The sequence below is a fragment of the Esox lucius genome, chromosome 25 (assembly GCF_011004845.1).
Source record: "Esox lucius isolate fEsoLuc1 chromosome 25, fEsoLuc1.pri, whole genome shotgun sequence".
NCBI lineage: Eukaryota > Metazoa > Chordata > Actinopteri > Esociformes > Esocidae > Esox > Esox lucius.
In genome coordinates this window covers 7,329,409-7,401,497 of record NC_047593.1, presented here as the reverse complement: position 1 = coordinate 7,401,497, position 72,089 = coordinate 7,329,409, and the positions used below count along the sequence as shown (strand labels likewise).

The following is a 72,089-nucleotide window of genomic DNA, read 5'->3' as shown; positions in this document are numbered from 1 at the left end:
TCCATTTAAAAAACCTTAGAATGGAATGACAGTGTGAACTTGTTTTCTTTCCAGTAAAGTGGCTGTGTATCTGAAGGTAAACACCCATTCCCAACCCCTGGATGACTATTTAGAGATAATTAACCAAATCATACTCTGCACTTGTGGTACTTTATGCACCAACTTTGCAACTATAGCCTTTGTCTCTAGCTCATATTTCTGAGTATATTTCTGCAGGACCAACCAACACATTCAGTTGTAACTAAGGTTACTGCAGGGTCACAAACATAACATACCACAGAACATACAATAGCACACCCAACCTGTTTTAACCAACTTGTTTTAACCTAAAATGACATATGGCTGTTATTTAGATCCTCAAAGATAACTTAACCCAGAATGTACCTGAATATTTGTGAAATGCACACCTGTCCCTTGAGGCTAGTATGGGTCATGACACTTTTTTGATGGAACTGAAGTGCTTAGTGAGAAACTACATTAAGCATTACTGGCAAGAATGGTCTTTAGCAGGATTCAAACGTAATCGTGACTGTGGCACACTGCTCTGACAAACAGATGTTTGTTTCGCGTTTGCAAAAATAATGGATCAAGCTGCAGACAGCATTAGAGAAGAAAAATACATGTTTAGGAATGATAATTGGACACAGGATGCAATAATAATTACATTTCTTGATTATTGAATGACACAGCTTAATAGAAACAGAACGTACAGAGCATCTACTCTGACAACAAGTATGATTGAGTGATTTGTACAGTTCAATTGTTTGTCAGAACCACTGGCAGAATTGATTTCCAGAACAGAATCACCAATCATGTTGTACAGTAGCTGTAGTTTGAAGCAAAATAATGTGCTTCAGATACATGATAATAGGCTTAAAACGCCATATTATTAGATAAAGAGTTGAAAAGTATTAAAGTTTGAATTCCAATATATAAAAAAAAGGACACAGCTCCGGAAATAAATAAGAGACTACTGCACCTTTTTCTTTCCTTTCCAAAAAAGTCGAAAAGGAAGGTTTTGAGTGAGGAACTGAAGGGTTGATATTAAGAGACCACTGCAAATTGAACACTTCTTTTCCTCACGCAAAACATTCCTTTTCAACTTTTTTTGGAAAGGAAAGAAAAATGTGCAGTGCTCTCTTAAAAAGACACATTTATTACTCGAAAAGATCTAACTGCCAACTTCCCACTGCCACTGGGGTTGCTATATATCAAGTTAGAGAAGTGAACATGTTTGAAATATACTCTCTGAGCCAGGTATTTGCCTTATCTGGAGGAACTGATTGTCACCAAGCATGCATTGAAATATCTGTAAAAAAAACAATTGATAGGGTTGATGAAAATGGCCTTATATTTTGTATCAAAATACTTTAGTGTTTTGTATTTTGTAGATAAAAATACTGTATAATACTTTGTGAGAAGTCTACATGATGACTTCACAAAAATGCTACCTCTGATTGGTGCCTACTCAGTAATTTGCCCAGAACAATTAATTTGCTCAGAACAGAAAATATATCCATACCCGAAGAAGAGGGTCAAGGTGAGAAACATGTAGCTTTCCTTAAACTTTGCATGAATTGCTAAAATTTTTAACACACTGTCAGTTAAACATTAAACTGTTGGTTACTTATCTGGGTGATCACAGGGATATGTGAATATTTGATCTGTTAACTGGTTGCATATTATGTCAGATATATTGCATGACTTGTTTGGCAGAGAAAGCTGTTGCTGTTGCTATCAAACATTGTCTACTTAATCAACTGAGTCATTGTATTTGTGAAGGGATCGATCAAACAGGCTCATAGATGGAATGGTTGTGAAGTGATTTCATCCTCCCATGCTCCCTTGTGAAAGTATTTAAAAATAAAGGTACCAAAACATCTTGACATTTGCCGAAGTAGCCTATTGCACATTTTTGTCTTCAGAGTTATGGTGCTTATCAGGATGTAAATACAGTTAGATCTGGAAATCTTTGGACACCGACACAATGTTCTCTGTAGACCACCACAATGAATTTGAAATTAAACAACCAAGATGCAATTTCAGCTTTAATTCAAGGGGTTGAACAAAATTATTGTATGAAACATTTAGGAATTGCTACCACTTTCATACACAGTCCCTTAATATCAGGGGCCCAAATGTAATTGGACAAGTTAACACAATCATAAACAAAATGTTGTTGAGAATCCTTTGCAGGCAATGACAGATTGAAGTCTGGAACACATGGACATCACCAAATGCTGGGTTTCCTCCTTTGTGATGCTTTGCCAGGCCTTTACTTGCAGCTATCTTCAGTTGTTGTTTGTTTGAAGGTCTTTCTGCCTTAAGTTCTGTCTTCAGCAAGTGAAATGCATGCTTGATCGGGTTGAGATCAGGTGATTGACTCGGCCATTGCAGAATATTCCACTTCATTGCCTTAAAAAAAACCTGGGTATCGTTTGCAGTACGCTTTGGGTGATTGTCCATCTGTAAAGTGAAGCGGCGTAGAATTAACTTTGCTGAATCTCAATCCAATTGAAGAAATGGTCTTGAGTAGATCTGAATGTCCTTCCTTTCAGTCCTTTGTAGATCTCCAGATAATAGGTGAAACTTCTAAAAAAAGTATATATTTTAAATACGATATTCAAAAGAAAAGCTAGCTCCACTAGTACTTTTTATCAACTCATAAATAGTTATTTAAAAAAAAACACAAAAATACATGAATTAAAAAAAGCTATAAAAATAGAGCAATAAGCTTAGGAATTCTGTTCCTGTATAAATAATGATAATGAATTCCCCCTTCAGCTTTGAAAATTCATCATCTTTGCAATCCAATTACTTTTCTTTTGTCAGTATTCAAAAGAGTTATACAAAATATGCACAAAACTGGTTATACCACAAGTCACAGAAAATGTTCTCTAAAAATAGGTTAGGGTAAACGGTATTGCCAGTCCTAAATTCAAGACCTGTCAAAAACCTCAACCATAATTCTGATGTTCTCTGGACTGGATTGACATCTTTTTTACTTTGTTGTCTGTTAGGCAGTTCTTAGTGGATTTTGCTGTGTGCTTAGGTGTTTAGGCTAGCCAAGCTAAAAGATGAATGTTTTAACCAGTAATAGGGATTGATTGTATAATATTCTGAATGAATTTACAACCATGTTCACAATGTTAAGGCAGGTTTATATCCTCTGAGCAATGTTAGAAAAAGGTTTTTAAAGATATTGAACATATCTTTGGGGGCATTATTTATTTGCAGCCAAGCTGAAAGACCAACTAGGTCATTGATCATTACAGCTTTTGCCAATTGCTTACACACTGAAAGTGAATGCTTAGACAATAGCATCAAAACCTTAACATTTGTAACCATGCCTTAATCAAAGGCAGCAAAAGTACAAATATTTTCTGCTTTGCACTTATTTTGCAATTGTGCAACACACTTCGCACTTTCGTTTGCAATTCTGCAACACACTTTACAAAACACAGCACATTGTTTCTTACATTAGACACTTCATTCAAAAAATGAAATTTCAGGCACTCATTGGGAAAAAACTTCTATTCAAAATGTAAAACATACTAGAATCTGGCAAAACCCACACACACGAAAACCCTTATACAGTAACTGAACACCAACTAGTCTGTGCCTAAGCATTACAAATAAACCTCAGGTAACCCCTTCCATATTGTGAAAACTTTGCAATCATGGAGGCAGCGAGAGGAAGAGAGAAAGGAGGAGCAGGAGGACAAGGGCATAAACAAAGAAGAGGATCAGGCAATTATAGACATATTTCAGACGACATTATGGCCACGTTGGTGAACCTCCTGCCTCTTCTGCAAGACATTGAGGTGGATATAGAAGAGTTGGATACGGAACACAAGGTGATAATTTCCCCATTGCCTAGTCAAGAATGACATTGCCTGTGACATTGGCGTCATTAGAGCCTATTTAGGGGGGCTTCAGCCTTTATTGACATATTATTATTTTAAATGTATTTTCTTCAAATATTTTTATTTATCAATTGAAATGAAATGTCATTGCTAGTTACAGTGAAGGAAAAAAAGTATTTGATCCCCTGCTGATTTTGTACGTTTGCCCACTGACTAAGAAATTATGAGTCTATAATTTTAATGGTAGGTTTATTTGAACAGTGGGAGACAGAATAACAACAAATAAATCCAGAAAAACGCATGTAAATAATATTATAAATTGATTTGATTTTACTGAGTGAAATAAGTATTTGATCCCCTCTCAATCAGAAAGATTTCTGGCTCCCAGGTGTCTTTTATACAGGTAACAAGCTGAGATTAGGAGCACACTCTTAAAGGGAGTGCTCCTAATCTCAGTCTGTTACCTGTACAAAAGACACCTGTCCACAGAAGCAATCAATGAATCCGATTCCAAACTCTCAACCATGGCCAAGACCAAAGAGCTGTCCAAGAAGTCAGGGACAAGATTGTAGACCTACACAAGGCTGGAATGGGCTACAAGACCATCGCCAAGCATCTTGGTGAGAAGGTGACTACAGTTGGTGCGATTATTCGCAAATGGAAGAAACACAAAAGAACTGTCAATCTCCCTCGGTCTGGGCTCCATTTAAGATCTCACCTCGTGGAGTTGCAATGATCATGAGAACGGCAAGGAATCAGCCCAGGACTACATGGGAGGATCACTGATCTCAAGGCATCTGGGACCATAGTCACCAAGAAAACAATTGGTAACACACTATGCAGTGAAGAACTGAAATCCTGCAGCGCCCGCAAGGTCCCCCTTCTCAAGAAAGCAAATGTACAGGCCTGACTGAAGTTCACCAATGAACATCTGAATGATTCAGAGGAGAACTGGGTGAAAGTGTTGTGGTCAGTTGAGACCAAAATCTAACTCTTTGGCATCAACTCAACTCGCCGTGTTTGGTGGAAGAGGAATGCTGCCTAAGACCACAAGAACACCATCCCCACCGTCAAACAAAGAGGTGGAAACATTATGCTTTGGGGGTGTTTTTCTGCTAAGGGGACAGGACAACTTCAGCGCATCAAAGAGACAACGGACAGGGCCATGTACCGTCAAATCTTGGGTGAGAACCTCCTTCCCTCAGCATGACAATGACCCAAAACACACAGCCAAGGCAACAAAGGAGTGGCTCAAGAAGAAGCACACTAAGGTCCTGGAGTGGCCTAGAAAAGTGGAGAAGATCTGCAAAGAGGAGTGGGACAAAATCCCTCCTGAGATGTGTGCAAACCTGGTGGCCAACTACAAGAAACGTCTGACCTCTGTGATTGCCAACAAGGGTTTTTCCACCAAGTACTAAGTGATGTTTTGCAGAGGGGTCGAATACTTATTTCACTCATTAAAATGCAAATCAATTTATAATATTTCTGAAATGCATTTTTCTGGATTTTTTTGTTGTTATTCCATCTTTCACTTTTCAAATAAAGCTACCATTAAAGTTATAGGCTGATAATTTTTTTGTCAGTGGGCAAATGTACAAAATCAGCAAGGGATCAAATATTTTTTTTCCTCACTGTACCTAGACAAACTGTAATTCTTATCATAGTTACACTTCAACTGTGAGAGACATAATCTAAAACGAAAACCCAGAAAAATCACATTGTTTGATTTTTAAATAATTCATTTTATTGCATGACATAAGTATTTGATCACCTACCAACCAGAAAGAATTGATATCCTGCTGCTGACATTGTCAGTTATTTTTGCCACACCGCGTAAGCAGAGCCAGAAGTGTTGTGGCTTATTTAGCTTGGTTGTAGAGCTTTGACAAAATAAGACAAATTCTGCAACAATCAGCAACAACTGTTATCTCATAATCGCATATCTCATAAAGTGTCAAATCATTTTCAAAAGCTTATCAATGACAGTAGTCGGAATTGTAATAGAAACAATGACTGGAAGACAAATCTACACTACTGTACAAAAGTTTGGGGTCACTTGGAAATGTCCTTGTTTTTGAAAGAAAATAATTTCTTCCATTTAAATTACATCAAAGTGATCAGAAATACAGTACAGACATTATAGTTAATGTTGTAAATGACTATTGTAGTTGGAAACAGCTGTTGTTTAATGGAATATCTACATAGGCATATAGAGGCCCATTATAAGCAACGTCAGTCCACATTGTGTTTGTTAATCCAAGTTAATCATTTTAAAAGCCAAATCAATCATTAGAAATCCCTTTTGCAATTATGTTTGCACAGCTGAAAACTGTTGTGTTTATTAAAGATGCAATAAAACTGGCCTTTACACTAGATAATTATCTGGAGAATCAGCAATTTTGGGTTTGATTACAGGTTCAAAATGGCCAGAAACAAATAACTTTCTTCTAAAACACGTCAGTCTATTCTTGTTCTGAGAAATTAAGGATATTTCTTTCGAATGATAAATAGTCCCAAAGTGAATTGTGTTTAGTAAGTGAAACACATGCTTAATTGGATTCAGGTTGGGTGATTGACATGGCTAGTCAAGAGAATTCCAGATTTTGCCCCTAGAAATGTTTTAGTTGCTTTAGCAGTATGTTGGGGTCACTATCCTTCCGCAAGGTAAAGTGCCATCCAATGGATTTTGAGGAATTTTGGTTGAATTTTGGAGTTTTATTATTATCACAATAATATTATTGGATTAGAAGAAGTATATCTACAATGTTTTGTTGGTCAAATACGTATTTTCATTAAAAACTATTTTTAAATAATGGATTTTATATTTCTTACAATTCTTTAGATGGATTTGAAATGTGTATTTATCTTTTTTGAATATACAGTATTGTGTTATCAAAATGAAATAAATGAGTTGGATACTGATCAATAACTCTATGAAGTGATGCCAGAAAATCAATAATTTTATTGTTGTTTCTAATAATTCTACCTTAATTTTAATACGTTGAATGTCAAAATTTTCACTCACCTGAAATACTTGAAATAAGATAGATCCCTTTAAAACTTGACTCTCAAGGCAATGGTTGACCTGGTCTACTTCTCTGTCACCTCATAAACAGTGAAAATAACTAATGAACACAGTCAACGTAACTCTGTGTTTTCAAGACCTAGGTATAGATGAGAACCTCCCCGAAACATTCCTCCTCAATTTCAGCTGTCTTTAGTGCATTCCTAATATCTATGTTGTTTGTTCATTGTCTGACTGAAAAAGTGGTCCATAAGTTATCTGCCAAACTGGTTATACCCAAAGTCTCAGACAATTCCTTTCTCAGATGAATGTAATAAAATGTAGTTTCGCAAAAGGAATTCACCATGCATTATTGCATACCAATGTAATATAGTCAGGTCCAAAATGGCACCCTTGATAAAAATGTGCTAAAAAATAATATTATTTCTTATAATTATAATAAAACTACTGAGTTATAGAATGTTCCATCTTACATTGTATTTCTGTATATTATTTTTATACGAATGAACCAAAATAGGTATTCTTTTACTTTTTTGTTTCAAACCTTAAGTCTCTGTTTGGCCAAAAAATATATTCAATAGTTTTTCCACTTTAGATTTTTCTAATAGAGGATTATAGAACCACTTCAAATAAGGTCTATGGTGTGGAGTTGTAATAATCAGGGATATCACAATAATGTATATTTATTTGGGACAAGGTGACAAAATATTTGCCTGTATTCACCCTAAAATAATGAAATGCTAAAAACAATAGCTATCAGTTATATACACAACACAGGCTAGTGAGCTATATTCAAATGTATAGAATTGCATTAATGATTCAGGGGGACCTAGCATTGAGTCATCATCGAATTGCTTTTCTTGCAGGTCTAGTAATAGGCAATGTCTAGTGTATTTCTCTAGGAGTATCATAAACCATAAATTCTCTCCTAAAATAGATCATAAAATAGTGCATCAGTCTGGATGTACAGATTGTGATGCCAGCAAATTGAATTAATAAAATACAACTTGTGCTGCAAGTACTGCATGGCAAGTACTACAATTAATTTGTGTTTTCACTATTTCACAAAGATCCATCAAAACACTTTAGTGCGGGGAGAGCAATATAACCAGATGACATTGCACTCGCTCTACCCTGCTCTCGCTGAGTAAGCGAGTTGGGTGCATAGTCCAAGAATGATTTCAAGCAATTTATGATCATTTTATTGATCTTTATTTATACAGAGAAATCAACTGAGTCTCTTTTACAGCTGTGCCATGTATTACCACAATAAACATACAAAATGGAAATAAAACATACATTACATTAATAAAAATATAATGTATAAGAAATGTTTTATCTCTTGAAGGCACTAAAATAGCTTAAAATCAGTCTGAATAGGATCACACTCGGTATGTCCATTACCACTGAATACAAGGATACAGAGTGTTGGTTTCAATCACAGAGCGCAGCAGACGTTTATAGTAAATTCATCCAGAGGAGACTGGAAGCTTCGTCGAGGGACAGGCAGAAGGTCACTGGGAATCAAAAGGGCAGGCAAAGTTGCAGGCTGGGAAGGCTGGGAAGGCCAGAAATCAGAGTAAAAGGTTAACCGGCCGGTATGCTAATAGCCCAAGATCAACAGTAATTTCAAAAGGCCCTGTAGTGTTGTGGTGAAAACAATAATACCTCACAAAGGAAAAGTTGTACTGAACAGAACTAAATAATGGGGCTTATGAGAAACAGGTGAGTAAACAGGTGACTAGAATTCCAGTGATTGTGATCTGAGGAGTGAATTGCTTTCAAGGGATTGGTGGCTTGTTTGAGGGAGTGAGTTATGTTCGAAGGATTGTTGGTGTGATTCAGGGTGTGAGCTGGAGGTAGACCTAACTATCAAGTATTATCGTGTTTGGTAACAACTGTTCTTCCAACAAATCTTGCACAATAACTTTTGTGTGCCTAAGTGACAGACATGATTAATTCTTATAAAAGAAACCAATGTAATGGTAATCGAGATCTATGTTCTATGACCTAAAAAATGGCATGTACTTAGTTTTATTAGAATTAAGTAATCACAGGCCATAAGCGATAATTATTACAGTTAGAAATTAGACTGCAGGTGTGTTCAAGAGGGAGCCGTAGCATGCAGTACTGTCGTCAGCACAAAAATGAAATGTACAATTTCTAAGAGTTATAGATTTAATCAATATATGGAATGAACAACATAGGACCCAAATGTATCCCTGTGGATAAATCTGGGACAAAAATCTTTTAGGATAGCAAAAAAATTTGATTTGATTACATCAGCTAAAAGCCAGTGTTCTGTCACTGAGGTCCTTTTGAACCCAGCTTTTTCAAAAAAATTCTGATATCTACTGTAACAAATGCCTTCAACGGATCAACACACCATCATTTTTCAGGCTTTGACAATTTCATTTATAACCAGTGTAGTTGCTGTGATAGTACTGTGCCCAGGTCTAAAACCTGATTGAAATCTGTTCAAAATGCATTTTCTTTACAGATAAAACAAACCATAACAGTTTATTAACCAATGCCTCCAGGTTTCTAGCAAGGAATGACAATTTAAAGATAGGGCGATAGTTATCAAGGATACTAGTGTCCCCACACTTATTGAATAATAGCACAATCAGTTTTCCAGAGTTTAGAAATATTAAAGGGATAGTTTGTCCAAAAATCCTATTTGGGTGACAGTCCACTTACCCCGAGTTGTTCCTGAAGGCACATGGAGTAATTTTTTAAAACAATCCATTATTCAGCTCTGTGTCAGTCTATAATTAGCATTATTAGCATTGTTCAAATTAATGAATGGAAATGGTGCGTACCACTATAGCAGAGCTGCACTGCAAGCGGAAAACTATTCTAAAACACTCAAAACTAAGACTAGCATTGTTGTTTACCCCAAAGAACATGACATGGTTTTTTTCAACAAAATACTATTTTCATTCACGATATAATTCCAAAATAAATGGGTTATTCCTGTGTTTACCGGTCAGTTTTGTTCACAACTGTATCAATCCACATGTTCTTTTGCGAAGAGTAAGTATATACATCACAGTAAACATAAATTATTCAGGTTTTTTTTCTCGCATACTCGTATGTCTCATTGGCGAAGTTGCTCCATTGATTCTCCCACAATACAACTCGGGAGTGGCAGAGGTATGATCCCAATTGTAGCGGATATAATTTATTTTTCCGCTCAACACGAAGGAGCAGGCAAACAGCATGGTCAGATGTAAACAGGCAGACGTCGATACACAGGAAATCAAGAAGAATGGCAGAAGCACAAAGTGTGTGTGTCAAAAAAGCAATCACAATCTCTTGAATGGGCTTAGTATTCCGGTGATTGGGAGCTGGGAGGAGTGCTGCGTTCGTTGGCATTGGTATCTGGAGGATCTTGGGATCTGTTTATGTCGTCCTGGTGATGTGGCTGAGAGATAGAACTGTGAACAGAACTTACATATATGGACACAAGTCAAACCTCAAGTCTCCTCTCCAACGCCCCTTTTACCTTTCTAAGCAAACAAAACATGACCACAGCATTTTCCACAATTAAATATTATTCTGAATTCCACCGACGGAAATGGGACAGCTAGGCAAAGCAACCTATCTTTACATAACTTTTTGAGGTTAAAGTGCATCACTGCCAAAGAACAGAAGTTGTGTATGGTGGCTATAAGAAACAGATTGCCAGTGCCAGTTTAAATTCACCCCATTCCACTGGTTCTTTTGTCATAATACATTTAAATAATCAATGCTAGCGCGACAGATTAATGTATGATGTTTTGTAGTTGTTTTCCGCTTGCAATGCAGATTTGGTATAGTGGTATGCACCGTTTCCATTGATGACTTTGGACGATGCTAATAATTTCTAACTGGAGAACCAGGGTAAATATAAAAAGCTCCATGCTAAAACGTTATTCCTGGTGGTGATGAGAAGAGCAAGAGGTGCAATGTTAAACACGGTAAATATTTTCATAAAACAAAATATAACAACATTGTGGTGCATGGTGTGCTGTACGGTATGCCAAAATGTCAATGTCTCATACAGAAAGTAATGTACAGTCATTGACATCGGCATCAACAATGCTGAACCTGCTAACCAGTTCAAAGAGCCTCAGGTGGGCACTTTCATATTTTGAAGACACTACTGACACTCAAAGTTGTTTCCCTAAAAGTGTCACTCATTTTTGGTTAACCCGTGTAGAGTATTTTTACTTGACAAACGAGAAAAGCAGTAGAATCACTATACCTTACTTTGATAGAGTTCTATAGACCTTTTGGTTGCACACTTGGAAAGGAAGTAGTGCTCACATTATTTTCATCTCTTTGTGTTTTAAGTGAATTTCTCACACCACATTATCTGTGCATAATTTTGCCAGATCTGTCAGGGTTTTTTTGTGCAGAAAGGCACCTCTCTTTTGCTATGAAGAGCTCAGCAAGTGAGCAGTGGAGGACACGGCCTTCCTGGACGCACCTGCCTTACAGAAAGCTGCATACATACTGTACCCCTTCATTGTGAAGATCAGCAGCTGCATATCTGGTGACTTCATCTTTGATGTTGCCTTCATCTTTCTTCTTACCTTTTTTTTCTTCTTTTCTTGTTCTGCTTCTTCACGTTTTCCCTATCTTGTTTATCCTTTTCTTCTTTTTCTTCTTCTTTTTAGTCTTTCTAGTTCTTACTTGTTTTCTTCTTCCTTCTTTTCCTGTTTCTTCATTGAATCAGGCTGAGTCACATGACTCAGACTCCTCGGAACACTTCTGGGGTGTCAGCTGGGGCTTCTCTTCATTCTCCTCAGGCTACATGGCATCAGTCACCTGATGATATATTATCTATTTAAATTACAGGGAACATTCAGCAGCATTTTCCATGTTACCATGCACCAATACAATGTTGAAATATGTGCTAAATGCTACTTGCATGCCAGAGCATTGCGAATCATCCATTTCAGTCTTAGGGCATAGCAGCTTGCTGGACTGTATTGTCAAGGAGAAGATAAGCTAGAGATTTAAAATTGTTTGTCTGCACTTCTTCTGTTTTAAAATATAAAATCACTGCATAACGATACCTTTTCACGCATTAAAAAAAGGGTTTATAAGAGACACTTTAGACTGTGCAGGGGCGTTTTTAGGATTGTGGATATTTAAGGGGGGCTCAGCCCCCAAAGTTGTCAAGGTGGCGGGTCCTCAGATATGATTAAAAAATGATTAAACAGTTTTTTTTTAACAGTACATATTGAGGAGAGGGTTTCATCCCTCTGAAAAGCATTTTATAATGTTTTACTATTCAGTGTCAGTTGAATCTCTTTTGGCCCATTTTACCTGAGGTCATGAAATGCCTAATTATTATGCACACCTTCATATAAGGTGTTATTCACTGTTGCCACACCCTCCCTCATTACACCAATACATTTTACCTGAAAATGATTCAATCCAATGAGCATTCAAGTTTGTATGGTTTGGAGTTGGAAAATGTGCACAGAAATAATTATACGATCAGAGTACTCACTTGGCTAATTATTGTGCACTCAGTGTATTTGCCAGCACTATCAATTGCAGGTTTACTTTAAAATTATTATTTTCCTTTTTATTTGTGAGTAAATGTATTTATTAATTAATCATATGCTTTTTAAAAGTGACAAATTGGAATGATGTAATAGTCGATGTATTGGTCTGTCGTGGTGAAGAAAGAGCTGAGCCGCAAGGCGAAGCTCTCGATTTACCAGTCAATCTACGTTCCTACTCTCACCTATGGTCATGAGCTTTGGGTCATGACCGAAAGGACAAGATCCCGGATACAGGCGGCTGAAATGAGCTTTCTCCGCAGGGTGGCCGGGCGATCCCTTAGAGATAGGGTGAGAAGCTCGGTCACCCGGGAGGAGCTCAGAGTAGAGCCGCTGCTCCTCCACATCGAGAGGGGTCAGCTGAGGTGGCTTAGGCATCTTTTTCGGATGCCTCCGGAACGCCTTCCTGGGAAGGTGTTCCGGTCCCGTCCCACCGGGAGGAGACCCCGGGGAAGACCTAGGACACGCTGGAGGGACTATGTCTCCCGGCTGGCCTGGGAACGCCTCGGTGTCCCCCCCGGAAGAGGAAGTGTCTGGGGAGAGGGAAGTCTGGGCATCCCTGCTTAGACTGCTGCCCCCGCGACCCGGCCCCGGATAAGCGGAAGAAGATGGTATGGTATGGTATGGTAAATTGGAATGAAATGGGTGTTCCAGTTAAGGTGCTTTCAGTTGTTTTGACAGTTTCTCTTTCCAGCCCGGGCAATCACTGTCAATTCAGGTTGCAGGTGATATTAACATCTTCAAAAGGTTGATCTACAAACTGGGCTTATTTTCCAATAGGAATTGCACATCACTTTGCTGACAAACATGAATCCCAGGTGAGTCCTCTGAGAAAGGAAACACAAAATGATTGTACTATGCACTAAATACATATTTCCACATTTTTGTTATAATGCAAGCTTTAGAAAAGCAAAAAGGCTTCAATTTCAATAGTTGATCAGTGGCTCTTAAAAATAGTCACCGCCCATAGCTAAGCACCAGGTTAGGTGCAAGCCTAACATTTCATAATCCTGAGAACGCCATCCCTACCTTGAAGCATGGTGGTGGCAGTATCATACTATAGGGGTGCTTCTCTGCCTCAATGATCTGCATTTATAATGACTGCAAGCATTCACAAGAATGTCTTATGTCCATACATAAAGCACCTTAACTGAAACAATTCTGTCAGGAGTGGATGCAATTAGTAGAACTAACATAACATTTGTTTCAGAAAATGTCATTACAATTTGAGTGATTTAAGTAACCAATTAATTAAAAATGTATACACATTCATAGTTATATCAAAGAATAATAAAAAAGTGCCTGAAATATTAGAGCATGCAGGGAAATAAGACGTGCATTGTTCAAATTGATGTGTATGAGTTTCAGGCCCGTGTCATTTAATAACCGAAATCTTGCACATGGGCTTCAAAAAGCACATTTATAAAGCATGTAGAGGTTTGTAATTTTTATCATAGGTACACTTCAACTGGGAGACGGAATCTAAAACAAACAATCCAGAAAATCACATTGTATGAGTTTTAAATAATTAATTTGCATTTTATTGTATGACATAAGTATTTGATCACCTACCAACCAGGAAGAATTCGGAAGGGCTACTTTTCTTAAAAAAGTATTCTTAAATACTTTTTCTGCCCTCCTCTATTTTCACTTCTGGTTATATGTGAACTGGTACTTGTACTGTTCAATTACAAAGTTGAATATAATAGCTGTTTTAAAAAGTATTTATGGTTCAAAATAGTGTTTACCTAACAAAAGGTTGGAAGTTACTGTTGGTGAGGGTAATTAGCATACATGACATAGTTAATGTTCATAAGTGTCTCGTCTAATAGTAAATTAACTCTAATTACCCTACTTAGCATATGTAAAATTTGCAGTTAGGATAGCTTAAACATGTGAAACATTTGGTTTCATCTCTGTGTCACGAAAGGTTTAAAAGATACAGCTTAATAGTTAATGAACACTATTTACGATAATTAGCATATGTAAAATCAATAAACGTTTCATCATATGAACTGGGGATTCTTAAACGTGTAAAACAAAGTGGGTTTCATGTCTGTAGCTGGACTGGCCCAGACCGGCCCACCACAATCGGTCGGACATTACCCACCAGTACACCATCCACGCAGTCCCCCAAGACATACGTACCTACTGTTTTCCCCAAACCACTACAAAGCTCAGTAGTAAGTGCCGTGGACCAGTGCAAGTGGACCAGTGTATTCACTTGCTCTTGACTGACCCCTGGTGATCAAAGGTGGCAGTGGAGTCGGGCTTTGCACAATCTCCATACTTAAGTAGAATAGTCAAAGAAAAGGTTCTGTTGGAAGTCAAAGTATCATTTAAATTTTTTTCTAACATTTTAGTATATATAAAGTATAAGTCAAAATGATGCTTGTAAACTCCACAACAATGGAGAGCAAAGATCTCAAACAAGGCAAAATGTAAAAGCGTGAGAGGGGGAGACAAAGGTGAGAATGATAACTGATTGAGTTAAATAATGACAGTTCCGGTATCTTAAATCTAGAACAATATAGAGAGATAGTTGCATGTATTGTATACTTAGTGGAAAAGACTGCATGGCCCTCTGAACACATGAGAGAGAGAGAGAGAGAGAGAGAGAACGATGTGACATTATAAATTATAGATTCAGATGGTGACAGTATCTTCTAGAAAATGTAAGCTGAGTTGCATACATTGTAAACTCACTACTAAATGAAAAGAATGCCAGTGAACTCAACTCCAGTTAATAGCAGAGACCCTTTCAAACAAATGAGGGCAACCTTTAAAAGAGAGAGAAAAGAGAGAAGAGGAGAGAGAGAGAGAGAGAGAGAGAAGGGGAGAGAGAGAGAGAAGGGGAGAGAGAGAGAGAAGGGGAGAGAGAAGAGGAGAGAGAGAGAAAGGGACAGAGAGAGAAGGGGAGAGAGAGAAGGAGAGAGAGAGAAGGGGAGAGAGAGAGAAAGGTGAGACAGAGACATGATAACTGGGAGTGGAAGAAGGCAGGTGGACAGCCATCAGTTGGTGTGCCATGAAGCATAAGAGTGGACAGTACAGACTGTCCAGGTGAACAAGAGACAGAAAGACAGAATGAAAGACCTAATATAGGCCTAACAGTACAAATCAGCCAGTAGCTTTATGGTCCCATTTCTAAACATCCTAATGTGCTATGAGCTGGATTTTCCCAGAGATGTCAGTGATCTCTTTCTCTGCATACACCAGTAAGCAAGCACCAACACCTTCCTCTTCATCATCATCTCTACCTACATATACACAATATATAACAATATACTGTAATAAGTTGCATTGTTTCATAAATCCATAACACATAAAACAAAGGACTTACAGAACAATCTTTCACATGATGCCTGTGTCTAGATAGGCACGTCTATTACATGGACACAAGCATCAGGGAAAGTGATACAATAGTGGTCATTTACATAATATGACATCCTTATAGGCACAATTTGGATTTAGTAATGAATAAACTATCCAAGTACAGTTCATACCTTTGCATACCCTGGTCGAAATTGTGAAATGATGGCACTGATTTCGGAAATAAGACTGATCATGCAAAAAAAATGTATTTTATTCAAGGACTGTGAATGTTATTTATCTTCAGGAAGGCATTCAGTTATTGGGAGGAACGGGAGGTTCGATATTAGCCTATAATTGTTTAATATGTCAGGATCCAGATTCACAAGGCTTAATTTCCGCTATTTTTTGTGCGTTTGGTACACATCCAGAGGAAAGCAATATATTATGTTCAGCATTGGATTACACTTTTATTCTAATTATGCCTTGTGCAAAAACATTTTTAAAATAAGTCTGTTTTGGGTCAGTGTACTTCTGGCATGACTTGTGACATCAGCAGACAGTGAATTAGTTAATCGCCAAAAGAGTTCTCCAGTCATCATCAAAACAGCTACTTTTTAATGTTCCCTTCATCACTCTTACACCACTAATAGACAGTCCTAGCAAAAAATGTTTGCATTAGAAACAGCTAAAAAAGTAGATATTTCTTCATAGAATATAATATTTGGAAACAGTTACACGGTATGTAATTGTTACCTTGAAATTGTAACAACGGTGTCGTCGTGGTGTGTGAAAATAAAGGAGCCAAACGCAGGGAGGCGATAAACGTAGTGTTGGAACTTACTGAATAAAATGGCACGCAAATAAACAAGGCGCATAAGCGCAAAATAAGCATGCACGTTTCTCTCCAGGACAACACCCAACATAGAACAATACCTCACAAAGATGCCCAAAAACACCTAATGAGGGAATGGACACTAGGTGCGTGCAATAACAAGACATGACAGTGCCGTGGGAGGAGGAGCGGTGTGACTAGAAGGCCGGCGATGATGTACGCCGAACACCACGCCAGGGGGGGGGGGGTGGCGCGCGTCTTCCACGAACGTCCTGGTTACAGAAATGGTTTGATATTGACATAAAACACCTTTGTTGTCCATTGTATTACAGTGCCAGTATTGACTTTGTTGGGTAGGTGCAGGGACAATAAACAGACATTTCACTTCTCAAAAATGTGACTGAGCTTTGGTGGAGCCCTCCACCAACCTGGTCTCAGGACACTACATAGTGTCACAGGTGTTGTCGAGGTGCGTGAATAAGGGAGCCAAACGCAGGGAGGTGGTTTCACTCTCTTTCTTTCTTGGTTGAAAAAATGGCACGCATAACAGAAGCGCACAGGCGCAAAATAAGCGTGCAAACAGCTTCACAATTAAAAACCGCCAAACATAGAACAATAGCACACAAAGACAGCCGGAAACACAGGAACTTATATATGCGATCTAATGAGGGAATGGACACCAGGTGTGTGCAATAACAAGACAGGGCAGTGCCGTGGGAGGAGGAGCGGCACTGTCACCCGATTTCATATGATATGAGATGTTAGGTTACATTACAATACGCTACCAAAACGTGTGAAACATTACGCAATTATTAAAACATAACATATGTTACAAACCCTATTACAACGTATCAAATGTTATAAGCACTATTAAAACGTAAAATAACTTACAAATGCCAGACCAAGGTATGATATCTATGAACGCTATGAAAGACAATCTTTTTAACACAATGTTTGGACCAGTGTTTCAAACCAGCTACATTTAGATGAAAAAGCAATCACCCTACCCACTGCCCCACACTAGAGATGGGGATTTACGATGAGTAACAGCAATAGCAAGGTCGCTAGAATATGTTATAAAAGCATTTAATCGTTAACGTTACATTATCGTTAGGCATCACAGCTCTGGGGTTCAGGTTAGGGTTTAGGTTAAGGTTAGGTATCACAGCACTGGGGTTAAAGTTAGGGTTATGGTTTTGGTTAGGATTACAAAGAAAATCACTTCAAACATATTTATGTTGTGACAACACCACATGCCAAGGCTTGTTACAGGTTCCTCACTGGAGCAGTGGGAAGTGCGCCTGTCTAGGATGCGGACGGTTGCTGGTTTGAACCATGGTTGCAGCTTTTTGTTCCATTCCGACTCTAACGTTATTTTACTGAATGTAATATATCTTACGAAATCCCCTGTCTAAAATGTACGTAAAATAGTCTACGTCATCCTTCTGAGACCATGTTGTCTCAACATGATGAGAGGCATTAAGCAGACCAGAGTAGTTAATAAAATTATAATCTCACTTCCTGTACTCAGGCTGAGAACCTTGTTTTGAGCAATCGTTTTTGGATAAATTCAATGTACACGCACATATGAAATCACTGCACATATGAAATCACAAACCAACAGAAAATACAAAGCCATTTACTCACATTTCATTCCATGGTCCTTGATTCTAAATAAATACAATAACTTTCATATGTTTTTTGGGATTATTTTATTACAGGTCCAGACATCCAGCTTTATGGTATGGATTCTTAAGTGCAAATTGCCATCTACTGTTTAATTAACAGTATTTTCTTGAAGCCAGCCATTATAGCATAGGCTACAGCAATTTCAAATCTAACAAAAACATCATTTGATTTGACCACTGTACAGGGTGAGGGAAGTACTCAATTTAAAATAAATCTCTTCAGACGTGGATCACAGTGTAGGATATTTGCCTTTACGTATAGTGGTATTTCGCAGTTAGTGTTGCCTTTTTTTTGTTCAATTCAATCTCAGTTTCGAAAATAGCAATACACACTCATTTATACAGGGCTGTTTGAATAATACGGGAACCAATCTCACAGGTACAGAGTAATTTCATGAAGGTTGTTATGAGTCAAATTGGCAATTCCACAATCTTATATTTTACCCAAAGGCTGACAGCTGGTCCTTGCGCAGTGTACATCTAGGAAATGGACAGGTCATCCAATCAAGAAGTAAACATGATAAAAACATTGGCTTAAGCTGTAAACAAAAGAGGACTGCACAATGGATTGTTAGACTGACATAGTTCACATGTCAGCTTGAGTATGTTATCATATGTCTTGTTTTTCTCAGCTTATTGATGTACATGTAAACAGTTTTACATGTTAGCCATTGTGCAAGCTAATCTAACAGATATTCCATTACCATACTATGTTCTTCTACTCTTGTCCCATAAAAAACAAAGTTAAACATGGACATACTGTTGCATTGAGCTCCTTCCTGTGTATAACAGATCAGGAAGTCACAACTACTTAACATGGCTTCTTTCAGCAAGCAATTCAAAGAAGGATTTTAAACAGTATATTATTTTGGTGAGTCTTTATTGTATGTGCTGGTCTTTCTTTGGATGTTGGAAGAACCAGTTCCAAACGTTGTGATTTACCACACTGTGCCGGGACCCATTTTGGGTTTGATTTATACCATTGTGACAGCGCCAGTCCAAAATATATCTATGCACGTTAGTGTAAATGAGAATCGGTTATGGGGAAGGAGATCAGTGTGAATCAGGCAGAGTTAAGGAACAGCCAGGGCTGGGATTTATTTATTTATTTGTCAAATTCAAAAAAGGTCTATGTACCTTCCAGTTTTGTTAGATTTCACTGAATGTTTTACAACTAGAACATTTTGTTTGGCAAAATAAATACACCCTGGGAAATCTAACCACTGCCAAAAACTTGAAAGTAAACATTTGGTGGCAGTGAAAATCAGGAAAATGTATTTTGTAAAATGTACTGTTTATTTGAATGATTTCTTCTTGTCTGTATACTATCTTTTCCTGCATAAATAGCATTTTTAGTTGTGGACCCAGTAACCTAGACTTGAACATCAGGACCAGGACTGGAGCACCAGATATCAGACTTCAGCCTGGAGGATTTGTATCCAGGACTTGAACTGGGACTTGACTTGGATTTAGCTATAGGGACTTTTGACTGGACTTGAGCACAGGGAACTCGGGACATGAATACATCTTCAATGTACTGTATGTCATAAATAGGGACAGCAAATTCTCCAGTGTATAATGAACACTTCAGAGTGATTGCATATATACACTGAAACCTGTTATACATTATATCACTCTCTTACTAATCACAAGTCCAGAATGTCAACTCACAATTCATGTTTTCGCTTAAAAACATGGTGTTCTGAGAAATATGGTTTAACACTATCCAATGTTCAAATTTAAGACTGGTTTTGGTGTACATGCATCTGCACCGAACAGTGTTAATTAAATGTATGGTTTATTGCTAGTGCTACTGCTGCAGTCTAGTAATAAAATCTGTGCATTATCGCTTAAATCTAGACAGTTTGTCTAATGGCAGGATTATGCTTCTTTAATTCCAGTCTGCAACTTTATATTGGATGCTAACGACACAGGAAGAGGTGAGTTAATGTTATATGTTTATTTAAATAAAAGATAACATAGTATTATTTGGGGTGACCCACATTGCTACCCAGTTAAAGGTGACCAAAAATGTTATTATTTCAACTGTGTTGAAACAAACAACTCTGTATAATTATTTTTGTCTATTTTATGTTACAACATATTTTCTTACCTTATTCTTATAAAGATAAATACAGAAAATGCTTTTTCAGAAATATAAAATATTGCAATGGTAGACATTAGTTCCTCAGCAACTTTCATAGTCCAAAATAACAATTGAACATCATAAAGATCCTTCCAAATTTAAATGTAAGTGGTTACAATCAGTTAATAATTAAATAACTCATGCAAATTGTTATCAAATTGTCACAAGTGTTTTGACTATGGCTTTGAAAAACAGAAGTATCTGCAGTACCTTTTATCTAAGAGATAATGTGCAGTTGTTACATACACTTATAGACAAATAGATTAATTATATTTACCCAATGATTATAAAAAAAAACATTGGTGATTGCTGTCAAAAAAACATTGGTGATTACTGTCAACTATTACTTTGACATCAAGGATGATAATTTCTTGCATCCATATGAGGGGATTTCATTGAGCTTCATTCATACATTTTGTCTAGAAACATATGTGAGGAGAACACTTCAATATTGTTAAAAAAGGGTAATTGCATATTATGTGACATCTTAGATATCAAAAAATGCTTAATTCATGTGTTTTTGCTTGTGTATATTCAGAACATAGGGACATTTACATTAAATAGAAACTTAGTTGACAAGTTAATAAGGTTAGCTTGGTTTATTTTACACACTTCATCAAATAAAATAATGTATCTCATTCTGCCTCTATGAGAACTGGAAAACAGTAAAACAATGCCGAAGCATTTATGACACAAGCTATTAGCTAGCCATCAGCTGTACCATTACTACTGTCAAAGCAAGAAGCAAGGCAGCCAGAGAGAAGGCAATTGGTCTGGGAGCACCTGAATTGGCAGAAAAAGTGATATGGTTCAGTTAATTATTTAAGTAGATTGTCTTTTTATGTTTCTGTTAAAATGTTGACTTTGCTTTCATACATGTTTAGTGAATGTGATTTTGAATACTTACCAGAAACGCTACCCGGTACAATAGTCAGGTTGGTGTTATTCACATTGTTTAGGAAAGTTGCGACTACACTGCTTGCAGAAGGAACCGAAGATTTGTTGCTGAACACTAATGTCATGTTGGTAACTACAGATCCATTCCTATTGAGGAGGAGAAGAAATTGACGACTCTCAGAAATCATTATCCTCATAACATTATCCTCATAACTGTCATAATCAAATTCACACAGGATTCAGAAGGTACACTTACGTGAATGAATTCAAAAGGGAACGACGGAAGTTTGGTGTGTTCTTGAAAATGGTGTTCACCTGCGATGGAAGATTTAATAACAGTTACCATGATTGGCAGATATTAGTTGACTGGGCCTCTGAATTGTGCCTTGGTGAAGTCACTGCCTTGTAGTTAGCTGATGCATTGCAAGGCCGAGATCAGAATCCTGCTTGTGGATTAGTCCAGTGGTCCCATAGAGGGCGGTGGAATTCACCAATATGTTAATTTGTCTTTTAATTAAAGGTACACCACTTGGGTACATGGGCAGAGAGGGATTTTAAATGGGTGGATGTATATTTCAAAAGAAAATTAAAACTACCTTCTACCTCAATTGAGCTCACAGCACACAAGCTGCTACAAGGAGTAGATATATCAAAACAAGGCAAGGGAACCAAATTACTAATCAGGCAATGTTGAAAGTGCAATATTAAAAACTCTTCAGTAAAAATTTTACTTTAAAAAGTGTATAGATCTGTAATACGTTTTTATTTTGTTTCTTAAACATACTGTATGTATCCTTTGGGGAAAAGTTCACCCTGGAAACAACAGTTTATCCTAATTAATGTATTCAAATCCAATGTATTTTAGTCCTCACTAAGACAACCGTTAAAAGGTCTCTGTTCTCAAATGGGAGGTCCCAGAGTATGGTATGTTCTATCTGAATAATCTTTGGATCTAACAATAGAATGCCCACTGATATCAGGCTCTCTGCTGTGGTGTCCTGTACACCGTATTGCTCTTAACATATATGTATACTTACCGCTGTGATCACCATACTGGCCAGACTTTTGAAAGCTGAAGATGCCGGGTTGTTGAGATCTGAGGTGAAAATCTGATTGAGACTGAACCGAAATCTCAGGGTTCCTTCAGTAGGAGATGGAGGGTCAGTTGATATGACTGTGGTGGTTGTGGTGGATGTGGGGGTTGTAGTAGCAGCAGTTGGAGCAGCAGTTGCCGTAGCAGTTGGAGCAGCAGTTGCCGTAGCAGTTGGAGCAGCAGTTGCCGTAGCAGTTGGAGCAGCAGTTGCCGTAGCAGTTGGAGTAGCAGTTGCTGTAGCAATTGCCGTAACATGCTGGGTAGTTAAGGCAATGGAAGTGGCAGTTGCCGTAGCAGTTGGAGCAGCAGTTGCCGTAGCAGTTGGAGCAGCAGTTGCCGTAGCAGTTGGAGCAGCAGTTGCCGTAGCAGTTGGAGTAGCAGTTGCTGTAGCAATTGCCGTAACATGCTGGGTAGTTAAGGCAATGGAAGTGGCAGTTGCCGAAGCAGTTGGAGTAGCAGTTGCTATAGCATTTGACGTCACATGCTGGGTAGTTAAGGCAATGGAAGTGGCAGTTGCCGTAGCAGTTGGAGTAGCAGTTGCTATAGCATTTGACGTCACATGCTGGGTAGTTAAGGCAATGGAAGTGGCAGTTGCCGTAGCAGTTGCCGTAGCAGTTGCTATAGCATTTGACGTCACATGCTGGGTAGTTAAGGCAATGGAAGTGGCAGTTGCCGTAGCAGTTGGAGTAGCAGTTGCTATAGCATTTGACGTCACATGCTGGGTAGTTAAGGCAATGGAAGTGGCAGTTGCCGTAGCAGTTGCCGTAGCAGTTGCCGTAGCAGTTGCCGTAGCAGTTGGATTGATGATTGGTGTGGATTGTGTTGTTGACACATTGGATGTTGATGTCGAAGTAACAGCCGCAGTTGTTACTGTTGTTGTTGGGGCATCTGTTGGAGCAATTCCTGGAATAATCATAGTTAAATGTTTTACAATTAAAGAATTGAAACATGTTTTGTTTACATGTCTATCCTAGTAAGTACACCAGGGATAATTCATTTTCACTCGCTTTTGTTGTTAGAGAAAATTATATTTTGCTAATTCACTTGCTATTACTTAAAGCATGTTAGGAAATATTACACAATAATCCAAATTCATAGATTCTAAGGATACACTACAGTTAAAAAGTTTGGGGTAAGTGAGAAATTTCCTTGTTTTTTATGAAAACGTTGTTGTTGTTTTTTTAAGTAAAAAAAAAACTGAATGCAATGATTTAAAGCATATCTACAATAGAAAATAGTAATAAGACAACATATACATTTTTGAAACTGAGACAATTTTATTGTTTCTTCAAAGATTAATGATGCCAGCAACACATTTCAAAAAGTTGAGACAGAGGCAACTATAAAGACTGGAAAAGTTTTGTAATGCTAAAAAACGAAACCTGTTGGAACATCACACAACTAATTAGGTCAACTGGATGGCCGTGGTCTCAAACCAATATTGGATGGCCGTGATCTTTGGACCCTCAGGCATCACTGCATTAAAAATAGACAGTTCTGTAGTGGACATAACTGCATGGGCTCAGTAACACTTCCAAAAACTATTGTCCCGTGAACAGAGTACATCACTACATCCACAAATGCAAGTTAAATCTCATGCAAAGAAGAAACCAGATATAAACAAGATCCAGAAACGCGGCCGCCTTCTATGGGCCAGAGCTCATTTAAGATGGACTGAGGGGATGATTGCAGTCCAGATCTGTCACCCATTGAAATCATTTGGCACATTATGAAATGAAAAATACGACAAAAGAGACCCCGAACTGTTGATCAGCTGAAATCCTTAATCAAGCAAGAATGGGAATACATATCACTTTCAAAACTACAGCAATTGGTCTCCTCAGTTCCAAAACATGTACAGAGTATTGTTAAAAGAAGACGTGATGCAACCCAGTGGTAAACATGCACCTGTCCCAATTTTTTTTAAATGTGTTGCTGGCACCATATTCAAAATGGGCATGTGTTTTTTTCCAAAACAATAACATTTCTCAGTTTAAACATTAGATATGTTGTCTTTGTACTATTTTCTATTAAATATAGGGACAAATGATTTGCGTATCATTGCATTTTCTTTTCACCCATTTTTGGAAATGGGGTTGTACATTAAATTAGTTTCAGTAGGAAATGGGATGGTCTGGGGGTGCTTTGGTACAGGGTAAAAGGGATCTTGAAGATGGACGGCATATCTTGCCATACCATGTTGATGTTGCTTGATTGGAGCCAATTTCCTACTACAACAGGACAATGACCCAAAGCACAGCTTCAAACTATGCAAGAACTATTTACGGTAAGAAGCATTCAGCTGGCATACATGGAGTGGCCTGCACAGTCACTGAAACTCAACACTATTGAGCTATTGTGGGAGCAGCTTGACCGTATGGTAAATATTAGTTGCCCATCAAGCCAACCCAACTTGTGGGTGGTGCTTCAGGAAGCAATGGGGTGAAATCTTTTTAGATTACCAACATATAGGGACATAATACATGAAAAATATACAAAGTTCACATTAAATAACTGTATGTACAAGTGTGGTTGGCATTTAAGATAATGGGATATCAATAAATTACTGATCATGTACACATTTACACTTCTCACCCATGACTGTAATTGTTAGTGACAGAGACATTGATGGGAATTAAAATAATGTTTTGAAGGCCTAATTTTACCCTAATACAAGTACTAAAACTAATTCACTTCAACCGTGTGGATAGTGATTTATTAAATGCATGAATTTCAGAACATACTGATTTCATGAAAGATGTAGGCTAATTTGTGGACCCCTTTTATTAAATAAACATGTATGAAATTCAAATAATACAAATGCCCCTGAAATTCACCTCTTTAACAATTTGTGTATGTGTCAAGACTTTAAATCACTCATAAAAAAGTATATATGTAGGCCTGATTGGCCAATGTTTGGTGTGAAATTCCACAAGCTCATAAATAATGTGGTCTATTATGGGAGTCCACTTTGCTAGGATGGTGCCACTGGAGGGTCCAATTAGTCACTACACCCTTGATAATGTTCACTTTCACAGCTCTAGAAAATCTATGCAAATGTGGCAGTGTGGCTGAACCTGTGAATGGAGGGTGAGGTGGAGGGAGGAGAGGTTTATTTGGGATTCAGAAGTTCATACACCGTTATGTTAACCAGATTTCAATAGACAATGAATACCTTGGACGAGCACATCCAAAGGATGATTTTAGCAAGAAGAAGACAACTCACAACTTGTTAGGTAGGTGAAAAAAGCTTACTAGCATTAATTTGACTTTATCTAGATTGTGGGAGGTATTAATTTCTCAACTGAAGGGTCATAAATTAATCATCCCCTTGTGAATGAAAAATATTAAAAATAAAAGATACAATGTAATTACAAAGGTGTGTGAGGCAACAGTTTGCCTGTAATATCAAATAATATTTGAGACTTACTTGTTGCCACAATAGTGCTTGTGTTCACTGGGAGGGAGAAATTAGAGTTGTTGGCAGCCTGTACGAAGGTAGCTACCACATCACTGGTATTAGGAACTGTGGTGACATTGTTGAAAATGAGCACACTGTCCACCACAATCGAACCTTGACTGGAACACAGATATATGAAAATGATTAAGTCAGCCAATCAGCTGAAAATGTCCTTTCTGTGAAAAATGTAAAATGTAAACATTGAATTGTTTAAAGGTGATTCTGGTTCTGGCCACTACAGGAAAAACACGCTCTGTGGAGCAAAAACAGGTCCCAGAAAAGTACAGACTGTGGTATCTGTTGATACAGTGCAGTCCATGAGCATTTGTGACAGTGACACTAGTTTTGTTGTTTTGGCTCTGTACTCAATCACTTTGGATTTGAAATGATACAGTCATGATGGGGTTAAGGTACAGTGTGGGAGCAGTAGGATGAATTCTGAAGTGTACAGAAACATCTTGTCTGCTCAGATCCGACCTATTGCCTCAAAATACATTGGAGGTCCTTCACCTAGCAGGACAATGACTCCGAACATGCTACTAAAGAACGGAAGGTGTTTTTCAGGGCCAAAAAGAGAATCTTCTTAACTGGCCAATCAAGTCAATCCCCCAATCAAATCCAAAAGAGCAGGCATTTTACTTGCTGACTAGAATACAGAAAGTCAGTAATGTCCCAAAAGAAACAGGAACTGAAGATGGCTGTAGTACAGGCCAGGCAAAGCATCGCCAGGAAAGATACCCGGCATCCAGTGATGTCTATGGTTTGCAATCTTCAGTCCGTAATCTAATGCAAAGGATTGGAAACTGAGTACTAAATATGATGACTTTATTTAAGGTTATGTTAATTTGTCCAATTACCTTTGGTCCAATAAAATGAAATGGACAGTATGGAAAGGCCATGTATTCTACCAAGGCTCACAGTTTATGGATGTAAATACACTCAATTAAAGCTGACCGTCTGCACTTTAAAACCTCTTAGTCACTGTTTCATTATAAATCCAGTGTGTTGGAAGACTGTGTGGAAACAACAAACTTCTGTCTGCATCCGAATACTTATGGACTCTGCTGTATGTTCCCCATGGCACTCATTTTCAAATTGGAATTCTGAGGCACGGTAGTGATTCTACAACATATTACAGTTTCAGCTTAAAATGAGTTTATTTTTTAATTAGATAAAATTCCATTTTGTTGGGTGTATTCCCTAAAGTCTCAGAATACATCTTTAACTACATATCTATAAACATTAATTCAAATAAAGCACAGCGAAGCCACTTACCTGAAACCTCTAACCTCTGTGTGATTGAACTGTGATCCATACTTGGCACTATAAACAATGTTCAGCTGTAAAGATAAAGAGTTATTTCAAGGAATTAACCGACCAGAGGACTTGAGAACAAAGCATTATCTAATAATACATTTAAAATGTGGTACCTTGAAAATGTAATGTACAGCAACATGTTTCTATTTTGTCTCTGGAAATGGTCATCAATTTGATATCATGGTTGAAGTTATGGATACTTTCTTTGAAATTTACGAGTAAGCTTACCACTATAGAGCATGTTGGAATTGTTCAACCATTTTGTACTGTTAATGGTTCAAACGTATATTTTTTACAAGGTTTTCAACTATTAGTTCATCCAAAATCTATACAGGGTGAAATTAGCTTTACTTTATGGTAGAATCCTCATTTATACAATTATCCATTATTTCATTATGGTTAGTATCAGGCAATAAATAAAGTGCAATAATTGACAAAACATTGTAAGCAAAGCTAAACTAAAAATGTACACTCAAAAACACATCAAAGGATCAAACTTAATCATAATGCTTTCCTGTGTCCTGCTGGATCTCCTTTTCAAAGCACCATAATAATATACATTTCAGCCACAAGTTAAAACAATGTGTATGTTGTTTTTTGTAATACTTATTTTTGCAGTTATTGTAGAATGCTCTAATCCAAGTACATTTTGCATGGAAGGTAAATCTGCATTAAAAGTGCCTACCCAATATACACAATGTCAGAGTAGAAGATGCATAGATGCTTTTGCTGTGGCTATATAAGGAATATATGCCCTGTTTTGCGTAACTAAATTCCAGCTATTATTTCAGCAGCTGTGACTAAAATGCTGAAGATCACCTATGTCCATTGATGCTATTCAACAATCCTAATATGCTCACTCCAGGCTGTAGCCAGAAGCAAATAATTAATAATTTAAGCAACAAGGCGTAGTAAATTATCAATATACCATGGTATACCCCCTGCTCCCTTTACACAAACAGCTGCACCTCCAGTAGTACTGAGCAGGCAAGATACTGAGCCAACTGGTCAAAAGACCTGCTTAACAAGGTAACTTTATGAAGATGGAAAAGGATGGAAAAAGATATCCAAAGCCTTGCAAACGCCAGGCAGTACTGTTCAATCACTTATTAAGAAGTGGAACATTTGGGGATCTCTTGATACCAGGCCAAGGTCAGGTAGACCAAGAAATATTTCAGCCAAAACTGCCAGAAGAATTTTGCGGGACACAAAGAAAAACCTCAGGAGAAATACAGGTAACCTCAGAAGAAATACAGGCTGCTCTGGAAAAAGACGATGTGGTTGTTTCAAGGAGCACAATATGATGATATTTGAAAAGAAATTAGCTGCATGGCCGAGTTGCCAGAAATAAGCCTTTACTGCACAAATGCCACAAAAAAGCCAGGTTACAATATGCCTGACCACACCTTGACCCTCTTCACAGCTTCTGGCACACTGTAATTTGGAGTGACGAGACCAAAATAGAGCTTTATGGTCACAACCATTTTTTTCCTGCTCACTAATATTTTCTTTACAAATGGTACATTACCAATTCTACAAGGGTATGCAAACTTTTGAGTACAACTGTACACCTCCTGGATGTGGAGGTGGATGGCAAATATTGGGGCTGATCCCACTCACCTTGGAAATGGACTATTCAGAACTCTCCCCTCTGGCAGAAGGCTGAGGTCTATCAGGACCAAAACCTCTCACCACAAGACCAGTTTCTTTCCTACAGCAGTACGCCTCACGAAAATGCCCCTGTAGCCAAACTGAATACAGCCTGCACCCCACATACACACACAACTCTCAACTGGACAAATCTATAACCCCTACCCACATTCACACACAACTCTCAACTGGACAAATCTACACACACCCCACATACACACACAACCCTCGACTGGACAATTCTTGCACCTTACATATTTTTTGTATATTTTCTTGTACATTTATTAATGCTCAGTCTACTGTTTTCACTAAAAAATGTACAGTATTTGGATGAACTATTCTTTAATTCAGTGGTTTACACAACTTTGTACTTGTTTTAAATTAACATTCGAACAAAATTAATTTAATAGACTTCAAAGAAAGTAACCAAATACTGTGAATTATGAAAAAGATAATGTATTTACCGCTGTAGTCACATTGGTTGCTAGTCCTTTGAATTGAGGTGAAGTCACATTTGTCAAGTCTTCTGTAAAGGTTTCCTGCAATTTGAACATTAACTGGACAAATGGTGTTATAGGGGCCAGTGTTGTAGTAGTGGGAGTACTAGTCGTAACTGTTGTTGAAGCTGAAGTTGAACTAAAAGTTAGTGCTGAGGAATTGGTTGGGGTTGGAGTTGCAATGACGGTTGTTATCTTGGGTGTTGATGTATTTGTTGGAGTTGAAGATGAACCAAATAGCAGTGTTGTTGGTGTTGGCACGTTAGTGAGAGCAGAAGTTGCATTGACCGTTGTTATTTGGGGTGTTGACATATTGGTTGAAGCTGAAGATGAACTAACAAGCAGTGTTGTTGGTGTTGGCACGTTAGTGTGAGCAGAAGTTGCATTGACCGTTGTTATTTGGGGTGTTGACATATTGGTTGAAGCTGAAGATGAAATAACAAGCAGTGTTGTTGGTGTTGGCACATTGGTGTGAGCTGAAGTTCCATTGACCGTTGTTATTTGGGGTGTTGACATATTGGTTGAAGCTGAAGATGAACTAACAAGCAGTGTTGTTGGTGTTGGCACATTGGTGTGAGCTGAAGTTCCATTGACTGTTGTTATTTGGGGTGTTGACATATTGGTTGAAGCTGAAGATGAACTAACAAGCAGTGTTGTTGGTGTTGGCACGTTAGTGTGAGCTGAAGTTCCATTGACCGTTGTTATTTGGGGTGTTGACATATTGGTTGAAGCTGAAGATGAACTAACAAGCAGTGTTGTTGGTGTTGGCACGTTAGTGTGAGCTGAAGTTCCATTGACCGTTGTTATTTGGGGTGTTGACATATTGGTTGAAGCTGAATATGAACTAACAAGCAGTGTTGTTGGTGTTGGCACGTTAGTGTGAGCTGAAGTCGCATTGACCGTTGTTATTTGGGGTGTTGACATATTGGTTGAAGCTGAAGATGAACTAACAAGCAGTGTTGTTGGTGTTGGCACATTGGTGTGAGCTGAAGTTCCATTGACTGTTGTTATTTGGGGTGTTGACATATTGGTTGAAGCTGAAGATGAACTAACAAGCAGTGTTGTTGGTGTTGTCACATTGGTGTGAGCTGAAGTTCCATTGACTGTTGTTATTTGGGGTGTTGACATATTGGTTGAAGCTGAAGATGAACTAACAAGCAGTGTTGTTGGTGTTGGCACGTTAGTGTGAGCTGAAGTCGCATTGACCGTTGTTATTTGGGGTGTTGACATATTGGTTGAAGCTGAAGATGAACTAACAAGCAGTGTTGTTGGTGTTGGCACATTGGTGTGAGCTGAAGTTCCATTGACTGTTGTTATTTGGGGTGTTGACATATTGGTTGAAGCTGAAGATGAACTAACAAGCAGTGTTGTTGGTGTTGTCACATTGTTTGGAACAAATGGAGTTGTATTGACAGTTGGTGTTGATTGTGTTGCTGAGGTATCATTTGATACTGCGATTGTGTTGAAAAGGGGTGTTTGTGGCGATGTTGTTGATGCATTAGTTAGAGCTGAAAGTAGTGTTGTTGGTGTTGTCACATTGTTTGGAGCAAATGGAGTTGTATTGACAGTTGGTGTTGATTGTGTTGCTGAGGTATCATTTGATACTGAGAATGTGTTGAAAAGGGGTGTTTGTAGCGATGTTGTTGACCCATTAGTTAGAGCTGAAAGTAGTGTTGTTGGTGTTGTCACATTGTTTGGAGCAAATGGAGTTGTATTGACAGTTGGTGTTGATTGTGTTGCTGAGGTATCATTTGATACTGCGATTGTGTTGAAAAGGGGTGTTTGTGGCGATGTTGTTGATGCATTAGTTAGAGCTGAAAGTAGTGTTGTTGGTGTTGTCACATTGTTTGGAACAAATGGAGTTGTATTGACAGTTGGTGTTGATTGTGTTGCTGAGGTATCATTTGATACTGCGATTGTGTTGAAAAGGGGTGTTTGTGGCGATGTTGTTGATGCATTAGTTAGAGCTGAAAGTAGTGTTGTTGGTGTTGTCACATTGTTTGGAGCAAATGGAGTTGTATTGACAGTTGGTGTTGATTGTGTTGCTGAGGTATCATTTGATACTGAGAATGTGTTGAAAAGGGGTGTTTGTAGCGATGTTGTTGACCCATTAGTTAGAGCTGAAAGTAGTGTTGTTGGTGTTGTCACATTGTTTGGAGCAAATGGAGTTGTATTGACAGTTGGTGTTGATTGTGTTGCTGAGGTATCATTTGATACTGAGATTGTGTTGAAAAGGGGTGTTTGTAGCGATGTTGTTGACCCATTAGTTAGAGCTGAAAGTAGTGTTGTTGGTGTTGTCACATTGTTTGGAGCAAATGGAGTTGTATTTACAGTTGGTGTTGATTGTGTTGCTGAGGTATCATTTGATACTGAGATTGTGTTGAAAAGGGGTGTTTGTAGCGATGTTGTTGACCCATTAGTTAGAGCTGAAAGTAGTGTTGTTGGTGTTGTCACATTGTTTGGAGCAAATGGAGTTGTATTGACAGTTGGTGTTGATTGTGTTGCTGAGGTATCATTTGATACTGAGATTGTGTTGAAAAGGGGTGTTTGTAGCGATGTTGTTGACCCATTAGTTAGAGCTGAAAGTAGTGTTGTTGGTGTTGTCACATTGTTTGGAGCAAATGGAGTTGTATTTACAGTTGGTGTTGATTGTGTTGCTGAGGTATCATTTGATACTGAGAATGTGTTGAAAAGGGGTGTTTGTAGCGATGTTGTTGACCCATTAGTTAGAGCTGAAAGTAGTGTTGTTGGTGTTGTCACATTGTTTGGAGCAAATGGAGTTGTATTGACAGTTGGTGTTGATTGTGTTGCTGAGGTATCATTTGATACTGAGATTGTGTTGAAAAGGGGTGTTTGTAGCGATGTTGTTGACCCATTAGTTAGAGCTGAAAGTAGTGTTGTTGGTGTTGTCACATTGTTTGGAGCAAATGGAGTTGTATTGACAGTTGGTGTTGATTGTGTTGCTGAGGTATCATTTGATACTGAGATTGTGTTGAAAAGGGGTGTTTGTAGCGATGTTGTTGACCCATTAGTTAGAGCTGAAAGTAGTGTTGTTGGTGTTGTCACATTGTTTGGAGCAAATGGAGTTGTATTTACAGTTGGTGTTGATTGTGTTGCTGAGGTATCATTTGATACTGAGATTGTGTTGAAAAGGGGTGTTTGTAGCGATGTTGTTGACCCATTAGTTAGAGCTGAAAGTAGTGTTGTTGGTGTTGTCACATTGTTTGGAGCAAATGGAGTTGTATTGACAGTTGGTGTTGATTGTGTTGCTGAGGTATCATTTGATACTGAGATTGTGTTGAAAAGGGGTGTTTGTAGCGATGTTGTTGACCCATTAGTTAGAGTTGAAAGTAGTGTTGTTGGTGTTGTCACATTGTTTGGAGCAAATGGAGTTGTATTGACAGTTGGTGTTGATTGTGTTGCTGAGGTATCATTTGATACTGAGAATGTGTTGAAAAGGGGTGTTTGTAGCGATGTTGTTGACCCATTAGTTAGAGCTGAAAGTAGTGTTGTTGGTGTTGTCACATTGTTTGGAGCAAATGGAGTTGTATTGACAGTTGGTGTTGATTGTGTTGCTGAGGTATCATTTGATACTGAGATTGTGTTGAAAAGGGGTGTTTGTAGCAATGTTGTTGACCCATTAGTTAGAGCTGAAAGTAGTGTTGTTGGTGTTGTCACATTGTTTGGAGCAAATGGAGTTGTATTGACAGTTGGTGTTGATTGTGTTGCTGAGGTATCATTTGATACTGAGATTGTGTTGAAAAGGGGTGTTTGTAGCGATGTTGTTGACCCATTAGTTAGAGCTGAAAGTAGTGTTGTTGGTGTTGTCACATTGTTTGGAGCAAATGGAGTTGTATTGACAGTTGGTGTTGATTGTGTTGCTGAGGTATCATTTGATACTGAGATTGTGTTGAAAAGGGGTGTTTGTAGCGATGTTGTTGACCCATTAGTTAGAGGTGAAGTCACATTCAAAGAAGGGAATGTTGCTGGCACAGTGGCTATGGTTGAAGTTAAAACTGTGGTTGGGGCCTCTGTTGTAACGACACCTGTAATAATCATAATTTAGTGGGGGGAAAATGATAAGATTAGCACAATTTTAATAGCATTTGAAGAGTTAGACTAACCATTATGTACACCAACTATAATTACCAGTATGATGTACAGTATAATTGAATTTGTATGTATAAATCGGGTGGTGTGAAGCATATGAGACCATACACCATGGGTACGACATCACATCACTTTTTACTACTAATCAGGGATGCTTTTTAAGAACTGCTCGAAGACATACCATATTAGACATAGACCACACCCCCTGATGTCTTATTATTTATATATACAGCTACGGAAAAAATGTAGAGACCACTGCACCTTTTTCTTTCCTTTCCAAAAAAGTTGAGAAGGATACTTTTGAGTAAGGAACAGAAGCATTCAATTTGCAGTGGTCTCTTAAGTTTAACCCTTCTGTTCCTCACTCAAAACCTTCCATTTTGACTTTTTTGGAAAGGAAAGAAAACGGTGCAGTGGTCTCTTAATTTATTCCAGAGCTGTATATACACACACACACAGTCATGTGATAAAGAAAGTATGCCTTCTGAAAAGTGTTTATTTCATTTGATATATTTGGACATTTGAGCTACATTCCAACCACATGCATTGATGTAACCCTATTAAACAATTCACAAAAAATTATTCAATTAAAATAAACAAAATGTTTATGCAATGAGTTAGTTCCTACCTTTGCCATCAGATACATTTGCTGTAATGGAATCAGGAAAATCCTTTTAGCGGGTCAAGCCTTCAATATAGATTTTAAACTTGGTCTGGTTTGGTCTTATGGGAGTGTGATAACACAGTGTGATAACACATCATGTCAAAATGTATCTGAAAGAGGGGTTAAAAAAGTATTTTCCAAGCATTCTGAAGTCCACCAGAAAAAGCCAGCCCACTGGCACTCTACAAAGGACACTTTGTCCCAATAAATTCCGCTGAACAAAAGGTGCTCATCCAAAAAACTCAGGGTACCATCAGTAGATCTTCAGAAAGAGACTACACACATTTGGCCTACCTGGGAGGTCAGGAAGGAAATGGCCTGTGCTCTCAAAAAAGAATGTCAAGACATGACTGACGTTGGCCAGACAACACCTGGGTAAAGACCAAAATTCCAGGTGTCAAAGGTGGAGTTGTTTGCCGGCAATGCTAGACACCATGTTTGGCAAAATTGCCTTTGAAAAGAAGAATCTCATACCAACTGTAAAGCATGGAGTTGGTGGTTATATCCGTTATATTGGTTTGGGGCTGCTTTGCTGTGTCAGGGCCTTGCCAACTTGCCAATAATTAATTGAGTCAACCATGAATTATTTGGAGAATGTTAGCTGTCAAAAAGCTGAAGCTGAACGCAACATGGATCTTGCAACAGGACAATGATTGAAACACAAGCATAAACCAACAACATAATGGCTCAAAAGAAGAAATTTAGTGGTTATGGAATGACCAAGTCGAAGTCTTGATCAAATCTCAATCCTATCAAAACGCTTTGTGAGGATCTGAAGCAGGCCGTGGATTCATGAAAGTCTGTGAAGCCTGACACAGTTGAAGAAGTACTATAAAGAAGAGTGGGCAAAAAATCCCAGTTGGTGTAAGAGACAAAAGGAAAGTTAGCAATAGGGATTGTTTTTTCAGCACTAGGAAATTGTGTTTCTGTTTATTTTTGATGAAAAAATGTTTGCCAAGTAAAATGTCAGTGTCAATTGATTGTTAAATTGGGTTACCTTTAAATATCAGTAGTGTTGAAGCGAAGATGTTTAAATCAACTTTCCAGGGAATTTTCTTTTTCACATGACTGCATGTATTTCTAAATTATTTTTAAAACAAAGGTCAAATATATTGGTAAACCCCTAACTCAATAAATAGCGCAACAAAATTCAACGAATCATGTTTTAAATAAACCATTATGTACAACAAAGGTAACAATATGTATGTTTGATAGGAGACTTACTTTGAGCCACAACAGTGCTTGTGTTCACTGGGAGGGAGAAATTAGAGTTGTTGGCAGCCTGTACGAAAGTAGCTACCACATCACTGTTATTAGGAACGGTGGTGATATTGTTGAAAATGAGTACACTGTCCACCGCAATCGAACCTTGACTGGAACACAGATATATGAAAATGATTAAGTCAGCCAATCAGCTGAAAATGTGTTTTCTATTAAATGAAAACATTTAATAATTCAATTATCTCATTTCTAATGTAATCATTAATCATTGGCATTAGAAACTGAGCTGGCATTGTTGAAATGTAATCATTTGTCCCCCATAATTGAATGTTCACTGGGAAACAACAGCTATTCATAATTATTCGTTCAGTGACACAAATGTTGTTGGTTTACCAAATTGGATTTAAAACAAAACAATTGTACATGTTAATCAGCTGGAAAATGACCCCAAATACACTGTGATACTGTAGATACCAAGGAGTTTTGTAATTGAGCATGCATTTTACTTGCTGAACATACAGTGCTTATCTAACAATAAATCTTACCCGAAGCAGCGCAGAATCACCATTCTTACTATTTATGTAGCTAATTTCGACTTTCAGGACCAAGAGAACTAGGACCAAGAGAACAGAGCACATCACTCCGGTTCTTAAGTCTTTGCATTGGCTTCCAGTCAGTTATTGAATAGATTTCAATGTGGTGCTTTTAGTTTATGAATCTCTGAATGGTTTAGGACCTGAATATATTTCTTATATGTTTGAAGAAAATAAACCGAGCAGGGCTCTTAGATCCATAAACGCATGTCAGCTTGTAGAGCCCAGAGTCCAAACTAAACATGGAGAAGCTGCGTTTAGCAGTTATGCTGTACCCAACTGGAATAAAATACCAGAAGATCTTAGACGTGCCCCAAACGTATGATTTTTTAAATCCAGGTTAAAAACACTTCTCTTCTCACGTGCCTATGACTGAGCACTTAAACTTAACAACACTGTTTAGCCTTATAGCTTCCTATGTTTTTATCCCATTTTTTATCTTTACGTTTTCTTATTGAATTTTTTATTATTATTATGTTTTCATTTGTTTTGATATTTTCATTTGAGTATCAGTTTTTATGTTATTGTACTTTCATATATTTTTGTTATTTTCCTTTGTAAAGCACATTGAATTGCTTTGATGTATGAATTGTGCTATATAAATAAACTTGCTAGCTTGCTTGTTTGCTAAATAACATTTGTAGGGGGACAGTGTGTAAAAAGGACTGTAATTCCTTCATGGTTCAGGATCTATGGATTGAAATTTAATTAACGATGAAAGTCTATACTTTAATCTCTTATTCACAGTTTCATTTTGAATCCAATATGCTGGAGTACAGGGGCAAAACAAAATACATTCTGTCACTGTCCAAATAACTAGTGACTGCGCTGTTTGATAAGAATTCACAATGCAAATCAGTTATACATTTGTTTTCTATGATAATGACACATCGAGGGCCGTTTTTCCTAACACAGATTAGGACTGGTCCTGAACTGAAAAATAATGATCATTTGAGCTTGATAGTCCAGGGCTAGTCTTAATCTGTGTGTCTTAATCATTTACAAATAAATTAATGAATGCCAAAGCCACTTACCGGAAACCTGTAACCTCGGTCCTATTGAAAATGGATCCATATTTTGTTGTGTAAATACTATTTAGCTGTAAAGGTAAGATGGGTTATAAGAAACAGTGTCAAAGACTTGTTATTATATTCATATTATTATTATATACAACCTATTAAATAGTTTAGCTTAGTATTAATAGCACAATAATAGCATTTTAGTCAAATCAGTGTGGAAAATAGCATGAACACATATTATCCAAGAATAAATAAAAAACTAAAAACATTCTATTTAAAAATTCTATCAAAAGTACAGCATCATATTCCTGTCATCAAGTTGGTATCATGGTTAAAGTAATATCTTAGATATGTATCTTAGCTAAGAATAATCTTAATTATCCACCAAGATATGAACCCATAACAGCTGCCAATAACTATACAACAATTATTTATCCCCGTGAAAATACATCACCCCACTGACATTACCAACAGCAGTGAATACACCTATTACTGCAGTGGGTGAAGTCACACAGAGTTTTTTTTCGGTATTCTGTGGTGAATTTTCAGAAATGCTTAGAGGGTCAACTATCCTCATAAGTAATTAACCAACATCTTTTCGACATATAGCCAAAAACTCCAGCAGATATCATATACTACCCTGTCTGAAGAGACAAAAACCAAGGAAACCAGAGTCTCCCAATAGTCTCATTGACAAAAACATAAAAGTTTAATTAATGTTTCTGTCTTTAAAAACAGACTGGTGTAAAATATATGTTCGATTTGGCTACATTTTGATAACATATTGGCAATCACTAGAGGGGAATATTGACCAACTTAGCGTTTCTGTATGGCCACTCCAAGGCACAGAATTATTTTTTATTAGCCTGCAGTACCAGGTTAATTAGCTTATTCACCTGATCAGAGCTGTACACGCAAACGTATTCAGTTCTTGCCAATATAGTGTGTGATTGTATACTGTAGGTTGCTATATTTCTGGTTTATGCAAGCTAACATTAGCTCCTTGTGTAGCTGGTAAAAACATTATTGCTATCTAGCACCCAGCTATGCTAAAAATCAATAGATAAACTGAACTAGCTTTGCCATTAGTACAAACTACTTAGTACATATACAGTTATGTTCTGCTATCTGGTGGATCAAGATAATGAGATGATTCGGCTCAAAGAATTAGGTTCCATTTGGCTAATACAGTGGATATAAAAAGTCTACACACCACTGTTAAAATGCCAGGTTTTTGTGATATAAAAGAAAGAGACAAAGATAAATCATGTCAGAACATTTTGCAATTTTAATGTGACCTATAATGTGAACAATGCAATTGAAAAACAAACTGAAATATTTGAGGGGGAAAAATGAAAAATACAAACCTTGCAATAACCTGTTTGTGTAAGTGTGCACACCCACTTATAACTGGGGATGTGGCTGTGTTCAGAATTAACAAATCACATTCAAATTCATGTTAAATAGAAGTCATTACACACAAGCCATCATTTAAAGTGACTCTGATTAATCACAAATAAAGTTCAGCCGTTCTAATAGGATTTTCCTGAGATTTTCTTAGTTGCAGCTCAGAGCAAAAGCCATGGTCCGCAGAGAGATTCCAAAGCATCAGAGGGATCTCATTGTTGAAAGATATCAGTCAGAAGAAGAGTACAAAATAATTTCCAAAGCACTAGTATGGGGTGCCGAATGTAAAAGTTTGGTTACAATTTTTTACCTGATACATTTTCAACATTTAGCATACTTTCCTCACATTTAGCGCATTTTCCTCACATTTGAGACAGAAATTATATATATATGTTCAATGTTAAATTTATATCTAAATGTTATATCTAAATGTTCAATCTAAATGTTAAATGTATATCTAAATGTTAAATCTAAATGTTATATCTAAATGTGTCGCCAAGTGTAAAGCTAAATATTTAGAAAATATTCAAATAAAATTTAACATTTAGATTTAACATTTAGATTAAGATATAACATTTAGATTTAACATTTAACATTTAGATTTAGATATAACATTTAGATTTAACATTTAGATATGTTATATATATTATATAATGTCTGTCTCAAATGTGAGGGAAATGCGCTAAATGTGAGGAAAGTGAGCTGAATGTTGAAAATGTATCAGGTAAAAAAAATGTACCTAACTTTTACATTCGGCACCACATACACTAGATATACCATGGAACACAGTTAAGACATTCATCATCAAGCGGAGAAAATATGGCACAACAGAGACATTACCAAGAACTGGATGTCCCTCCAAAATTGATGAAAAGATTAGAAGAAAACTGGTCAGGGAGGCTTACAAGAGGCCTACAACAACATTAAAGGAACTGCAAGTATTTCTGGCAAGTACTGGCTATGTGCTACATGTGACAACAATCTCCCGTATACTTCATATGAATGGGCTATGGGGTAGGATGGCAAGACAGAAGCCATTTCTTACAAAGAAAAACGTCCAAACCTGACTGAAGTTTGTAAAAACATCAAGTATCCCAAAAGCATGTGGGAAAATGTGTTATGGTCTGATGAAACCAAGGTTGAACTTTTTGGCTATAATTCCAAAAGGTATGTTTGGCGCAAAAACAACACTGCACATCACCCAAAGAACACCATACCCCCAGTGAAGCATGGTGGTGGCATCATGATGTTTTTTGGCATTTTTTCTTCAGCTGGAACCAGGGCCTTAGTCAGGGTGGAGGGAATTATGAACAGTTCCAAAACATTCAGACGTCCATTAGAAAGATGAAGAGGAAGTTCACTTTTCAGCATGACAACGACCCAAAGCGCACATCCAAATCCACAAAAGCATGGCTTCACCAGAAGAAGATTAACGTTTTGGAATGGCCCAGCCAGAGCACAGACCTGAATCCAATTGAACATCTGTGGGGTGATCTGAAGAGAGCTGTGCACAGGAGATGTCTTCGCAATCTGACACATTTTGAGCGCTCAAAGAAGAGTGGGCAAATATTAACACGTCAAGATGTGCCATGCTAATAGACTCCTACCCAGAAAGAGTGCTGTAATATAATCAAAAGGTGATTCAACAAAGTATTAGTTTAAGAGTGTGCACACTTATGTAACCAGGTTATTGTGAGTTATATATTTTTTTATTTTCCCCCCTCAAAGATTTCAGTTTGTTTTTCAATTGAATTGTTCACGTTATAGGTCACATTAAAGGTTCTGAGATTATTTATCTTCGTCACACTCTTTTACATCACAAGAACCTGACATTTTAACAGAGGTGTGTAGACTTTTTAAATCCACTGTATATGGCTACCTGGTGGAAATTTGCAATACTGCACACCAGGCTCCTGACAGTAACAGTTTTTTGCTGGCTTGCCAAGACTATACAAATATAAACAATTTCTACTTTATTCCTGTATTTTTTTGGGAAGCTAAACAATGTTTAATCGTTATAGGCTCCATGATGATGCATTAGGAGATACTTTGTATTCAGAGGAGAATTAATTGAGCAAACAATTTTAACTGGTGAGCGAAACCAATTTGTGTATTTACAGTGCCTCAGACCTATCTATTTTTAGTCATCTATCTAAAAACAGCATCCCATAATGTCACCTCTATAAAGGCCTCATTGATGGTGTGCTGCAGAGGCCATTGTGATTCTGGCAGGTTCTCCCATCTCTGCAGAGATCTGTTAGAGTGGCCATTAGGTCCTAGGTAACCTCCCTGACCAAGGCCTTTCTTGACCAGGAACTTAGTTAGACCAGATGGCCAGCACTAGGGAGAGTCTTGGTGGTTCCAAACTTTTTCCATTTCAAAATGATGGAGCCCATTTTAGAAGTCTATATGGTGTTCCTTGAACTTGGTGGGATTTGCTCTGACATGCACTGTGAATGGTGGAACCTTATATACACAGGTGTGTGCCTTTCTAAGTCATGTCCAATCAATTGAATAGCCAAAGATAGACTCAAATGAAGTTCTACAGACATTTCAAAGATAATCCAAGAAAACAGGATGCATTTGTGCTCAATTTGGAGTGTCATGGCAAAGGGTCTGAAATACTCATGCACGTGAGTTGTTTAAGATAAAAACATTTAATAAATTGGCACACATTTAAAAAATACGGTATTTTGTCTAGATTCATGGCAAAATGTATGAATGAATAAAGTCTATACTACAACAAAATGTGGAGAAAGTGAAGGAATCTGAATACATTCTGAAGTCACTGAAGGTACGTGTTTTAATATCACCTAGAAAACCACCTAGACTCTGGGAAATATTCAAAAAGGTTTTCCACTGGAACCAGAGTATCTTAACTTTCAGGTGAATTATGTGGTTTAGGTACATCATCCAAGCCTGATATGAAGGTTGGCTCCAATTTGAACATCAACAGAACCTCTGGTGGAGCAGGTGCCAGAGTTGTAGTGACAGGGCACTAGTTGCCACTGTGGATAGATTTATTGTTGTACATTATATTGGTGAAGTTGGGGACAAATTTGTTGGAGCTGAATTTGCATTCATGAATCGTGTTATCCTACTTTTATAATAGGGATGGTCATTCTGTGTCTTTTCAGTGAACCGGCTCATTTGACTTAGTTTAAAATGCTTCAAAATAACCCCTAAACAATGATATCCATTGTAAAGGCAAAACATTTAGGCTAAAATAATATTAGAGTGCGAAATAAATGATCAAAAAGGTTACATATGACCGGTCCTGATTATAAGATCATTCACGTTTTTCCGTCCCTGACATTGCCCTACAGAATAAATCGGCATAAACCACAACAATTCGCTCTCCCCACTGTTTACTGTTAAATGCTCTGATTTTAACAAGCCCTTGAGCTGCCTTAAACATAATTATTTGTCATACCAGTGATATATAGTATTTCTTACAATCTGCATTCTGGGTTCACACTACTTGGTTAATAATGTGTATTATCAAGATGGACCTTTGAACACAACTAAAGTTAAGGGTAAATTTACTTAAACATTTATTTTGCATGAACTATTCTTTAATTTTGTGGGTTAAAGTGCGTTGTATTTTCATTTAATTAAGATTATATTTACAAAATGTATTGAATAGACTTTGATGAAAGTAACCCAATAGACTGTGAGATATATTGAAAAAACTCAAAATAAATAGGAAATTATATTTACCACTGTAGTCACATTGGTTGCTAGTTCTTGGAATTGAGGTGAAGATTGATTGTTCAGGTTCTCTGTAAATTCTTGTTGCAATTTGAACACCAACTGAATTTCTGGTTTTCTTGGAGGTGCAGGTGTTGTAGTAGTGGTTGGAGAACCCGTCGTAACTGTCAACGAAATGGGGGTCATTGCGATAATGCTTGAAGCTGAAGTTGTGTTAATAGCCAATGTTGGCTGAGTTGACAACAAAGTTGGAGCTGAACTTTCACTGGCAGATGGTATTGGTGGTGTGAACATTGGGGTTGGTGTTGACGCTGAGATGACAGCAGGTGTTGGTGATGTTGCTGAGACATTGTTTGAAGCTGAAGTTGTATTGAAAGGTGAAGTTGGTTGTGTTGACAAAGTGGTTGGAGCTGAACTTGCACTGACAGAAGGTGTTGGTGTTGACGCGGAGATGACAGCAGGTGTTGGTGATGTTGCTGAGACATTGTTTGAAGCTGAAGTTGTATTCAAAGGTGAAGTTGGTGGTGTTGACAAAGTGGTTGGAGCTGAACTTACACTGACAGATGGTGTTGGTGGTGTGAACATTGGGGTTGGTGTTGACGCTGAGATGACAGCAGGTGTTGGTGATATTGCTGAGACATTGTTTGAAGCTGAAGTTGTATTCAAAGGTGAAGTTGGTGGTGTTGACAAAGTGGTTGGAGCTGGACTTGCACTGACAGATGGTGTTGGTGGGGTGAACATTGGGGTTGGTGTTGACACTGAGATGACAGTAGGTGTTGGTGATGTTGCTGAGACATTGTTTGAAGCTGATGTTGTATTGAAAGGTGAAGAAGGTTGTGTTGACAAAGTGGTTGGAGCTGAACTTGCACTGACAGAAGGTGTTGGTGTTGACGCTGAGATGACAGTAGGTGTTGGTGATGTTGCTGAGACATTGTTTGAAGCTGAAGTTGTATTCAAAGGTGAAGTTGGTGGTGTTGACAAAGTGGTTGGAGCTGAACTTGCACTGACAGAAAGTGTTGGTGTTGACGCTGAGATGACAGCAGGTGTTGGTGATGTTGCTGAGACATTGTTTGAAGCTGAAGTTGTATTGAAAGGTGAAGTCGGTTGTGTTGACAAAGTGGTTGGAGCTGAACTTGCACTGACAGAAGGTGTTGGTGTTGACGCTGAGATGACAGTAGGTGTTGGTGATGTTGCTGAGACATTGTTTGAAGCTGAAGTTGTATTGAAAGGTGAAGTAGGTTGTGTTGACAAAGTGGTTGGAGCTGAACTTGCACTGACAGAAGGTGTTGGTGTTGACGCTGAGATGACAGTAGGTGTTGGTGATGTTGCTGAGACATTGTTTGAAGCTGAAGTTGTATTGAAAGGTGAAGTAGGTTGTGTTGACAAAGTGGTTGGAGCTGAACTTGCACTGACAGAAGGTGTTGGTGGTGTGAACATTGGGGTTGGTGTTGACGCTGAGATGACAGCAGGTGTTTGAGATGTTGCTGAGACATTGTTTGAAGCTGAAGTTGTATTGAAAGGGGAAGTAGGTTGTGTTGACAAAGTGGTTGGAGCTGAACTTGCACTGACAGAAGGTGTTGGTGTTGACGCTGAGATGACAGCAGGTGTTGGTGATGTTGCTGAGACATTGTTTGAAGTGGAAGTTGTATTCAAAGGTGAAGTTGGTTGTGTTGACAAAGTGGTTGGAGTTGAACTTGCACTGACAGAAGGTGTTGGTGTTGACGCTGAGATGACAGCAGGTGTTGGTGATGTTGCTGAGACATTGTTTGAAGCTGAAGTTGTATTGAAAGGTGAAGTAGGTTGTGTTGACAAAGTGGTTGGAGCTGGACTTGCACTGACAGATGGTGTTGGTGGTGTGAACATTGGGGTTGGTGTTGACGCTGAGATGACAGCAGGTGTTGGAGATGTTGCTGAGACATTGTTTGAAGCTGAAGTTGTATTGAAAGGTGAAGTAGGTTGTGTTGACAAAGTGGTTGGAGCTGAACTTGCACTGACAGAAGGTGTTGGTGTTGACGCTGAGATGACAGCAGGTGTTGGTGATGTTGCTGAGACATTGTTTGAAGTTGAAGTTGTATTCAAAGGTGAAGTTGGTTGTGTTGACAAAGTGGTTGGAGTTGATCTTGCACTGACAGAAGGTGTTGGTGTTGACGCTGAGATGACAGCAGGTGTAGGTGATGTTTCTGAGACATTGTTTGAAGCTGAAGTTGTATTCAAAGGTGAAGTTGGTGGTGTTGACAAAGTGGTTGGAGCTGGACTTGCACTGACAGATGGTGTTGGTGGTGTTAACATTGGGGTTGGTGTTGACGCTGAGATGACAGCAGGTGTTGGAGATGTTGCTGAGACATTGTTTGAAGCTGAAGTTGTATTGAAAGGGGAAGTAGGTTGTGTTGACAAAGTGGTTGGAGCTGAACTTGCACTGACAGAAGGTGTTGGTGTTGACGCTGAGATGACAGCAGGTGTTGGTGATGTTGCTGAGACATTGTTTGAAGTGGAAGTTGTATTCAAAGGTGAAGTTGGTTGTGTTGACAAAGTGGTTGGAGTTGAACTTGCACTGACAGAAGGTGTTGGTGTTGACGCTGAGATGACAGCAGGTGTTGGTGATGTTGCTGAGACATTGTTTGAAGCTGAAGTTGTATTGAAAGGTGAAGTAGGTTGTGTTGACAAAGTGGTTGGAGCTGGACTTGCACTGACAGATGGTGTTGGTGGTGTGAACATTGGGGTTGGTGTTGACGCTGAGATGACAGCAGGTGTTGGAGATGTTGCTGAGACATTGTTTGAAGCTGAAGTTGTATTGAAAGGTGAAGTAGGTTGTGTTGACAAAGTGGTTGGAGCTGAACTTGCACTGACAGAAGGTGTTGGTGTTGACGCTGAGATGACAGCAGGTGTTGGTGATGTTGCTGAGACATTGTTTGAAGTTGAAGTTGTATTCAAAGGTGAAGTTGGTTGTGTTGACAAAGTGGTTGGAGTTGATCTTGCACTGACAGAAGGTGTTGGTGTTGACGCTGAGATGACAGCAGGTGTAGGTGATGTTTCTGAGACATTGTTTGAAGCTGAAGTTGTATTCAAAGGTGAAGTTGGTGGTGTTGACAAAGTGGTTGGAGCTGGACTTGCACTGACAGATGGTGTTGGTGGTGTTAACATTGGGGTTGGTGTTGACGCTGAGATGACAGCAGGTGTTGGAGATGTTGCTGAGACATTTTTTGAAGCTGAAGTTGTATTCAAAGGTGAAGTTGTTTGTGTTGACAAAGTGGTTGGAGCTGAACTTGCACTGACAGAAGGTGTTGGTGTTGACGCTGAGATGACAGCAGGTGTTGGTGATGTTGCTGAGACATTGTTTGAAGTTGAAGTTGTATTCAAAGGTGAAGTTGGTTGTGTTGACAAAGTGGTTGGAGCTGAACTTGCACTGACAGAAGGTGTTGGTGTTGACGCTGAGATGACAGCAGGTGTTGGTGATGTTGCTGAGACATTGTTTGAAGCTGAAGTTGTATTCAATGGTGAAGTTGGTGCTGTTGACAAAGTGGTTGTAGCTGAACTTTCATTGACAGGTAGTGTTGGTGGTGTTGTTGAGACAGTATTCAAACCTGAAGTTGTGTTAATAGGCAGTGTTGGTGGGATTGACATAGTGGTTAGAGGTGAAGTTTCTGGCAGTGTTGTTAGGGTTATATCTTCTGTCTGTGTTGATACAGTGAATCCTGTAAATATACAGTGGATAGTTAAGTACGTTTTAGTCAGACTTAAATAAACATTTTCAGGTCAAATGTATCAACTTTCTGAGGAGAATGAAGAGTTCTGCATTAGCGAAAGAAAGTGCTGGAAGCTAAAAGGGGAATCATTATTATTTATGTTAAAATTATTTTTGAAATACTGTGTGTCATATGGCATTATGACTATGCGGTTTTCTAGCTCTGCAGCTACATTGATGCAACAAACTAACAACAGTTTCGGCACTTTAATAAAACCTTTCCCCAGCAACCAGTCTCACTGTGAAAACCAGTGACAATGAGGGTGCTACAATATACTGTTGGCAAAAGTGTTTGTAAAAGAAAAAAAAAATGTAAGCACCATCATGGCCACACATAAATGAACAGTAAAGATGACACATCCACATATCATCAAAATGTCCAAAGGCTTTCATCAACAAAAAGTTTAGATAAACGTATCTTTCATGTGACATCCAGTGCCATCTCTAGCCTTGTGGGAGCCCCAAGCAAAATATGACTTGGGGCCCCTTCTCCCACATATTGGAGGCTCCCTGGTGGCTCTTGAGGTCCCTAAAAAAACGCTTTTGTCACTTAAGCATAGAACCGGCCCTGGTGCCAACAAGATCAAATGCACATGCCAATATCTATCTTTTCCTTTTGAATGTTGATTCTCTACTGCTTAGTTTGGTCAAGCAAAGAAGCTACATAACATTAATATGTGCTGTTACCAGACTATATGTGCTAGGCATTTTAGCCATTGGTGTACTAGCTATAATGTAGCTTTAGTTGGTTCACTAAATCCACCTATATCCATACACCCCCCCCACCCCCCCTTTTAATAAGTTGGACACAGTAATCACTGCCAGTTCAGGCAAAAATAACAGTCAAATCTGGCTGTTCACTCAGCATCAGAGTTGGGGGTAATGAGTTACGAAGTAACACTAGTCAGACTACTGTACTTCTTAACGGTAACGAGTAACGTAACGCGTTAGGTCATTTAATGCAAGCAATCCCTTACTAGTTAATTTTTCTATTGAATAACACTTTGCTCAATTTCTCTCAGAGCAAACCAACATTGTTTTAAGTAGCGTTTATTTTCTGTAGTAGCAAGAGACAACAAAACGGTGTAAAAGATGGCAGCACCAGCATTGAACTAAAGTTCTCCAAAGTTGATCGCAAATGAACATCTAAATACATGTGCTGTTTCTAAAAGTGATTAGTCTAAATCATTTCAAAACAGATTTAGCAATTATTCACCTCTGAATCACGTCACGAAACATTATTGGATTATATGCATTTTTGCAAAGAGATGTCAAATTACAATGTGCCTAACGTTTTCTTTTTTGAGAAAATATGTTTTTCATTGGACAAGGCCACAGATCTTTTTAATTTTTTTTTGTCTTCATTGTTCACTGCAAGTGATCTATCTAGTATTGAAGTCTGTACATATAGGCTGTTAAATAAGCCTGGCCTGAAAATATGGAGGCACTTGCAATACAAAATAATTGATTTAAGGGATTCTTGATTAAAGAACCAAATGCAAATATTGTTTCTCTTTATGGTATATGATTACTTGAGATAACAGGAGTGGTCACTATATAATTGCTGTAGAATCATTGCTGTATAATGATTAATGATGTTGCATAATGATTAATGATTGATAATGTTATATGCTGGTGACTGACACTGACGATATACATGACTATGTAATTATAAAATATCCCATTAAATGTCTGCCTTATGGGTGACAAATACAGTATCTCACAAAAGTGAGTACAACCCTCATATTTTTGTAAATATTTGATTATATCTTTTCATGTGACAACTCTGAAGAAATGACACTTTGCTACAATGTAAAGTAGTGAGTGTACAGCTTGTACAACAGTTTACATTTGCTGTCCCCTCAAAATAACACAACACACAGCCATTAATGTGTAAACCGCTGGCAACAAAAGTGAGTACACCCCTAAATGATGTTCTCCAACACTGCTGAGCTTACAGGCTGATAAGGCTAAACAAAGTTGATTTGAATATTCCACATCATTGCTACTAGCATAATTTAATAAATGTTTTCTCACCTGGACATTAGCCCTAAAACAAATGTTAAAAACAGTAATGTGGTGAAATGTACCATCCATGAAAATAAACGTTTTGGTGTATTGTTTTTCCCCTCATTATTATGAAGGATGTCAATAATTTGGGATCGGACTGTAATTAGAAACAGTTTGTCTGTATGGATCAACAATCAAATAATATTTGAGGCTTACCTGTTGCTGTAAAAGAGCTTGTGTTCAGTGGAAGAGAGAAATTAGAGCTGGTTGGAATTGCTAATTCACTGGTTGGAGCTGACGTTCCAGTAACGGGTTGTGTTGGTGTAGTGATTGGAGATGAAGTTGTGGTAATTGTTGATATTGCTGACTCAGAAGTGGCATTTATGATGTTTGGTGTTGTGTTGTTATTCAGTGCTGTTGTGATGTCAACTTCTTCTGGTGTCACATTGGATGTTGAGTTGGTATCTCCTTGTGGTGTCACATTGGATGTTGAGTTGGTATCTCCTTGTGGACTCACATTGGATGTTGAGTTGGTATCTATTTGTGGTGTTACGTTTGATGTTGTGTTGGTATCTCCTTGTGGTGTCACATTGGATGATGTGTTGGTATCTCCTTGTGGTGTCACGTTTGATGTTGTGTTGGTATCTCCTTGTGGTGTCACATTTGATGTTGAGTTGGTATCTCCTTGTGGTGTTACGTTTGATGTTGTGTTGGTATCTCCTTGTGATGTCACGTTTGATGTTGTGTTGGTATCTCCTTGTGGTGTTACATTTGATGTTGAGTTGGTATCTCCTTGTGGAGTCACATTGGATGTTGAGTTGGTATCTCCTTGTGGTGTTATGTTTGACATTAAGTTACCTACAAAACATTTTAAATCATACGTTACTCTTTGGGTTGTAGTAATATACTATAAAACATGTTGAAAACATTCAATGCAGAAATCTTAATTTTAAACAGGAAGGAACACCAGGGTAAATTAGTGATATTTTACAACCCAGCAACCTAATCAAATGCCTTGCTTGGGCTGAGCTCCAAAATGTGCCTACCAGATATAAAAAAAATAATCTGAGACTCCTTTTGGCTTGGCAGCTTGTTTTTTTTTATTTATTTAATATCCAATAGAAATCTTTGCCATGGAAACCACCACACTATTCAAAATGTATTCCTTACCAACAATGATGGTGTGATGAGATTTGGAAGTGTGGCCTCTCAAGATTACACTATAATGTTTCCATCCACTTGTCGAAAGTATAAATATAGGTGCAGTTTCACACAAACTGACTCGTAGCAAACGTATGTTAAAATATTATAATTTTGACATTTTCCTGCTAAAGCACATTGTCTCATGCATTCTATATTGTCAAATAAGATAGCGGAAATGTTGAGTGCTTGCGTCGTTGGTTTTCACTAAAAGTTGATGCAATGACAAAAAAATTATCAATATACTATAACCTGTATCCTACTTATGATGCCATCTAGCCCAAAAAATGGAGTGAATTCATGAAGAATTTATTCATACTGGGCCACGTTTTTTGATTTGTCAGTTGATCGCCATAGTTGGTGTCATCTTCTGAAGGAGACGGCACAGAAACAAAATCCTTGGCCAAATCATGATGCCGACAATGGCCACTTTGGCTTCGTGTTGGTGAATTAAATAAACAAAAAACGAATAATGACCTCCTGTAAGTGACTGCGGATAAGAGCATCTGCTAACTGATGAAAATGTCAATTGTAAAGCGCCCAAATACACTGATGAGCCACAACATGATGACCACCTGCAATAATATGATATATACGATGTTGGTCCTCCAAGTGCAGACAAAACAGCACAGACCTGCGATGGCATGGATTCTACAAGACCCCTGAAGATGTCCTGTGGTATCTGGCACCAATACATTAACAGCAAATCCTTCAAGTCCTGTAAGTTGCGAGTTGGGGTCGCCGTGGATCTGACTTGTTTGTCCAGCACATCCCACAGATGCTCAATCGGATTGAGATCTAGGGAATTTTGGAGGCCAGGGGAAATACCTTGAACTCCTCACCATGGTCCTCAAACCATCACTGAACAATGTGTGTAGTGTGGCAGAGTGCATTATCCTGCTGAACGAGGCTACAGCCATCAGAGAATACAATTGTCATGAAAGCGTGCACATGGTCTGCAAGGATGTTTAGATAGATGGCACGTGTCAATTTGACATCCACATGAATGCCTGGACTCAGCGTTTCCCATCAGAACACTGCCCAGAGCATCAACCTCCCTCCACTGACTTGTTGTCTTCCCACAGTGCATCCTTGTTCCATCACTTCCCCAGGTAAACGGCATACACATACACAGCTGTCAACATGGTCTAAAAGAAAATGGGACAAATCGGACCAGATGACCTTCCACTGCTCCAAGGTCTAGTTCCAACGCTTGCATTTGGCGGTGGACAGGCAGAGTTCGACACTAACTATGACCCGCTGGCCCGGGGCCAGTAAGATCTAACGTCGGGCCAGTAGACAAAGACAGTCACTGGCCCGTGACGTAACTAAACCGCAGAAGTATAGACTACATGAAATACATTTGAAACGAGAACAATTGCATGGTTTTGAAATGACAGATACAAATGAATAGTTTGGCATTAAATAAAATGTGTTTAGAGTGCAGTATAACTGCCACTTGCTGCAAATACAGTGTCTAATTATAATTTTTACTGCAATAACTTGCAATAACTGCAACAATGACTGCGTCCGATGCACTTTATTTTGAGAGTCCCAATTTCCATCTGTAAATGTTCTATACATAGCAATGTTATCAACAACATTTCAAGAAAGTGTTGGTTCAACAAACTAAGGTTCATTTTAGGTTTAAAATAAGGTTTAGGGTAAGTGTCAAGTTAAGTATAGAATAGAGGTTAGGGTTTAGATATAAGCAAGGGTTTGGGTTGGTAGATAGTTAAAATGTTACAGATGTCAGTAGACAATCTGTAGAGCATCTACAGGCACAATTTTGGGACTCTCAAAATAAAGTGTTACCCTGCATCCAAAATACCTGTCGACTGCAGTTACCACACATTAACTGCTGTTTTTTTTTAAAAATTGTAAGGTAGCTATTTTTACCCTTTCTCATAATGGCCCTCATTTATCACAAGTGCTTACACCAAATTTCTAGCGTACACCTGGCGTACACCCAAAACCACGATGATGTCACGGTTGTGGGATGAAGAGGACACAGGCGCAGAGTAGAGGTAGGTAAGGTAATCCATTTAATACAAAATAAAGAATGCAGGACTCCAACAAAACAAAAAGCAGCAACCAGTGACGTGGGTATTCCTTACACAGGATAAACAAAACCAAAATGAACCACGCCTTGGGGCCTACAAACTAAACTTAAATAGGGTCCCCAATTGGAGGCAATGACTAACACCTGCCTCCAATTGGGGAAACCAAAAAAAGGAGTAGAGGTGGCTAAAGGCCACCTCCTGTCCTGTCCTGGCTATGCCCCGAGCCCAGCGCAGAGATGGCTAGGGGCACAGCCAGGACGTGACAGTACCCCCCCCCAAAGGCGCGGGCTCCCGACCGCAAGACCGGGACGACCACACCCGGACCGGCGGAGGCTCAGCGCCCGGAGCCGCCGGCACAGGCCGGGGAGGCGGAGCCGCAGGGACAGGCCAGGGAGGCAGAGGGTCAGGAGACGGGAGAGCCGGCGGAGGGACAGGAACCGGCAGGAGAGCCGGCGGCGGGTCGACAGCCGGCGGAGAAGCAGGAGCCGGGGGAACCGGCGGAGGGTCGACAGCCGGCGGAGGAGCAGGAGCCGGGAGAGCCGGCGGAGGAGCAGGAGATGGGGAAACCGGCGGAGGGTCAGGAGCCGGCGGAAGAGCCGGCGGAGGAGTAGGAGCCGGCGGAGGCGGCGGAGGGTCCGGAGCCGGCGGGAGAGCCGGCGGAGGAGTAGGAGACGGGGGAGCCGGCGGGGGAATAGGAGCCGGCGGAGGAGCAGGAGCCGGGGGAGGCGGCGGAGGGTCCAGAGCCGGCGGAAGAGCCGGCGGAGGAGCAGGAGATGGGGAAACCGGCGGAGGGTCAGGAGCCGGCGGAAGAGCCGGCGGAGGAGTAGGAGCCGGCGGAGGAGCAGGAGACGGGGGAGCCGGCGGGGGAATAGGAGCCGGTGGAGGAGCAGGAGCCGGGGGAGCCGGCGGAGGGTCCGGAGCCGGCGGAAGAGCCGGCGGAGGAGTAGGAGCCGGGGGAGCCGGCGGAGGAATAGGAGACGGGGAAACCGGTGGAGGGTCAGGAGCCGGCGGAAGAGCCGGCGGAGGAGTAGGAGCCGGCGGAGGAGCAGGAGCCGGTGGAGGAGCAGGAGCCGGGGGAGCCGGTGGAGGGTCCGGAGCCGGCGGAAGGGCCGGCGGTGGGTCCGGAGCCGGCGGAAGAGTCGGCGGAAGAGCCGGCGGAGGAGTAGGAGCCGGGGGAGCTGGCGGAGGAATAGGAGCAGGCAGAGGAATAGGAGACGGGGGAGCCGGCGGGGGAATAGGAGCCGGTGGAGGAGCAGGAGCCGGGGAAGCCGGCGGAGGGTCCGGAGCCGGCGGGAGAGCCGGCGGAGGAGTAGGAGCCGGGGGAGCCGGCGGAGGAATAGGAGCCGGCAGAGGAATAGGAGACGTGGGAGCCGGCGGAGGAATAGGAGCCGGCGGCAGGTCGGCAGCCGGCGGAGGAGCAGGAGCCGGGGGAGCCGGCGGAGGGTCCGGAGCCGGCGGAAGAGCCGGCGGAGGAGTAGGAGCCGGGGGAGCCGGCGGAGGCATAGGAGACAGGGGAGCCGGCGGAGGAATAGGAGCCGGCAGCAGGTCGGCAGCCGGCGGAGGAGCAGGAGCCGGGGGAGCCGGCGGAGGGTTGACGGCCGGCGGGGGAGCAGGAGCCGGCGGAGGAGCAGGAGACGGGGGAGCCGGCGGGGGGAATAGGAGCCGGTGGAGGAGCAGGAGCCGGCGGAGGGTCAGAACCCTGTGGGAGAGCCGGCGAAGGAGCCGGAGACAGGGAAGCCGGCGGAGGGTCAGGGAGAGCCGGCGGAGGTTCAGGGAGAGCCGGGACAGGCGAGGGCGCCGCTGAGGCCGGGACAGGCGAGGGCGCCGCTGAGGCCGGGACAGGCGAGGGCGCCGTAGGACGATGCGGGGGCTCCTGGGCAGGTGAAGGCGCTGCGGGACAAGGCGGCCAGTCCACCGCGGGCTCGGGCGGCGGCCAGTCATCCGCGGCCTCGTGCGGCGGCGGCCAGTCATCCGTGGCCTCGGGCGGCCAGTCAACCGCTGGCTCGGGCGGCGGCGGCCAGTCCTCCACGGCCCCGGGCGGCGGCGACCAGTCATCCGCTGGCTCGGGCGGCGGCGGCCAGTCATCCGCGGGCCCGGGCGGCGGCGGCGGCCAGTCATCCGCGGGCCCGGGCGGCGGCGGCCAGTCATCCGCGGACCCGGGCGGCGGCGGCCAGTCATCCGCGGGCCCGGGCGGCGGCGGCCAGTCATCCGCGGGCCCGGGCGGCGGCGGCCAGTCATCCGCGGGCCCGGGCGGCGGCCAGTCCACGGCGGGTCCTGGCGGCGGCAAAAACAGGGCAGCGGGAGGAGCTGGCGGCTGAGGCCACTGGGCAGCGGGTGGAGCTGGCGACTGAGGCCACTGGGCAGCGGGTGGAGCTGGCGGCTGAGGCCACTGGGCAGCGGGAGGAGCTGGCGGCTGAGGCCACTGGGCAGCGGGAGGAGCTGGCGGCTGAGGCCACTGGGCAGCGGGTGGAGCTGGCGGCTGAGGCCACTGGGCAGCGGGTGGAGCTGGCGGCGGAGGCCACTGGGCAGCGGGAGGAGCTGGCGGCGGAGGCCACTGGGCAGCGGGAGGAGCTGGCGGCGGAGGCCACTGGGCAGCGGGAGGAGCTGGCGGCTGCGGCCACTGGGCAGCGGGAGGAGCTGGCGGCTGAGGCCACTGGGCAGCGGGAGGAGCTGGCGGCGGAGGCCACTGGGCAGCGGGAGGAGCTGGCGGCGGAGGCCACTGGGCAGCGGGAGGAGCTGGCGGCTGCGGCCACTGGGCAGCGGGAGGAGCTGGCGGCTGCGGCCACTGGGCAGCGGGAGGAGCTGGCGGCTGCGGCCACTGGGCAGCGGGAGGAGCTGGCGGCTGAGGCCACTGGGCAGCGGGAGGAGCTGGCGGCTGAGGCCACTGGGCAGCGGGAGGAGCTGGCGGCTGCGGCCACTGGGCAGCGGGAGGAGCTGGCGGCTGCGGCCACTGGGCAGCGGGGGGCGCTGGCAGCGCTGACTGCGTCTCCCAGGCAGCGGGGAACGCTGGCTGCGGCTCCCAAGCAGCGGGGGGCGCTGGCTGCGGCTCCCAAGCAGCGGGGGACGCTGGCTGCGGCTCCCAGGCAGCGGGGGACGCTGGCTGCGGCTCCCGGGCAGCAGGGGGCACTGGCGGCGCTGGCTGCGGCTCCCAGGCAGCGGGGGGCGCTGGCTGCGGCTCCCGGGCAGCAGGGGGCGCTGGCGGCGCTGGCTGCGGCTCCCAGGCAGCGGGGGACGCTGGCTGCAGCTCCCAAGCAGCGGGGGGCGCTGGCTGCGGCTCCCAAGCAGCAGGGGTTGCTGGCGGCGCTGGCTGCGGCTCCCAGGGAGCGGGGAGCGCTGGCTGCGGCTCCCGGGCAGCAGGGGGCACTGGCGGCGCTGGCTGCGGCTCCCAGGCAGCGGGGGGCGCTGGCTGCGGCTCCCGGGCAGCAGGGGGCGCTGGCGGTGCTGGCTGCGGCTCCCAGGCAGCGGGGGACGCTGGCTGCAGCTCCCAAGCAGCGGGGGGCGCTGGCTGCGGCTCCCGGGCAGCAGGGGGCGCTGGCTGCGAGAACCGGTACGGCGGGTCCCGATAGCCCCACCAGTCCTCACATCTCCCAACATCAGGGAAAGCCCTCATAGGCCCCCCCGGCGTTGTTGCCCGACGCCTAGGAGCTGGCACCGGGCAGGGCTGGGGCACCTGGACTACCCCACACGTGAGCACGGGTGGCACGGCCGCGTCCTTCCATTCCGCCTGCCCCCACAGCACCCCGCCAAGAAATTCTTGGGGCGGACACACGGAGGTTTGCTTACGTCGCCTCCGTCGACGTCTCCTCCGGGGTGGATGCTGTGGAGGCCCGGTGTGCCGCAGAGGACAGTAGGGGTTCTCCTCCTCCTCGGTGTCGCTGTCCGGCCAACCGAGGAGTTCCCCTACCGTCCATTTCTGCTGTGTCTCTTGGTGGTGGTTCATTCTGTCACGGTTGTGGGATGAAGAGGACACAGGCGCAGAGTAGAGGTAGGTAAGGTAATCCATTTAATACAAAATAAAGAATGCAGGACTCCAACAAAACAAAAAGCAGCAACCAGTGACGTGGGTATTCCTTACACAGGATAAACAAAACCAAAATGAACCACGCCTTGGGGCCTACAAACTAAACTTAAATAGGGTCCCCAATTGGAGGCAATGACTAACACCTGCCTCCAATTGGGGAAACCAAAAAAAGGAGTAGAGGTGGCTAAAGGCCACCTCCTGTCCTGTCCTGGCTATGCCCCGAGCCCAGCGCAGAGATGGCTAGGGGCACAGCCAGGACGTGACAGATGACTTTGAGATTTATCAATATGGACGTTGGCGTACGGCACTCTCAAATCCTACGCCAGCTCAGGAGGTGGTGTACGCACGTTTTGAGTTAGTGCGGAAATGCGCAGAAAAAAAATCCTAACGCACTGACAAACTAAAATATATGATATATTATGGGACTGTAAAAAAATATATGCTTAATTTGTGTGACTTTAACAAAGCATTTCATTTATATGTATTCCTTCAGATGCGAGCCTGTGCACTTTACATGACGTTTCAGGGTTAGGCCCGGCAGTTGCGCACGGACTGGGTTCAGTAATAAAATGCTTTTAATGACCAAAATATAATTCAGACTGACAAAATAATAAAAATGACATTCTTCTTCTTTTAAATAATAATAATAATAATAATAGAAATAATAATAATAACGACATTCTTCTTCTAAATAACTATAAACATCATTAATAGTAAATATCATTAAATAATAAGACGAATATTACAAATTGTCATGCAATTATCAATGTGAATGAATGGTACTCCACATCACATCATCATCTTTTATTCCGCTTTTTAAACTGCCAAATGAAACAATTTTATTTCTTTCTACCTCCCTGGTGATCTTCTCAATCTCCACGTCAGAGAAGTTTCTCTTTTTTGCCGTCTTCCGAGTGTCCATGGTGTAAAATGAGGGCGTGGGGGAAGTGGAGACTTGAATATATAGGGGCGTGTTATTCTAATGACGATCGTTTTCAGCCGTGGCATCTATCAAGGGCAGGTATTGCGTACACCTGGATTTTAAAGGTACGCACAGCTTCATAAATCAGGCGGTGAGAGAGGAGTGTAAGCAAAATTTTACGCCAACATATACACCCGTTTCTACGCAAGAATGATAAATGAGGGCCATTGTCCGGTGACGCTAAAGCTCAAGCTTGTGGGAAAAATATGATCTCTATTGTATTCTTTTATATTCCCTTATATTCTAACAAAAAAAGTGGGTGTTGACTGTGGTCTGGGTAGCAGTGAGGTAACAATTAATCTGTAGATGGTGTATTAATGCATGTGAAGTTCCATTACCCATTGTTGTTTGCGATGTGATTGTCCCAATTAGTCCTGTTCGAAAAAACAAAATGTAAGACAAGTATATGTTCCAGTCCACAACATCCCTGCATGCAAATGAGTTATTGTTTTAGAAATAAGAGATGTAGCTGTTTCAGATTGTTCAAACAGGATTCCAATACAGGATTGATGGTGATATTGTAACACAGGATGAGACAGGTTGAGGTCACTTGTTAAGACAAAAAATGTTTACCTAATTGCAGGAGGAGAAAAATTAGAGGCCCCATCTTCGTCATTTCCAATTAGGTCCCCTGTAACATCAAAACATGCACAATTAGGCAGCTAATTAATTATAATTACATTAATAACAATGGTTTGGTCAAGGCCACACGCAGATTGGTTTGGTCGACTTTGCATGTTCAAGATTTATTGCCCTTCCTTTGGGAGGAGTTGGAGGTATCTACAGAGCAGCAATTGCCCTAATCCAGAGGTTCCCAAAGTAGGGGTCGCGATCCCGTGTGGGGACACCTGATGTGAAAATGGGGTCGGGGGAGAATCTTTTACAACTGACTCTTATAACCTCCAATAAAAAAATAACAATTACATCATTTTTCTTGACATGCTTGGGGTCGGGAGAGTTTTTAGATATCGAAATGGGGTCATCGGCCAAAGATTATTGGGAACCCCATCCCCAAAACTCTCCGGCCTGGAATTGTGTTTTACACTGTCACATAAACTGATGAGTCAATACATTATGACCACCTGCCTAATGCTGTTGTTCCCCCAGGTGTCACCAAAGAAGTAATCATTTTAATGTGTGCCCATGAAAGTCACAAAGCACACAGGGTTGAATTGAAATGTATATTTTCGATACATTGGCACAAATGACTTTTTGTCATTATAGATAGATGCCCAAAAAATAACAATATTAAGAAGTGTATAACAGCTAACAACTGCTGTCATGGTTCTGAGGTATTGTCTTTTTCTGGAACAAGGGAGACTGTTCTCCTGACCCATCTTGAAGTTTTATTGGTGGATCACGTCCCCCCCCCCGTCCCCCCAGTTGGTGATTAAATGACACATTTAATCACCAACTGTCCTTTGTCTGTGAATCACAGGCAGCAGGACACAGACAAGGCCAACTAGGCAACATTCTTGTTTCATGATTCAATCACATTAAACTGTATTTACATTGCACAACTCTTACAAAATGCAATTCAGTGCGCTTTACATTTGAAAAGGATAAAGGAGTTATTGTATGAAGTCATGATAGAGTCAATGTAATACATGCATGGGTGTGTAATGCATCGGTTTAACTTGTATTAACATGGTAGAGTTGTATATGTGAATCTCAGCTAGCTACAACATGCAGCAAATGCCAAACAATAGGATTCAGATCAAATATCTGAAATTAAATTCGGAGATGTATTTCTAAACTAGCCAAACTGTACCGGTAAGAAATGTAATCTACTTTCACACTTGGTTAAAATTCTAGTGAAGTAATTTAGCTACAACTGTTATCAAGAACGACTTACAGGCATGAGTGTATATATTCCTATTGCCCTGTGGGTATCAAACCCAAAACCTTGGCTAAGCTGAGTGTGTCCTTTCCACTGTTAAACCTAAATTTCCAGATTGCTCCAGTATGTTATCAATGTATAATGTACGTATTTGTTTCTGGCAGAAACATTGTTGTTACATTCACCTAATGTTGTTCCTGTTAGAAATCGGCGGCTACGTATAGTGGTCAAATAATGTAGAACCCATATCAAATCGAGGGAGAAGTTCACTCAAGTTTATTGGAAAATTGCAGCACAGATCAAACAATCAATTAAATGTATTTATAAAGCCCTTTTTACAACAGCAGTTGTCACAAAGTGCTTTTACAGAGACACCCAGGCTTAAACCCCAAGGAGCAAACAACAGTAGTGTTGAATGACAACAGTAGATGTCATTCGGTGAATGTTCTATTGTCTTCTCACTGTAATGTTAGTTGCCAGCTAGCCTATACATTCAAGGGTGTGTCTACCTAGCAAAGATCAGGTTTCCAAGACAGTAACCCCCATGCCAAATGGTCAATGTGAACATTCCTGGGGTTAGTAAAGCACAACCTACAGAGAGATAATCTAAACAGAGATGTTTCTGTTGTTCTCATTATCTGGGCACATTCACATCCAATGAAACGTACATTCACGTTGTAATTGTTAATGCTCAGATTCCACAGTCCTATGGACTTAGGCTTTAGGCTTAATTAGACCTTTGGTTAATATATTTTCTTAAGCAATGATTTTACATAAAACAGTACACATTTCATATCACTCTAGAAAACATGAATAGCTGCAAACCTGTAAAATATATGTTTCCCTTTACCTTATCTTTTGGTTCTAGTCATAGACATTCTTACAAAATTGGGATTTTTTTCATTGTGAAAGGAAGCACTGAATCGTAACCATACTTTGGGATTTATTAATTTCAACTAATGCTTAAAAATGTTCACACATTTACCCACAGCCATGGCCATGCATGAGCACAGTGGCAAATTTAGAAAAATAGTGATGTATTGTTTCATATTGTATTCCTTATTTTTTCTATACTACCTTTTAAGCAGCGTTTCTTAATAGGCTATGATATTTCATGTACAGTAATTGGACCACGTCAAATTACTATGTGTGTGCATAAAACCAACCATTTGATAAATCCCACATTCACAAATGTAGGATTTATTACAATTTATTAATTTATTAATATTCAACACAATGTTAATAGGCCCCAGGACTGGTGAACATTGTCTGTGAACATTAAACACTACTCAGGTGTGAATAAATATGGGAACCCACTGTTTTATTTTTCATCATGAAATCTTTGTTTAATCACAAAAAAAAAATATATATATATAATTAGGAATTCCATATGTTGGTTTCAAGGACATACTGCTTTTAGTTCAAAAACTAAATTAAAAATGGTTTAGTACAGGTGCAAAAATAAATGAACCCCAGGTAAAATCAGATGGGTAAATAAATGGTTACCAAGTGACTCAATCAAGGGAGGGTTCTTTAAGAAAGAGTTTGGGCAGAATTCCAATAAATCGAGGCAAAAAACATTTTGGGATTACCCGTACAGGAGAATGCAAAACACACCATGATGTTTTGAAAGGAGATCTAAGTGGACATCAGGAAGAGTGTAGCGAGAGCATATCAGGGGAAGGCTATACAACCATCTCAAAAAGATTTGTGTTCCATCAGTCCACTTTGAGGCAAATCATTTACAAATGGAAAGCATTAAACATGACAGCAACTAGGCCTAGAAGCCGAGGCTCTTCCAAATTATCCCCAAGAGCCACAATAAAATATTAAATCAGGTAAATGCCAACCCAAACATAACATCTGGAGATTTGCAGACCTTTGTTGCTGCATCTCAGGTTAATGTACATGCAATAACAATAATAATAGTCAACTAGCTTTTGTTGCAAATTGTGTACAAATCATTCATTTGGTATCTGAAATTCATTGTGAAGCTCAACATCTCAACATGCATCTCAACACTTTGTAATTTGGAGAAAATATATTTTAAATCCACTCAAACAATTTTCTAAAATAACGTCAGAATGAGTTGACTGTAAACATCATGTTAAAATGAAATGGGGCAGATTTGAATTGGGTAGGTTGGCCTACTTTGTCTTCAAATATGAAGGAAAAACATCTTTAAAATGTGATATCTTCACCATCAAATCTACAGCAGATGTGTCTTACCTGAAAAGAAATAGTCATATATCCAAGATGTTTTGAAATTCTTGCTCTACGATAACTGAACATGAACCATATTATTTTGGTTTGTGAAAGGGCAAAAAATTTTACTTGTAAGCGGACCAGTCAATGGACTTGCTGGACCTGTTTGGCTGCTGCCATTCTTAAGCAAATCACCAATTACTGTGAAAGTTGAATCCACCTCTCAAACAGTATTAGGTACAATAGTTTGTTTGGGGTGGGGGACAAAGGAACAGGAAGAAGGGGAAAATGAACTGGAATTACAATTTGATTGCTGTTTAATTCTCTAATTCCGTTCATTCTCTGGACAGATTAGTATACTGCTTAGCACCAAAAGGTCTCTATCCCAACAGTCAAGCACAGTAGTGGGAATTTCAAGGTCTGTGGCTGCGTCTCTTCCTCTGGACCTAAACCGACTGCATATTATTACTGCATATCATTAAGGGAACCATGAATTCTGAGGTATACCAGGAAATAGTTGAACGTCAGGTCAAAAGTCTGCAAGCTAAAGCTGGCCCAAAAATGGGTCTTCCAATAAGACAATGACTCAAAGCATTCAGGTTAATCTACCAAATCATGGGTTAGGAGAAAGAAGATTTGTGTTTTGGATTGTTCAAATCAATGTCCTGTCCTTAATCCAGTCGAGATGCTGTGGCAGGACCTGATGTGGGCAGTACATGCCAGACACCCTTTAAACTATACACACTTGTCTGAGTACTTTAAGGAGGATTGGTTAAAAAAATAATAATAATATGTCAGAGACTGATTTATGTCCGTAGTAGACATTTACTCCAAAGTATTGCTGCTAATCGATTTGCCACAAGCTACTGAATGAAGGGTTTACATATTTTTGGCCACATGAACTGTGTTTTTGATAAATAAACCAGCTTTGTTAAAAACACATTGAAAATATATCATATGTTTTTGTTTGTGTCCTTTATTTGGAATCTCTTTATTGCAAATTGGGGTTTGGAAACAAATTTTTTGTATTTTAAAGCGGCAATATGTAAGACTTTTGCTGTACCACTAGCATAAAGCGAAAATGACCAGTAGACATCTGCAGTTAGTGGTTTAGGTTTTTCTACAAAATGAATCAGAGTGACTGATGTATTCCAAATGTAAACTTTCTCGCCTGTCCGTCTATCTGTTTGCATTGACTTGTAATCTCCTTATACTCACCTTAGACACACACAGTACTGTCATTCCCAACCTAAACCGCGCTAAACTAGCTAGTACTATACCGGTCTCGTTTAGTAAGGGAAGATGAGGAGGAGATCAGGATGGTTGCGGTTGGTTGGTGTCCTTCTGTTTGATGCTTGCCAAAGTGAGTGGATTGACACTCCTGTCTCAGCCCCAAAGTTTAACACAGCTATATTATTGTGCTGTGGGAGTAGGGTCAGTTCTCCTTCTCCTTTGTAAATCCTTTGTTAAACTAAGGAATGCATTCTCAAAATCTTCCTTGTGACCTGATCCATTTAAACTTGAGGACATGAGCCCTTGGACCACACCTCAGGACTACCAAGCACAAAAGACTCGTAGCTGTCCCTGTAAAAAAGTCCTCCTGGTTGTGTTGCAGATCAAGTACTTGGCAATAGCTGGCAATTTGCTCTCTGAGGATTCAGGCTGGATGTTTTGTAAAAGCACTTTGTGACAACTGCTGATTTAAAAAGGGCTTTATAAAATAAATTTGATTGATTGAGACAAGTCATGTTTTTCTTTAGAGGCAGGATTCTATGCAGTGCTCCTTTAATATTTCATACAAAATAATGACCATCTATGTAGGGTTCAGAAACTTTCCAGTAGCACTGTATATATGTGTACTTATTACACTAAGTTTTAATTTAACATGGAATCATTTGCCCACACTGTTAAATGGACGGTTAACTGACAGTATATTACAAACATATGTGTTAGTTTGCATACTCTGTAAGTAGTCCATAAAAAGTCCATAAATCTGACTAAATCAAGCTACGCTTTGGTCTAGTTTCCCTGGCATTTTCTCCAAATCATAACATTTTAGCATAGATGGCACAGCATAAGTGGCACTAATACAACTTAAACCAAAGAACCAATTAGCATTTTTTACACATCATGTACAATTTATCCAAAGGTATCTGAAATTCATTGTGAAGCTCCACAACTCAACAGGTAGTCACAATTTGAACATTATGAAAATATTGGTGCCATATTTTGAATGGGATGTATTCCAAAAATCCCTCAATAATGGTACACATATTCTAATACTTAATACATCATGTTCAAACTTGGGATGGATTTGGATGGGATGTGTTAACAGTGCAAGTGGTAATAAAACCAAAGCATGAATTGCTTTTGTACATTGACACCAACGTGCACTTTTATAATTTGGAGAAAGTCTCCTTTAAATTGACTCAAACACTTTTCTAAATAACCTCACAGTGAATTGACTGAAGACATCCTGTTAATACCAAATTGTGCAGATGTGTCACATTTTTATTGCATAGGTAGGCCTACTTTGTCTTGGAAAAATAGAAAGTGCTTTAAAATGTTAAATCATCACCATCAAAGCAGCTGTGTCTTACCTGAAAATAAGTCTTATATCCAAGTTGTTTTCTCAGCTGTAGCATGCATCTGTAGCCGACTCAAAAGAGATGTGCAAAGAAATTCTTGCTTTCAGAAAACTGAACATGAACCAGATTTTCTGGCAAGAGGAGGTAGTTTGTGAGATGACAAACATGGACCAATCAATGGACCTGCAGGACCCGTTTGGCTGCTGCCATTCTTGAGCATCATCTGTGACTGTAAAAAGGAGGGGAAAGAAGGGTAAAGGAAATAGGAATGACAAACATATTATTGTTCTTTAAAGGTCAGCATTAACTTAGCAGAAAAACACTAAATCTAAATATAACTTTTTCCCCAATCTGGTTACTGTATCAGAAAAGCCATATATAACATTTCTGAACAACTGTAATGGTGTCCAAAAGAGTTTCTACTATTGACATGGGTCAATAAAACATCACCTCAGTTACAATAATCATAACCTGATAGATCTGTTGTTACATCTCTTGTTTTTTTCAGTGTATTTCCTCTTTCAGGGTTGCTATCAATAATGTCGGATACCTGACAATGACCTCTTTCTCCCTTGTTGTTTCAAAGGGAAGAAAAAAATAATCCTAGCTACATGCCACAGTCAGGAAGGAATAAAGACCATAATTAGTTTGTGTGCTTGCTAGTAAAACATTAGTGAAGTGTTTTGAGCACTTTTGATGTGTGTGTGTGTGTGTGTGTGCGCAAAAGAGAGAAATGGGTTCAAGTTTATTTCTCACCAAAATGAAATGAGCAATAGGTCTTGTATAACAGTTACACTCTCTAAAAATATTTAATGTGATAATGTAACTGTAAATATTATTTAGTTTAACCCATTTGTACCAGTCTAAACTTGTTCACTACTCAAGAGTGGGTTGGTCAAAAAAACGATGTTTTCTACTAGGAATGTATCAGCTGGGTTATTACCTAGGAATGCATCTGTCATGAGATTTGTTTTGTAGCCCTGACATCACATCCTTAAGAAAGCATCCGTTGAGAGATGGAAAGACCCATGACATGCAGGTTGGAGAGTGCGTCCGCCCTGATATTTTTCATCAGGGTGAACTGGAAGCGCTCGAAGAAAAGCGTCCATCGAGCCTGGCGGGGGTTGAGGTACCTGCTGCCCTGACGTATGAGGTTCTGCTAGTTGGTCAGGACAGTGAACGGCTATCAAGCGCCCTCTAGTCAGTGTCTCCAGCTCACGGTCGCCCACACCGTACTTCCTCTCTGCAGCAGACAGTTTCTTTGAATGGTGGATCCCTGTGCTCCTGGGAGAGGACCTCTTCCACCCAGACCTCGGATGCGTCTGCCTCCACTGAGAAGGGCTTGAGGGGGTCTGGGTGTTTCAGGAGAGGAGCTGTGAGGTTCCTGCCCCTCAGGACAAGGAAGGCCTTCTCCACATCTGGGTTCCAGTGGAGGCGTTGAGGTCGGCCTTTCAACAACGATGTGAGCTGCGCTGTGAAGGTGCTGAAGCCTTTGACGGATCGTTGGTAAAATGTGGCAAATCCAATCACCCCCTTCCTGCGCCTGAACTGCCCCTTCCGGTAATGCCCCTTCTCCCCGTAGAACAGGTACAGACCCTGACGACTCCGGGATTCTCTCTCATCCACAGAGACTCTGGTGATCCCCAGCTCCTTGGGCTACGGCTCTGGCTCCATCCGAGAGTGTGGGAGATGGGAACGGCGCGCCAGGCAGTCACGGCCCCGGAGCTGCCCATTGATGGCAATCGCCTGGGCAATGAAGGCTTCCAGCGACATGGAACTGCTTACCCACGGTAGCTCGATTTGGACCTCCGTCCGCAATCCCTTGCGGAAGTCAATCCACCTGCTGGACGCTGTTCCTCCTGCTGGACGCTGTTCCACCTGCTGGACGCTGCCACCATCCGAAATAACAGGGCATACTCTGAGGCTGTGCTGTGGCCCTGCCTCAGGCGCAAAGGTTGCTCGCCCCCGTCCTGACCCTCTGCAGGATGGTCATAAACGGCTTTGAATTGAGCCATGAATCTGGGAAACACCCAAAGTTCCCCAGACCCGCTGTCCCAAAGCGCTATTGCCCATTCGAGGGTGCACCCAAGTTATCGTGGTTACCTTCTCATAGTTATACAATTTGCATTGGAGAAAGAAACCGCGACAACCCTCCAGATTGTCGTCATACTTCTCTGGCAAAGCTTTCCGGAGATCCCTCTCCTAGGCATGATTAGACCCCACACGGTCAACTGGGGGAGACGCCGGCAGGCTCAACAGGACTCTCCCCACCTGACCGTGCTGCCAGGTGAGACATCATCTCGCCGAAAGCTGTTACCAACCTGGCGATCTGTCCCTCCATGATATGGAGTCTAACCTCTTAGATGCAGGTTTCAAAATGTTAGAAGGCCTATTCAGCGTACCTATCAGATGAGTGAGTGTGATGCAGTAGACAAGACACATAGCCCAATCAGAGTCATGCACTTAACTTCAGGGAATGTATAGAATTCTGTTTGACACAAAGTTGTCCAAGATATGACCTTGACCATGTAAATACTGTGTATTTAGCAGGATTTACTATATCTTTAACTCCAAAAAGCTGTTAACTATTTCTTTACATGATTAACATAGCAATGAATACAGCAGTAGGCACCACATTAATGTTCCAAATTGTTACTTGAAATCTAGAAATACAGGTCAACTGAAGATGAAGCAACTCCCATGGGTTGCTAGTATGACTGCGATTGTGCCTTTGTGTGGTGGACAATGACAGAAACATTAAACCAATAGAACATGAGCGGGGGTGATGCCGATGAATGGTATATGAGGAAATATTGACTTTATGGTTTCCTTATCACTCTTGGCAGATTGGGGTCCAGCAGTCTAAAACACTCAACCACCAAAAGGTGATTTGTATGTTGTGGCTCCAAAGGCAGCAACATTTCTGACATGTGATAATAAAAACAAACACGTATCCATTACATCTAGTCCAGCCAGTTCATATTATAAAAGAGACTCTAACCAGCCACAAACCTACAACAAACAATATATTGTTCCTGGACAACACAGTGTTCCTTGACATTGCTATGAAACATTAACTGCCTTGATTTGCAGAATCGAGACAGGTCAGGCATACCTTTTTTCACCTTTACCTTCCCCAGGTAAGTATGCTAAAATAAATCTTTATTTATAGCAACAAACTGGAGAGTCATTAGTGTTTTTGCCAATTGCTTACACACGGAAAGTGAATGCTTAGACAAAAGCATCAAAACCTTAACTTTTGTAACAATGCCTTAGACACTTTGTTAAATAATTAAATCTCTTGCACTCATTGGGAAAACACTTCTATTCAAAATGCAAAAACATATCTTAAACTGGCAAAACCCACACAAAGACACTTTCACAGTAACTGAAATCCAGCTAGGGATGACATTTTCCCCGTTGCCTAGCCAGGGACGACATTTTCCCTGACAAACAAACAGCGAGTACAAATGCAAACCGAGCAGACGAAATCCAGACAACTAACTCCAAACAATGACAGTCAACTAAGGGACAGAAAGGGCAACTTAGGTTCCCCAATCAGAGGCTATAGGGAGCAGCTGCCTCTAATTGGGGATGATTAAACAGCAATGCACATAGAGTTGCCTAGAGGCACCCCGGCCAGGACCTGACAGCCAGATCCATGAACCATCCACCCTATCCCTTACAGTCCCTTACAATACTCTTTTATGTTTCACATTGCACTGTAATTCTGCTGTAATTATTTTTCTTTCTCTGACTTTACAATAGCATTTTGTATTTATTACTGGACTCTAATTCTACTTTTCTGTATGTGTTTTTGTTGTTGTAAAATCCTGCAATGGCAGACAAATAAGCTGTATATATTTTTTGAAGCCTTTCTGTTTTTGTGTTCAATGAAATCTAAGTAGATGTACTGGAGCAATCTTTCACAGATAGGTGTATGAGATAATGGTAAAGGTATACAAAGTACTGAAGACAGCAGTGTTTTCTATGAAGTACATGTTGTGTTTTCTATACAGTACATTTTGTGTTTTCTATGAAGTACATGTTGTGTTTTCTATGAAGTACATGTTGTAGCGGCTTTGAAAGAGTGATTCAAAGGGTGCATGTGTGTGTCATTCCAAAAGGACATTTTGAAAATGGATTGTTAGGTTTTGACTGCAGAGTATCATTTTGACATAGAAGTGAGACGTGTTGTGTCCTATTAGGCTTGCGTGTTTTGACACAATGAGCCAAATTCTGCAACAAGTATGCAAGCAATCGGCAAAAACTGTAACTATATTGCTTAGGAAAGGTGTTTTTTTCTCATTTTGTCAGCTTGGGGATTAGAACCTAACGGATTCACCTAACAACATGCAACAGATCCCCAAATTCATAACAGCGTCACACGGTTCTCCTCAAGTTTTGTGTAAAAGTTCTTAAAATGGCAAGATGGTACTGTGAAAGGTCCAGTAGTTAAAAAAGAACATTTGGGTTATTGCATTCCTATGATGTTGGGCCGGACCTGAGCTCAAGATGCAGCTCATCAAGCTTGGGTTGCTACAGGGTAAAACCCCAGTGTGTACCTGCAAAAAACTGGTAACGAGGGGCTGTTCATAGGTGTATAAACATTGCCTTAAGTAATATACAGTATCTAAAATAGCTTTTAGTTACCTTCCGATATCAAGTGACGGTTATCCTCATTTGCTCTTGGTATGTTTGTTATCAGAAATGCTCTTTGTTCGACTTGAGAGAAAAAAACTGCCTCCAACTTGGATGATAAGAACCCAACCCTATCTACTATCAACTGCATGTTTTTCATTTAAAAAATGCTTTCATACAGCTGAGGATGACGTCATTCACGTATCACCACTTGATAACCTTTAAACGCACCTTTAAATGGCCTAAAAGCACATAGCTCACATCAGCGGGTTCTGGGAAGCCATATTAACATGTTAAATCTGTCTAGAATTACCAGGATGCATAACATCCCAAGATAAAAATATACATCACAAATTAAATTTAGAAATTTGTATCTTTTATCTACATATTTACTATGGTTTACAATGGTGTCCCAAACTTAGCTTTATTTCTTTCATCAACATATATGAGCATAGTTGGAACCACAGATCTCATTTGTGTGACAGAAATGAAAAATGTATAGTTAAGATTAAAGGGGCATTCTGTTTTATTCAACTGAACCCACTCCACCGTTGCTAAAACATTCATCCTCACCCCAGTTTTTAGGTCCAGTGCGTTTTGGGTAGGTTTTCTTCAAGAACCTCACTGTATTTTGCTTGGTTCATCCTTCTCTGTATCATCCAGTAAAATGATGACACCACCACCATGCTTCATGGTAGCGATGGTGTTCTATGAATTATGTGAGGATTTAGGCTTGTGTCAATATAGGGCTTACAAAAGGCTCCATTTTAACAGGCCATAGAATTGTCTCCCACTTGGTCTCAGAGTCTGAGATTCGATGTGGGTTTTATTATTTATATTTTATTAAGGTTAATTTTGTGAAACACCCTGGCTATTGTTGCACTGTGTACAGTGTCTCCCAGCTCAGCCATGGAAGACTGTTACTCCTTTTGAGATACCATAGGCCTGTTGGTGGCCTCTGTGACTAGTGCCTTTCTTACCCAGACACTCAATTGTCGAGGGTCCCCTGTTCTAGACAGATTCACAGGAACATGTTCTTTCCATATATTTAACAATGGACTTTATTGTGCTCCAGGGATATTCAATGTCTTCAAAATGTTTTTTTGCCCGAGCTCTTGATATGATTTATCGGTGTGCCATAACTCCACTCCCTACAACTGAACTCTGTTGCTCCTTTAAAGTCTTTTCTCACAAGTCTACCTATTGTTTGACCGCGGAGCCGGTACCTGGGTGGTGTGATGCACTTTTCACTTCGTTATTACTGATTCAACAGTGCTTATTAGGATATTCAAACACTTGATAATAACCACTTCTAATTTTCCTCCAGGCTGAATGTTATGGGGGAGAAAGAGCAATTAGTGTTAACTGCCTTGCTCGGGGAGATAATGACAAAGCTAAAAACTTGGCAGAAGGGGGATTAGAACCAGGAACCTTTCGGACACTAGTCAGATGCCTTAAGCCACCTTGCTGCCCACCTTTCAACTCTTTTTCTAATCTATGCATTTGTATTACTTTATCTGTAATGTTTATCTATGGTTTCTTTATCCAGCAAATGTAATGGTTCATAGGTGCAGGCAAAGTTAAGGTAAATACATCTTGCCTAGGGCAACATCTTTATATATTTGGAGCTTCCACGGGGATTGAAAACGTATGCAAGCAAATATTTTCAAATATAAAAATATCAAGTATTTTCCAACATAAACCAATGTCAATTTGCAATAATTCATTTTAAAGCTTTAAAATAAAATATCAAGTAGAGGAAATTTCTATTTAACCTTTGTAATTCAGTAAAATAGAATAAAAAGTAACATTTTATTTATCCTTGTGTAAGGCAATGTATGCATATTTTCTAATATGAGGCTATTGTTTCTTATCATGCATCTTATCACATTTATTCATCTTTTTTGAGCACCATCACCGAAGTGATAAACATCGATGGAGGCAGACAGAACATAAAGCCATAGTCAGCCAATGGGAGAGTAGTAAATAAACATGACAAACTGGTTGGACACTCTTAGTGGTATGCATAGTCTCCCTTTGACAAAGGGAGATCTCTGTGTCCCTCTGATATATTTGCATTTAATATGCACCTTGCCTAAGTTAAGCATGTATACTTTCAGGTGTGATTACATGAGTTTGTTTCTCATTACATAAGATGAAAATTATTTATTGCCATCAATAGGCTTCAAAAATACTTTTACAATGTTCCCCAGTATTGTTCTGTAGCAATTAATGTTAAGGGATTTTCCTTTTTAAAAATCATACATTTAAAGTTAAATTTGTTATTTTCAGAGAACAATGCACATTTTTCTTTCCTTTCCAAAACGTTGAGAAGGACATTTTTGAGTGAGGAACATAAGCGTTCAATTTGCAGTGGCCTCTTAATTTTAACCCTTCTGTTCCTCAATCAAAACATTCCTTTTCAACTTTTTTGGAACGGAAAGAAAAAGATGCATTGGTCTCTGAAAATAATATTTTCTTTGTTATTTTTTCAAGTTTTCCAACGTTTGACAGAGGGGGCAGTATTTAACATGTAAACCATATTACATTGAATTCACATAGTAAATATTTTAAATGTTTACCATGTGGTCTCTTTCACTTTATCACATGTTAGTATTGGCTAGTTTGGGGCCCAAATCGTCAACTCTGTTACCTTTTTAATGGTAATAAGGTTGACGTACACCAATCAGCCAATTTATTATGACCACTGACAGGTGAAGTGAATAACACTGATAACCTCTTTGTCATGGCACCTGTCAGTGGGTGGGATATACAGTGGGGCAATAAAGTATTTAGTCAGCCACCAATTGTGCAAGTTCTCCCACTTAAAAAGATTAGAGAGGCCTGTAATTTTCATCATAGGTACACTTCAACTATGAGAGACATAATGAGATTATTTTTTTCTCCAGAAAATCACATTGTAGGATTTTTTATGAATTTATTGGTAAATTCCTCGCCAAAATAAGTATTTGGTCACCTACAAACAAGCAAGATTTCTGGCTCTCACAGACCTGTAACTTCTTCTTTAAGAGGCTCCTCTGTCCTCCACTCGTTACCTGTATTAATGGCACCTGTTTGAACTTGTTATCAGTATAAAAGACACCTGTCCACAACCTCAAACAGTCACACTCCAAACTCCACTATGGCCAAGACCAAAGAGCTGTTAAAGGACACCAGAAACAGAATTGTAGACCTGCACCAGGCTGGGATGACTGAATCTGCAATAGGTAGTGCCAGACGTGTCCCCCTGCTTAAGCCAGTACATGTCCAGGCCCGTCTGAGGTTTGCTAGAGAGCATTTGGATGGTCCAGAAGAGGATTGGTAAATTGTCGGATAAAACCAAAATATTACTTTTTGGTAAAAACTCAACTTGTCGTGTTTGGAGGAGAAAGAATGCTGAGTTACTTCCAAAGAACACCATACCTACTGTGAAGCATGGGGGTGGAAACATTATGCTTTGGGGCTGTTTTTCTGCAAAGGGACCAGGACGACTGATCCATGTAAAGGAAAGAATGAACGGGGCCATGTATCGTGAGATTTTTGAGTGAAAACCTCCTTCCATCAGCAAGGGCATTGAAGATGAAATGTGGCTGGGTCTTTCAGCATGACAATGATCCCAAACACACCGCCCGGGCAACAAAGGAGTGGCTTCGTAAGAAGCATTTCAAGGTCCTGGAGTGGCCTAGCCAGTCATCAGATCTCAACCCCATAAAACATCTTTGGAGGGAGTTGAAAGTCTGTTTTGCCCAGCAACAGCCCCAAAACATCACTGCTCTAGAGGAGATCTGCATGGAGGAATGGGCCAAAATACCAGCAACAGTGTGAAAAAACCTTGTGAAGACTTACAGAAAACGTTTTATCTCTGTCCTTTCCAACATAGGGTATATAAATTATTGAGATGAACTTTTGTTATTGACCAAATACTTATTTTCCACCATAATTTACCAATAAATTCATAAAACATCCTACAATGTGATATTCTGGATTTTCTTTCCTAATTTTGTCTCTCATAGTTGAAGTGTACCTATGATGAAAATGACAGGCCTCTCTCATATTTTTAAGTGGGAGTACTTGCACAATTGGTAAATACTTTTTTGCCCCACTGTATTAGGGAGAAACTGTTCTCAAACTTGATGTGTTAGAAGCAGGACAAATGGGCAAACGTAAGAATCTGAGCGACTTCAACAAGGGACAAATTGTGATGGCTAGAGCCTATTGAATGTGAATGAAGATAATTAAGAATTTCACCTATACTGCCCTTGCCCATTATAACTGCAATTTATGTGCAGATTTGTTGTCAGGACATGCACAGTGAAGGTATACTGTATAAAATACACATGGGCGATTATGAGGAATTCAGCAGAAAGTAGTTTGGAAGAAAGAAGGTTTTCAGGCACAAGCTAGAACACACAACAACCCAAAAAAAGTTTTTACTTTTTCTATTCTTTCGTGGACAGGCTAAAACTCAAATAATTGATATACCCAGCTTTACACACATCCTATGGTTACCCAAACATGTCACACTATCAGAAAGAAATTGGGGATTGATAGACATAAGTACTAGATCTGGGCAGCTATTTTAGTAAGTGGTGTCAAGAGCCATTTCCAAGTGTCCCTTTACTTCAAATCTGCAAATTACATAACTCCACTGTTTGGTGTACATCTGTAATGTTTAGTGTACATCTGTAATGTTTTAATTTGTTTAGTATAGAAACACATTTTTTACAA

The 72,089-nt window shown here is 40.4% G+C and overlaps 2 protein-coding genes across 2 annotated transcripts; both read right to left on the bottom strand.

Moving 5' to 3' along the window:
• Nucleotides 1–22,488: 22,488 nt before the first annotated feature.
• LOC117594074 (keratin-associated protein 5-4-like) lies at nucleotides 22,489–35,907 on the bottom strand. The gene is made up of 2 exons (XM_034290896.1): nucleotides 35,885–35,907; nucleotides 22,489–23,308 (listed from the first exon to the last, which is right to left on the bottom strand). The coding sequence occupies exons 1-2, from the start codon at nucleotides 35,905–35,907 to the stop codon at nucleotides 22,489–22,491; spliced, it is 843 nt and encodes a 280-aa protein (XP_034146787.1).
• Nucleotides 35,908–42,238: 6,331 nt separating this feature from the next.
• Nucleotides 42,239–65,061, bottom strand: LOC114830645. Its single transcript, XM_029118095.2, has 5 exons — nucleotides 64,997–65,061; nucleotides 64,506–64,698; nucleotides 63,957–64,376; nucleotides 42,725–45,601; nucleotides 42,239–42,619 (listed from the first exon to the last, which is right to left on the bottom strand). Exons 1-5 carry the CDS (start codon nucleotides 65,059–65,061, stop codon nucleotides 42,332–42,334), a joined length of 3,843 nt encoding a protein of 1,280 aa, XP_028973928.2. The 3' UTR covers nucleotides 42,239–42,331.
• Between the last annotated feature and the right edge of the window lie 7,028 nt (nucleotides 65,062–72,089).

Excerpts from the sequence above, each read along its gene's own strand:
- LOC117594074 (XM_034290896.1), bottom strand. The coding sequence starts at position 35,907 with ATGGTGATTCTGCGCTGCTTCGG. Across the intron at positions 23,309-35,884 it reads GTGATTCTGCGCTGCTTCGG|ATGCCCCAACAACAACAGTA; the intron begins GTAAGATTTATT and ends TTGCTCCAACAG.
- LOC114830645 (XM_029118095.2), bottom strand. The coding sequence starts at position 65,061 with ATGGAGGGACAGATCGCCAGGTTGGTAACAGCTTTCGGCGAGATGATG. Across the intron at positions 64,377-64,505 it reads TCCAAATCGAGCTACCGTGG|CCCAAGGAGCTGGGGATCAC; the intron begins GTAAGCAGTTCC and ends CCAGAGCCGTAG. Across the intron at positions 42,620-42,724 it reads ACTTCACCTTTGAATACAAC|TTCAGCTCCAACCACTTTGT; the intron begins TTCAGCTTCAAA and ends TGTCAGTGTAAG.